Genomic DNA, 72,089 nt, shown 5'->3' with positions numbered 1-72,089 from the left:
CATACATCACATCTAGCATCATCATATGGGCCAATATACATCACATCGGGCCTCATCATATGGGCCAATATACATTAAGTAGGCCGCATCACATGGGCCGCACCAATGGGCCTCATATACACAAGTGGGCCACATCACATGGGTCGCACCAATGGACCCACCAACCTAGCCGGTTGTATTGCCCTGGTTTTCAGAACTCAAGTACATGACTAGCATCCCAAAAACTCAGGAGTTAACTGAATAATAATGAAAATCAATATTAAAGTGCAAATAGCGGAATGAAACATAATATAGATATTACCCAAAATGTGAACAATATCCTAACCCGCTCAGCTGGGGGCCAATTACAAAAAATCAAATTTCTAAATGTCCTAAAATAATCATAAAGGGCTAATCTACTAGTTTAGCCCAAAATAAGCGGCCGCCTCCTACTGCTGCTCCTCGTCATAGAACTTTTCCTCAACCGCCACTGCCTCCTGGTCTGCTGCGTATTCATCGGCTCCTGTACCTGCATCCTCTGTATGGTTGAACATCGATGAATGAGTAACCAGCTCAGTATGATTTTCCTTCAAGATTACACACCACCACCCTAGACAAGATGTAGCGTAAAACAATGCAGTATACAAAACAGAGCAATATGCAAATCTTAATTAGTGCATGGATGAATGAGTGCACATCAACTGGAGATGCTCATCTAGTTGGCTTTTGGGAAAATCTCATGCAATATGGCCAGTCACCAGCGAAAGTACATAATACATGCGTAGTGCCAAACTCACCGAAGGTGGGTCGATAATCAATGGTCTGGGAGCTAGCGAAACGATACCCCAATGAGATGGGGAACAAGATGGATGGATCGGGCAGCCCAGTCAAAACGAGGCTGACCCGATTCATCTCCTGCACCAAGACAGCGAATGGACGCTATCCGTCCGTTTTGTGTAGTGGGGACCACCCAGATCACATTTCATCAATCCTAATCATTCATTCATCCTGGGAGGTGGCCACGAAACTCTCCAAGGTGGAATTTTGGCCCCATGAAAGCGTTCGCACGTTCCTAGCCGTTAAACGCAGAATGAATGGTGGAGAAGAAGATCTCGTGGGCTACACCGATTTCACTCCAAAAACACTCATTCCCGAATGGTTTTTCGTCCTGAAACCAATGGACGGAGTGGATTTTCCATTTGGATTCAATAAGTGGACCAACGCAAGTAACAGAGTCGACGTGCGTCGACTCTGTTTCGCAATAGAGCCTTGCGGTTGGGTTTTGTGGGCCACAACTGTACATCAAGGGCTTGATCCAAACCATCCAATTGCTTGGCAAAGACTCTCTCCAAGCTCGTCTTTCAGCCCAATGCACGTGTAAAGACGTGGAATGTTGTAAAACACAGAATGGAGGGCAGAAGCTTTACCGAAAGATAAATCAAATGGGCCACACCAAACCCAATCCAAAACCATCCATATCTGAATGGTTTTTCATGCTGCATCCAATGGACGGACTGGATCTCACCGCTGATGCAGACCATGGACCCACCGATCTTCGCAGCGCAAGGAATGTGCGCAGGCTCTGCGTCCGCAAAAACCGGCCGCAGTGGGCCACTGTGCGATCAAGGAGATGATCGGATCGATGATCCGATTAGACCAGAAGATGTAGAGGGGGGTCCTGATCCTGTTCATGAAGTCAAACCAGAAATCTGGAGTCATCAACCATCACATTTCCAAGCCGACGCCAGTCAGTTCCAAAGATTCTGCGACCTGCGTTCTTGGCTGCGTAACTGGCTGCGTAAAAGCCACATATGAACATCACCGACTCCAGCCAGGCCTCTCCAACGCCCCCAGCAAGTTATAAAAGGGAAGAAAAGAGAGAGTTTAGGGGGGAATCTGGAGAGCTTGGGGACTGGACGTGGAGCACAGAAGAGAGAGAGACAGAGAGTAGAGTTGTTCTCTTTTGTTTTTCTTCTTCTTTTGTTTATTTTATTTTGTTTTAGAGATTAGCCTAATTATGTTTATAGGCTAAAGCTCTTAGCTAGGGCTAAGAGGTGAAGCTTATTGTGAGATGGGAGACTCTACTTTATGTCTTTAATTTAGTTTTAATTTACGAACTGAATTTGATAATGGTTTGATTATCGGGAATATTTTTAGTTTTTAATGGTCTGTTGTGACTGAAATTACAATGGGTCTGCGATAGCTTTGAGCATGTCCCTTTCCTTTTATGTTTATGATGTCAGGAAGCCCTGTTGTTCACCATCATCTCCTAGGCATGGTAGGATGACGGTACCCTTCCTAACCTTCATAGCATGTTGATTGGTTGGTAATTAGTTTAATTCTTTTGTTTGCTTTGTCTCCTGGGCATGGTTTGGTGATGGAATCTATTCTAATTCATATACCTTTCATCTCTTTAAAATTATATCAGAGGAAGTTCAGTTTAATTTCCATGATTCTTGAAGCAGGCATAAGATCTCCCTGATCTCTACAAGTGGATCCTCTGAATCCCTAGTTTCCTACCTTTGAATTCTATATATTTTAGTTTACTATTTCATCATTATTCCTCAAATCCACCTGATTTAGATTTCATCTTTTTCTAGTTCTAGTTCTAATTATTTTCAGATTACGTACAGGTTTCAGTCCCTTGGGATTCGACCTCGGTCTTACCGAGTTTATTACTACATCACAACCCTATACTTAGGGAGTGAGCATATATATTAGTTTCCCTTTTCAAGAATAAAATTTTTAACCTCCTGCTTTGGTCACTTACCTAGGAGTTCCTATCCAGTTTGGGGCGAGACTGAGGCCCAGGTGGGCCATATTGTACATCTACATCCTCTATTTGGTCAACATACCTTGACCCCAAGGTTGGATTGATTTGAAATCGGGTTCCAACGGTCAAAATGGGGTCCAGATCATGATGAGGGCTTGATTTGTCACTAACTAACTCTCAAGAGTTGGTTGTAGGAGTGTTGTCCCTAATATGATTCAATCAAATGACATAGGGCTTTTATAAGTTGGGGTTTTTTTGTTGATCTTACCTTCCTGGCCGTCATGGAGTTCATCTCAACTCCTAGGGCCCTTGATGGATGGCTTTACTGCTGACTGGAACTCCCATCCTGCATGCGTTAAGTGTAAACTATCTAATTAATCCATCCTAATTTCTGTTGATGCAGGTTTAAAAAGGGTAACACCTGTGTACAAAAGGTACGAGGTGTTACACCGGTCCATCTACACCATTCATCTATTTTAGAGATCATTTTAGAGCATTTTCCAAAAATGAATCATATTGAAAGATCATCTGGACCGCACCCTAAATAGCGGAGGAGATGATGATTAAAAGATCATCTGGACCATACCACAAATAACAGTGGAAATAATCACAGGGCCCACCATAATGTTTATTTTCCATCCAATCTGTTTTATAAGGTCACATAGACCTGAATTAAGAGGAAAACAAATTTCATATCGATCTAAAACTTCTGACCCCAAACGGGTTTCAATGGTAGACATTCAATCCTCCACTGATTGATGTAGTGTGGTCAACTTGATAGGTAGATCTATCTTATATTTAGTCTCAAGCCTTAAGATAAGCTCACAGGTGGATGGACGATTTGGATCTAACACATAACTCATGATCAAGCTACAGGACTGCTGACGTCAAATAGCAGCTATATATCTGGTCTGGCTTGCTGGCCCACCGTCCAGATGAACAATTAGATATAATACATATCTCAAGATCAGACCCACATAGCTGCTGACGTCAACACAGCAATTATATACCCTGTGGGATCCACAAATGGACATTCTGAATTTAACACAGATGGACGATCTGGATGTAATACACCTCATGATCAGACCCACCGAACTTGCTGACATGAAATACAGCAGCAATACATCTAGTGGGGCCTAGAAGATGGATGGCTTAGATACCACACATGCATCATGATCAGACCCGCATAACTTTGTTGACGTCAACACAATAGTTGCATGGCTGGTGGGGTCCACAAATGAACGGTTTGGATGTAACACATACATCACACAGGACCCACAAAGCTTGCTGACGTCCAGCCACTTAATGGACGGTTGAGATATAACATATACCTGATGATCAGGCCCACTGACCTCGCTAACGTTAGTACAACAGCTATACTGCTAGTCCCGTAGAGATGGACGATCATAGATAAAGCACATACCTCATGTGGGACCCACAGAACTTGCTGACGTCAGTACAGCAGCTACAATGCTGGTGGGGCCCACATGGATGGACGGCGTGAATAAAGCATATACATCATGTGGCACCCACAAAGACGGTGTGCTCCGCCTGAGATTTGAATCTGCTTCATTCCGGGCTTGGGAGGCCTGGATGGATGGTGTGGATTCACACGTACATCATGATGAGCCACGGATGACCTGGATAAAATACATGAATCAGGTGGGTCCACGAATGTGGCCCACCAGCAGCTTATACAAAGCTGATATTTGTATTATCCCTTCATCAGGGTCTGCCCAAACTGGCAGCATTACTGCCACTGGATGATCAACAGGGTGACCCTTACTTAGTGGATGGTTTGCTTCAGGTGGGCCACACACCATCACAAAAGAGAGAGAGAGAGAGAGAGAGAGAGAGAGAGATGGAAGGGAGCTCCACCATTATGAGCTTCCTTGGGCTACAATACATACATCAAGATGAGACCCAAATAGGATACATACCATCAATCGGTAGGCCCTACTTGATCCATCACAAAAATTACAATCTAATCCTATAAACAACTACCTTAGATCTTGGAGTTCTTTTTCACTAATGAGTTCTAGAGCTCCAAGGGATGAGATTCAATGGTTAGGATTGATTTTAGAGGGTTGGATGATGAGATTGGGTGGTAGGGAGGTGGGCCTTCTCTTGAGTTCTTCTCTCCTTAAAATTTTTCTCTCATGGAAGCTTGGGATGGAGTGAGATGGAGAGAGAAGGAGATGGGATGAAAAGGATGGAAGGAATGGATGTTGTAAGAAAATGACATGGAGGGTAAGGGCTTGGTTGAATTTTGGATGAGAGAGGGATGGGTGGAGAGAGAGAGAGAGAGAGAGAGAGTTGACTTTGGGTAAGGCTTGTGTAAGAGAGGGATGGGTTGAGTACTTGACTTGTGATTGATTGATTGATGTGATAGGTTGTAGAGATTCTCTTGAAATTTACAACGCATGGCATTTTCCTCAAAATAAATGCGGGCCCACAACTCCTGGCATGGGTATCACATTGGCGTGCGAGACGCGGCATTGGAACCACGGCAATAGCGCGGTCGCTAGGGCATAAGTCTCGAGTCGAGTTGACTCAGATATACAAGATGCGACTCAGGATCGCGCGAAAATGCTATCTACGCGTTTCGGGTCGCCGGAATTCGAACGGGAGGACCACGGGAGTCTAAGGAACGGTACGGTCTAGGATACAGGCCTTACAACAGGACACATGAAGAATGATTATAAGAATCTTAAATTAAGGAATGAGAATTTAGGGAGTTCTTCCAAGGAGGGCAACGCTACAGAATCCAGTGAGAAGAAGAATGATAGTGATGTACTGATCGCATCAAAATCTGAGTACTTCGACAAAGAATGGATTTTGGATACTGGGGCTTCATACCACATGACCCCTCAGAGTAGTTAGCGCACTAGTTACAGTAAGTGCAATGGTAGCCAGGTGTTTATAGGCAAGGACAATGCCTGTAAAGAGGTTGGTGTTGGATCAATACGCATCAAGATGTTTGATGGCATGGAGCGTGTCTTGATCGAAGTGAGACATATTCATAAGTTAAGAAAGAGTCTGATATCTCTGGATGCACTTAAGGCACTTGGGTATAAATTTATCAATTTTAATCATGTCTTTAAAGTTTCAAAATGGGCACTTATAATCATAAAGGTGGAGAGGAATGGAAACCTTTACAGGTTGATCGGAAAACCTTTACATAAAGAGAGGAATGGAAACCTTTACAGGTATAAATTTACCAATTTTAATCATGTCCGTAAAGTTTCATAATGGGCACTTATAATCATAAAGGTAGAGAGGAATGGAAACCTTTACGTCATCGAGTGGAGCTGAAGCATTTGTAACAGATTTCACATCTGCACGTATGTGGCATGCACGCTTGGGCCACATGAGTGAGTGTGGCATGCACGCTTGGGCCATATATGCAAGCATTGTATATATGGTAAACAGTCAATGTTGTCTTTTAAATATAAGAAACATATTTGTAAGGGGGTTGTAAATCGATGTGCATCAAGATGTTTGATGGCATGGAGCATGTCTTAATCAAAATGAGACACACTTCTAAGTTAAGGAAGAGTCTGATATCTCTGGATGCATTCGAGGCACTTAGGTGCAGATTCACCAGTTTCAATTGCGTCCTTAAAGTTTCAAAATAGGCACTCATAATCATAAAGGTAAAGAGGAATGGAAAACTTTACAGGTTGATTGGGAATACGTCATTAAGTGGAGTTGTAATGTCTGTAACGGATTCCACATCTGCACGTATGTGGCATGCACGCTTGGGCCACATGAGCAGGTGAGACATGAAGGTACTTTCTAACCGTTATTTAATTCTAGCTTTTTAAAGTATTGATTTTAATATATGTAAGCATTGTATATATAGTAAACAGTCAATGTTGTCTTTTAAATATAGGAAACATATTTGTAAGGGGGTTTTAGATTATGTGCATTCTGATGTGTTGCGGTCGTTGCCCATAATTTCTAGTAGAGGGTTGTTATGGTTTGTTATATTTATTAACGACTATTCCAGAAAAGTGTGGATTTATTTTATAAAAAATAAATCCAATGTTTCAGTAATTTCAAACAATAAAAGGCAATTGTTGAAAAATAATCAAGGCGAAAGGTGAAAGTATTAAGAACAGATAACAGTGAGAAATTCACTTCTAGATAATTCAATCGGTTTCGTAAGAATGAAGAGATCATGAAGCACAACAAAGTGCACCACACACCAAAGCGGAATGGTGTGGCTAAGCAGATGAATCAGACTCTCTTAGAGAGGGCCCAATGCATGGTGAGCAACGCTAGGTTGGATAAGAAAATATGGAATGAGGCTGTTAACATGGCTTGTTACTTGATGAATCGGTCCCCTTCTACTGCTATTGATTGTAAAATTTTAGAAGAAGTGTGGGGTGGTCAGCGGATAAACTACTCATGACTGTGAGTATTTGGTTGTGATGCTTACTATCATGTACCATCAGTTGAGAGAGATAGTTGTACCAAATGGCTAAAAAGTACGTCTTTATCAACTATGGTAATGGTGTGAAGTGGTTTGGGCTATATTACCGGGTCACACAAAAAATTATTCTTAATCGTGACATTAAATTTCATGAAGGATCCTTGTTCCGTAAGAATAAGCACAAGGATGTCGAAAAGTTAGTTGTGGACGTTCAGATAAATAGAGATGAGAAATAGGCTATTAGTATAGTGATTCATGTACCCTATTTGTCAATCACATGCCTCATTGTGTCATTTAGTCAGTTCAGCCCTTAAAAAGTGAATACCAAAGACACAAGCGAAAGTGGATCATCAAGGAGTGAAGAACAGTTAAATGAAGTGCCTTAGTAGCCCTAACCTTTAACCCAAAACAACCTTAAACATCTATATGATATTTTGGCTTATTAGGAAAACTTTTTTTTTATCATCCCTTAGCCCTAGGAACCCAAGCTAATTATAATAAGTAAGGCTAAAGGATGTGCGAAACCGCTATTAAAGATTACATCAATATGATGATAATTCCGACTTTCCCAACAATAAATCCTCAATATATCTACTAAGCCCACTCACAAGCTTCGAGAATCTCTATTAAACAACTTGTGAAAGATTACATAAATCTGATGATAATGACAATAATAATAATAATAACAATACTACTAATATTACTAATATTAATAATAATATATACTATATAAAACCCCAAAAGAGGAGGACAATTTTTCTTTGCAATTAAAGAAATTTGAATATTCAAAGATTATGGGAAAACATTTCAAAAGAAGTTAGAAATGTTTTGGCAACCTAAAACATAGCTACTCCCTAACACACAATAAGATTACATAAACATCACGGTGGTGGGCCTCACCGAAACAGCCGTCCATTTGCTCACTTGCATACCCGACCAGCTGTTAAAAATATAACAGGTGGTTATAATGCAGATCAATGAGGCAGCTGTTTGAAAAAAAAAAAAAAAGCATCAGAATAAAACTTCCATAATAATTATGTAGTTGTTTGTAAATTTTCCTAATAATAATAATAATATACTATATATAACGCAAGCAGATGCCGACAATTTTGCCTTTGCAAATTGCAATTAAAGAAATTTAAATATTGAAAGATTATATGAAGATGATTCCAAAGAAGTCAGGAATATTTAGGCAACAGATAGCATAGCTGCTCCCTATTGCACGATGAGATTTCACATGCTATGAACAAGCAACTGCCTCATTTTCATTTGAATGCATTTCTTTAAAAATCTTTTTGTGGCCCATTGATGGAGGTTATCCAGAAGATTTTTTAGCCAACCTAATCAACTGTACATCTGATTGGATCAACGGTTTGGATCACATTATCATTTCTCTAAAAGTATGGAATTGTGAACATCATACAAACTATACATTTGCTGAAGATCAGGACCATTTATTGCTAGACACACATACGTTAGTTGATCAATTTTGAAAATGACTTTAACAGTCAATGAAATTACATATTTTAGTCCTAACTTTTCGATATTATCATATGATCATGCCATGCATTAGATTTTTAAGATTTGGTGGGCCCACATGCATGTGCAAGGACAGTACCCTCCACCGCATGTTATTGGTAATTTCAACTGTTGACCCTCCAAATCTAAGAAACGGCTAGTATAGAGTCTAGTTTTTAATGGAAGACAGTTCAGCATCATCTTGAAAATGGTGGTGGGCCATCCTCACACTCACATGGCACTAATGTAAGACTATCTTGACCATCCAAACCATGGGGTACATTGTGGATAGAGTGTAAGATCACAGTAATAGAGAAATCTTAACCATCCATTGATGGCTATCAAATGAATGGTTAAAAGTAAATTAGAAAGTGGTCAAAATTCCAAGGGAAGAATCAGTTGGTTACTATCATATTCTCTCCTCAACAGACCAAATGGTCTGGATCAGTGAACCATGGCCCACTTCTTAGAACCGAAAACCACAATAGTTCCTATGTGGCAGCGCATATGGGTGAGAGTCAAGCATTCACAGGTGATCCGGTAGCGAATGTTGTTCAAGGGCTGTCTGATTTTCAAAATCCTCCGTAAATAAGCAATTATTACCTGCTTCAAAAACCGCTGGGATTATTTAAATTTGTGGCCCACCATATAGATAAGCAATTATTGCTGCTTCAAAAACTGCTCGAACTTATTTAAATTTGTGGCCCCACTGTGATATACAAATTTAAACAAGTCCGGTTTTTTAAGCAGGTAATAATTGCTTTTATATATATATATATATATATATGCTCCGTCCATACATTTTAGAAGAACATTTTGAGATATGAGCCAAAAAATGAGGTAGATCCAGCATTCAAATGGCCCACACCAAAGGAAATAGTGGCCCCAAAAAGTTTCTAACAGTAGGTGTTCGATTTCCTTTTCCTTGTGGTGTGATCCACTTGAAATTTGGATCTTTCTCAGTTTTTCTGCTCATGCTTTAAATTCAGTTGGCATAACGAGCGGATTGTGTGGATTAGCCACATACATTATGGTGGGCCTCAAATATATTTCACAGTGTCCTCCGTTCTAGCATAAAAAAGTAGAAAATAATTATTACCTATTTTACAACCCATTTACAGGGAATTTGGAAAATTAAACAGGCAGGCACATGTGTAGCTCACATAAATAGTAACAACCTATTCTGTTCAATTCAAACATTATGTGAGTTGGAGGTCAGGAATTCAGGTTATATAACATACATGATATAGATGTAAAATAATGAAATCAACGAAAAATAAAAATAATTGGAACCATCTATTCAAGTAACTTTGTGCCATATAGGATTGAAAAATAACCTGATACTAATATAGGATAAAGTCAAGGAAAATCTCATAGTTAGCAGAAACGATAAGATTTCTATGGCCATTATAGCTTCTTATGGCCATAACTCTGTGACCAATCAGTATTTTCATTCATATAATATATCATTGAAAAACTATCTATAAGCAATAGGCTTTGAGATTGCGTTGGTTTTTTATTCTGAATTGGAAAGTTAATCATAATGAAACAATGGGGTAGATCTTTATGAAGATGATCCATCTCATTGTTACCTTTTGCTTAAATGGGCACTTATCTTGTTATTTGTTGTCTCATGAGAGTATTTCCATGGGATATGCCATCTTGGGGTGTGATTTTCTAAAGTAAGTCATTTAGGAGTTAGAATTGAGTTTGAAGTTCAGATATATATATATATATATATATATATATATATATATATATATATATATATATATATATATATATATATATCAATTTTTGCCCTTTTTTATAGGGTTATAGGGTTTGAAGAAAATCACTTGTGCTTAAGTCCCTATTTGAGTTACAAGTATTACTTTGACTTGAGGTATGGCACTTGCAATAGAAGTAGACCCAGAAGGGATAAGAAAGAAATGGAGAGAAATTTGGAGAGAAGATTAGAAAAGAGAGGGAGAGAGAGGAGTAAAGGGTGAGGGCTATTTACAAAATATGTGCTACAAAGATAGAGAAAAGGAAATGACAAGTGATCTATCCTTGCTGTTTTCCTTATCATGTCCCACCCAAGGCCCCATCCACCTAAGTTTTAGACTTTTGTCTACTATGACCGACGCAATAGATATATAGAGTGGATGTCATATTATCATCAAAGTGGGTGATGCAGGGATGAACGTGATGAGATCGATCATCGCCTTCCTCAAGGATAACTACTCCGAATCTACGAAGCTTCTCTAAACTCCTCACAAAGACTTCTCGAATCCATAAGGAAAAAGCAAGGAAAATAGTAAATAAATTCTATAAAATTCGTAATTTGATTGATGAATGAATTAAACAAGTTCACAACCCTTTAAATAGGGATACTAAGCCATGGGACAAGTTTCAGAATCAAACTACAACTAAAACTCCTAGAAATCACAACTTACTATTTATAGACGGTCGTGATGTCTACTAGTGCTCATGGTTTTCAACCAAAAATATTAAGTATCCTATTCGGCTCAACCATGCTATTCTCCTAATTATTCTAAGCACTTTTCATGTTGGGTGCAACTCCTATATCCCAACGAATGAAGAGTTATACTCAAACTAGTATAATAGTTAAAACGAAAATAAAATGGGAATTCAATCGTCGATCTAATGGTATTTCGCACATTCAACGTGGACAACCCGGCATAGCGGGTTGGGTGGATAAAGCAGCTCGTCTTGCCCCAAAATCATATATGGTACGTCGAATAACTTATTCTGGATTGCAAGATATGCCTAATTTAAGGTCTGACGGTCCGGATCACTTTTGTCGTTAACCATGTCTTTTCTGATCCACCTTGGCCATGAAACTATCCGAAACCCGCTCTACATCAGTGGGCCCTACATAACATTTGTCTCATGGTATCCACTGTAGATAAGGAAGAGAAAAGGTCAATACAAACTAAATGCATTAAACAAAGTTAAAGGAAGCAGCCGTTTATGTTACTTTATACAACAATATCTAAATCATCCCTTACCAAAACAACAACATTTTTAATGATGATTTTACTCTTTAATTAGAAATATTTCTAAGACTAATTAAGGACAAAAAATTTCAAATTTTAATCAAGTTATATATCATATAAAATATAAATAATGTTATCTGATGGTTACATGTTTGACTTTTTATTACTTTATCAGTAATTTCAATTACAGATATTAACCCAACTCAACTTCACCTAACCCAATATAACCTGAATTGTGTTGGGAGTGAGCATTCAAACCATTTGGGTTGGGATCAGTTGGGTCTAGGTTAGGTTATGGGGATCAGGCTAATTCCTTTTGAGCTTGGGTTGACCATCAACCTGACCCAACTGGCCCCAGTTGCACCCTTAGTCTGATGGATGTCCTGGATCCCACACACATGTTTCATTGTCAGGCATGTGGACTTTTTTCTATAAGTTAGTCTGTACCACTTGGAATAAGATAGTCTACTTTTGAATATCATTAAATAAAATACCTGGCCCACCTATTTAAACGGTGAGCGTGTGTTTTCTCATTTTTTACATCCGGGGCTCATCGTTCGGGAATCCAGATCATTGGTCTGTTAAGTCCCAGTATGGGTGGAAACTGCCCCAAAAATCTCCTAGATTGGATGTTAGTACCTCGTTTCTGTTCTTGACCGTCTATGTGTGGGCCACAAATTGAAAAGTCAATGCCGTCCCATCAAGGAGATTTTTGAGCCATGGCCCAGCCAGAGCAAGATACAACAGACCAATGATATGGATTATCGAACAATGGGCTCCACTTGAAAGAATTGAAATCACATCAAAATATGCAGGCCTGGATGATGTAGAGCGGGTCACAGACAATTTCATGGCCAAGATGGACGAGAAGTGGCGTGATTGGAGGCGAAAGTGATCCGGACCGTCAAAATTTTAAAATGGGCGTATCTCGCAAATCGAAATGAGTGATCGGACTTGCCATATATGATTTTGGGGTAGAACGAGCTACTTTAGTCACCCAACCTGCTAGGCTTGGTTGCCCACATAGAATTTGCGAGATTCCCCTAAATTGACGGTCGAATTTCTATTTTATTTTCGTTTTTACTATTTATAGTAAGTTCTAGTTTGATTATCACTCTTTATCCATTGGACTTGGGGAGTTGCGTACAACATGAAAAGTGCTTATAATAATTAGGAGAATAGCATGGTTGAGCCAAATAGGACACTTACTATTTTTGGACGAAAACCATGAGGTCTAGGGGAAATCATGACCGTTTATAAATAGTAAGTTTACAATTTATAGGAAGTCACGATTTATAGGAGTTTTAGTTGTAGTTTAATTCCAAAACTTTTGCTAAGGTTTAGTATCCCTATTTAAATGGTTGTAAACTCATTTATTTCAACCACCAATCAAATTTATGAATTTTCAAAAATTATTTTTTATTTTCTTCTTTTCCTGTTTCCGAGGTATTTCTATGTGGAGTCCAAAGAAGCTCCGTAGATTCAGAGTAGTTATCCCCTTGAGGAAGACAGTGATCGACCTCATCATGTTCATCCCTGCATCACTAGACTATGATGAACATTCTTCTCTTCTTAACTGTCTATGTGTAGGCCACAGATCAAAAGGCTAATCCCGTCATATCAAGGAGACTTTTGAGCCATATAGTCCATCTGTAGTGGACACAACGGAACAACGGTTTTGATTACCGAAACATGTGATCCACTTGTTAGAATTGATAACACAATTTCCATTTTTTTTCTTAGGGGTGCGTTTGGCTGCACCAAATATCATGAAATAAGCTAATACACTAAGATGGCTTGATTAATTCACCATTATCTCAGTTAAAAAAAATTCAGGGTTAAAGGTAGACTCATTCTCAATCTATAAACTAATCAAACTACTTTTGACGTAATTGCATGGCATAAATCATTTAAAAATTCAGCAAATGTGTGATTTGATCGACCGGTGACACAGTAAACAGCGGCGGCGATCACATGTCCAGATAATTGAACGTGCACCGGTCATTCCACGATCGGTCCACCTTTCTTGTAATTTTTTATCCTTAAATTACTTAAATAATTTTTGGGTTTCAGTAAATGTGTGATTAGACTAACAGGTGGCCCACTAAACAACGGCAGCGATCACAGGTCTAGCTTATGCATCTACACCGGTCATTCCATGATCGGTCTGCCTTTCATTTGATTTCTTATACTTAAATTTTAAGGTCCCTTGATATGCATTAATACGCCATCTTCTAATGGCTCAAGCTTTTAGAGAAATTGGTTGTTTGACATTAAATGACTTGAATAATTTTTGGGTTTCAGGTGGTGATCATATGTCCAATTTACGTGCACCGTGGATCCTATGATTTTTTATTATTAAATGACTTGAATAATTTTTGGGTCCTCTTCTATGGAAGGAGAGCGAAGAGAATTGAGTAATCAACATGGATTTCTGAAGGAAAAAAACATGTCTAATACCGTTTTGCTTCGCTCATGAGTGACGAGCAGGCCAATTTGATATACAGTTTGAACAAGGAACTTCAATTCACATGTCAGTCTTTCTCTAGCTTGATTGAAATAGCTTTGAATAAGGAACTTCAATTCACATGTCTTTCTCTAGATTGAATGAGATATCTTTGAATAAGGAACTTCAATTCACAGGTCTACCTTTCTTTAGAGTGATTGAAATGGTTCTAAAGAGAGAAAAAAAAGAAAATGTGGTTGATATGCTTCTAATGTTCTCCATTTAGGTATGTAGCTTCCCGGATATTCATTTCTCCGGCGGCTCCTTGGAGGGGAAGAAATATTCCACCTCTACCGTACCGGGTGGTCCATGTTTGACCGAGTATTAATAAGTCATACCGATTTTGGTCCCCAAATGACCTGCATTCCAAAATCCAATTTTGATTGACTCTTCTTTCCCAAAAGGAGAGTGAGGAAGAATCAACTTAGGAACATAGAATTATTTAATAATAATAAATAAATAAATAAATAAAAACACCTTGCTTAGTTATCAAAAAATCTCATTGATTAATAGTTGATTAATAGACTATTAGATAAACCTTGCTTGTAATCAATCTATTTAGCATTGTTTATTACACCGTCTCCATAGGAATTTTGTGTTCTCATTACCAATTCCAAATTCGAATAAAGGATGAGGGTTGCATCAGGTTAGCAACTAGCGTAGAACTTAAGCAACTTCCAACGTGATATTGAATGATATGACATTCCAAACTGATGCTAAGTTGTAAGGAAAAAATAAGAGCTGATGACCTATGGTTTAATTAAAGTTATGACCCTAATAGATTAGAACGGTTAAAAAACATATTCATGTAGCCCACCCAATTAATTAGTATAACGCTTGAATGATGATAATGATGATGATGTTTGTGTACTTATTTGCTACAATTCAGCCTGTTGAGTTGGGTTCAAGGTCAACCTGAGCCCAGCCTGATGTAGAGTTGATCCAACCCAAAACCCGGCCCGAAGTCCTTTGTACTCATCTGACTCAACCCAAATACATCTGATTATTCCCGAGTCAACAAGTACTTCCTCAACCAAAACCTAACCCTAATTCAAATCATGTTGGTGTTTTTCAACCCGAGCCCAACCCAAGGATACTGACAACCTAACCCAACCTAACCTGACCTGGACTCACATTAGGTCAGTCGTGTTTGGGTTGACCAAACTCAAGTTGCAGCCTTTAACACCATGCCCAATCAGAACAGTGTCCTGAGGCGTCCATGTGTGAATTGTCGTAGGACCGCACGATTCGATTGCACATGCAGAGCTCACCACCAATAAATTAAAACAAATTAAGCCGCTACTGTGATCAAGTCTGAATATATTCGGGTCGAACGTGGGCCGTAGAGTCGCTCTGCCCAATTATACTTGGAGATTGTCTGTACGGGTCATGCAACGCCCAAGGAGGGGCAGATAAATTTGAAATTATGGGAAGTCATGGGTGTAAGACCCGTATCCTAGACCATACCATTCTATAGGCTTCCGTGGTCATCCCGGTCGAATTCCGGCGACCCTCAACCTGAAATCGGTATTTGCGCACAACCCTAAGTTGCAACTCATAGATCTAAGTCGGCTCAACTCGAAACTTGTTCATAACGACCACGTCGTCGCCACGGTTCCAACGCCACGACTTGCGCGTCGATCCAATACCCATGCTAGAAGATATGGGCCCGCATTCATTTCGAGGAAAACGTCGCGCGTGCGAATTCCAAGAGAATCACTACAACCTATCCCATCAATCAATCATCAATCAATCAATCAACTATACATCCTATCACAAGTACAAGCAACCATCCCTCTCCTACACAGCCTTACCCAAAGTGAACTCTCTCTCTCTCTCTTCACCCATCCCTCTCTCACCCAAAATTCAACCAAGCCCATACCCTAACCATCCCTTTCTTACAACATCCATTCCACTCATCCCTTATCATCGCATCACTTCTTTCTCTCCCTCATTTCTGAAACAATTTCCCAAGCAACCAAGAGACCCAACGTTCAACTTCCCAATCAACCCAAGTGTGGCCCACTTCTCTACCACTCAATCTCTCATCTCCACCATCCGATCTTCATCATCCACCATCAAAGAGCAAGCCAAGGAGCCTAGGAGTCCAAGGTGCTAAAGAAGAAGGCCAATAGGTGGGTGATCCACCATTGATTTTTAATTTAATGGCCCACTTGTGATGGGACCCAATTTGATCTATGTGTTGTAATCATATGAGGGGCCCATAGTGGCGGGGTCCCTCCACTATATCGATCTCTCTCTCTCTCTCTCTCTCTCTCTCCCTCTCCCTCCCTCCTTTTGGTGATGATGATGATGAGAGTGGCCCACTTATGACATATGTATTATACCCATACCATCCGTTTTGGGATGTATGAACCCCACCGTGATGAATGGATTAGATCCACACCGTTCATCTAAGGACCACGTATAAGTGGGGCCACCTCAATATATGTGGTGGGTGAGCCACGTGTACGTGGACCCACCTTGATGAATGTATTGCATTCATACATTGGACGTAAACACAACAAACAACCATATATATATATATATATATATATATATATATATATATATATATATATATATATATATATATATATATATATATATATATTATAAAAAGAGAGAGAGAAATAAGATTTAAATAATATATAATATTATTATGTTATGGTGGTCCCCACGTGGGACCCACCTATTGTGGTTAAATCACTGGAGCACCCACGCTAGCAGCAGATAGCTACTATCTTTACGTCAGCAAGTTGGTGGGGACCACCATGATATGTGTTTCATATCTAAGCTGCCTGTAACTGGACGGTTCTGTGGGCCCTAACATGAGGTATGTGTTAAATCCATACCGTCCAACACCCTGGCTGAGTGGGACCCACCCCTATATCATCACCTTCCAAACTCTGGACGGTGATTGGCTAGACAACCTCACACCAGCTTATAGCTGATGTATTGGCGTCAGTAAGTTCTGTGGGTCCCACTACTGTATATGTCGGCAAATTCTGTGGGTCCCACTGCTGTATACGTCAACAAATTTTGTGGGCCCACTATGTCATGTGTTATATCAAGGCCGTCCATCTGCTGGACGGCCAGCAGCCCCGCCATGATGGGTGTGTTCCATCCAAATCATCCACCCATTTGGCTAGCTCATCTTAAGGCTTGGGACAAAAAAATGAAGTAGAACTGGTGATCAGGTGGACCACACTGCAAAAAAATAGTGTGGAGTGAATGTCCACCATTGAAACCCTTTTTGGGGTCACAGAAGTTTGGATCATATGAAATTTATTTTTCCTCTTAATCCAGGTCCTTGTGACGTTATGATCAGGTTGGACAAAAAATAAAATGGTGGGCCCCGCGAATTTAAACTGTGAAAATCATTATCTCCACTGTTATTTGTGGCATAGTCCAGATGATCTTTTGATATGATTTATCTATGAAAATGCTCTAAAATGACCTTTAAATTAGGTAAATGGTGTAGATGATGTGACCCATTTGGGTAAAGCCTAATGTGATGCATGTGATGTATTTGAGGCCCACATGATGCAGCCCATTTGAAGTATATGAGGCCCATTGGTGCAGCCCGTTGGTGCGACCCATTTGATGTATATGAGGCCTATTAGTGTGGCCCGTTGAAGCAGCCCATTTGATGTATATGAGGCCCATTGGTGTGGCCCATTGATGCGGCCCATTTGATGTATATGAGGCTCATTGGTGCGGCCCGTTGATGCGACCCACTTAATGTATTTGAGGCCCATGGGTTAAGGTCCAATATAATGTATATAAGGACCATGAGTGAGGCTGAATGAGATGTATGTGAGGCCTTTGTGTGAGGCCGAATGTGATGTATATGATGTTCATTGCGATGTGTGATTCCACCATGATATATGTAATGATGTTTATGACGAGCTATGCCTTGGGAGCAATGATGGTTTGGCATCCACATTGTAAGAGCAATGATGGTTAAATGTCTGCATTGTAACTCTCTCTAGGACTCATTGTTAGGCCCAAACCTATTGTGTGTAGGCCGTCTAGGCCCATCTTCATTATGAATAGAGTCCATCACCATATAATATGCGAAGTATAGTTCCATAATTCATGCTTATACACATCATATGTATGCTTGATCTGAGGAGTAACTGATCATAGCATATGCCTTCGGGTAGATTGTTTATGGGCTCCCTGATAGGCGGAGTTGCCCTACATTAGAGCGCGATACACGTAGAATTGCTGCATGATTGATAGTGTGATTCATGCACTTCGCATTTGTATGACGTGATTACTATAAGCCCTAGCGACATCAGGACTATTGCCTCCACAGACATATCGTGGATGGCATGATCGGACACCGAAAATACTATTACTAGTATCGAAGCGTCATAGATGTCCTTGGGTGAAAATGCCTAAACCTGATGGTACTAGAGGATGATTTCAACAGCGAGACAGAGTGGATACATGAGCGCACAAGGGTCGTATAACAGTAGATCGCGTCTCCCACTATGTCGTGGTCGGTTGGAAAGGGGTGTGGCCTTATCCGCCCGAGGGTAGGGATCAATACTAAGATGAGTCTGACCAACTCGTAAATGGGTCCTCTATCGACAGGCCGGGCAGACATTAGTAGGCGGATAGTGAGGTCTCTTCCACTTACACAGTTGCATGTCCAGTGGGCGGTAATGTGGTGTAGAGTGTACTAGACCCGGGTGATTATGCAGAGGAACCGTTCTGATATATGGTGCAGATTGGTATGCTTGAGCTGCATTTTTATTCATGGTATTGGCTATGTAGGCCTTACATCATAAGGCCTTGGTATGGCTGATAGCATTCATGTCTTCCACCGCATAGCCTTGGTACGGCTGATGACATTCATAGACTTGCAGGCATTTTCGCATTACTCAGATATTGCAACTTGCATTTCTACCATATGCACACACTTCACCACCCTCTAAGCTTTCTATAAGGTTATGCACAACCGTTGCATGCAGGTGACTCTAGGCAGTAGCAGTTAAGGAGTAGGAGTGTGAGACCCGTATCCTAGCCCGTACTATTCCATAGGCTTCCGCGGTCCTTCCGATCGAATTACGGTGACCCGCGACGCGTAAATAGTAGTTGCGCGTGATTCTACCATATGTATTCCAAAGTCGGCTCGACCTGAGACTTGTACCCTTGCGACCGCGCCGTCGCTGTGGTTCTGACGCCACATCTATCACGCTGATGTAATACCCAGGCTAGGAGATGTGGGTCCGTGTTCAGTTCGAGAAAAATACCACATTTTGTAATCCCAAGAAAATCCATCACATCAATCACCTCACTTGTTAAAGTACACTCATCACTCAACCCATTACTCTATCCCATCCCCAAGTACAAAAGCAACCCCAAAAAGGTTAACTTTCCATCACTTCACCCATCCCTCTCCCCATCACTCCATCACTCACACCCATCCATCCTCTCTCTCTCTCTCTCATTTTCTCCATTTTTCAAGCAAGCAACCCACGTCCAAGCTCCAAGCTCCATGGATAGAGCTTCTGTGGCTAACCTTCCTACCACCCAATCCCACCCTCCAAAGATCATCTCGACCGTTGAATCGCATCCATTGGAGCTCTAAAACGTGTTGGTGGAAGAAGGAAGAGGAGATCAAGGTGAGTGTTCATCATCTCAGTTTTTTTTTAGGGCCCACTTGTAATGGGACACACTTGATGTATGCATTGTATCTGGAGGGACCCATAGTGGCGGGGTCCCTCCAATATCCACCGTTTTCTCTTTCTCTCTCTCCCTCTCTTCCCTATTTTTGCGACCCACCATGATGAGTGTATTTTTCACACCGTCCAGTTATTGGACGTCCAGCAGCGGACACTGCTGGACTGTATGCAGGGAAAACACAAGTAGCAGCTTGATGCTGCAGCTGGTGGGCCATTCACGTGGACCCCCACCTTGCCGCACGTGCATACCTCACACCGTCCATCCTCTACCCAGCAGAGGAAGATCCGAGTTCAAGTGGACCATGCTGCAACCAACGAGGATTGACGTCCACCGTTGAAACAATGGGACCCACCCCACATGTGGAGCATCCACATCGTCCAACATATTTAAATATCAAATGGACCCACACCATCCACGTGTGGGGCATACCTTGATGTAGGCCTTGTATCTACACCGTCCCTAGTGAGGGACGTGGATACCCACCATGATGTACGTATTATCCTTGCCACGTGTGTGGCCTGCCATGATGTAAGTGTTATCTCCAGGCCGTCCATCATCTAGACGGTGTTGTGGACACCACTATGATGTAGGTTTTGCTCCACACCGTCCAGTTGTGGACCCCACTTCCCACTCGTGTGGGCCACCTGGTATATATGTTTCATCCAAGCCGTCCAACGTGGCCCACCTTGAATGTATGTATTTCCCACACCGTCCTCAGCTGGACGGTGTGGTCCACTGATATATGTGTTTCATCATGTCGTCCATCTGTGGATGCCCACCATGACATATGCGTTAGATCCACACCATCCAGATTGTTGGACGGTGGGCCACACCCTGACGTATGTGTTTTATCAACACCGTCCATCCATTTTTCCAAGATCATTTATATGGTAGGCCCCGGTCTGATTTGGTGGGCCTGGGCACTGCATCTTTTAAAAATAAATAATAATGATAATAATATATATATTATAGCATATAATATTATATAGTGGGCCCTATGTGACACCCACCTTAAGACGTGTTTTATCTAACCATCCATCTGATGGTACACCCACCACGATGTATTTATTTCATCCACACCGTCCAAATTATGCTGGACGGTGCTGGACAATGTTTGGACAGTGCTGGACAATGTTTAGATAGTGCTGGACGACGTTTGGACAGTGCTAATTTACATGGTCGATGTTTGGACGGTGCTGTCATGCCAGGCACACCGTGATGTATGTGTTTCATGTAGGTCGTTCAGCTGCAAGCCCACCTGCAGCGTGCAGGGCCCACCTTGATGTATCTATTCTATATTCACTCCGTCCATATGCTAGACGGGAGGGGCCCACCTTGATGTATCTATTCTATATTTACTCCGTCCATATGCTAGACGGGAGGGGCCCACCTTGAGATGTGTGTATATCCATACCGCTCACATGGAAATCTCACCTGTGATGTATATTTAAGGCCTACTTGCGATGTATTGAGGCCCATGTGTAGGGCCCACCTATTGTGTATTTGAAGCCCATGGGTCGTGGCCCATTGTGATGTATTTCCGACCCATATGTCATGGCCCATCGTGATATATTTTCGGCCCATACAATTAGGCCTATTGTGATGTGATGAGGCCTATTGTGATGTATTTTCGGCCCATTTGGTAAGGCCCAATGAAATGTACTTTCGGCCCATATGTTGTGGCCCATTATGATATATTTTCTGCCCATATGTTGTGGTCCATCGTGATATATTTCCAGCCCATATGATTAGGCCCATTGTGATGTGATGAGGCCCATCGCGATGTATATTAAGCCTTTGTGTGAGGCCATGGGCCCACTATATCTTTGGCTCTATGTGGGCCACCCCTTGGGAGCAATGATGGTTAAATGTCCACATTGATGGGCGATGATGGTTAAATGTCCACATTGTGACCTTCCCTTAGGCCCTTTGTCGAGGCCAATTCTGATTATCGAGGCCAATTCTGATTATCGAGGCCGATTCCAATTGTCAAGGTCGATACCAATTGTTGAGGCCGATTCTGATTATCGAGGCTGATTCTGATTGTCAAGGCTGATTCCAATTATTGAAGCCGATTCTGATTGTCGAAGCCGATTGTATAAACCGATTATTGATGTCGATTATCAGTACCAGTTATCGATACCGATTATGAGTATAGCATCATGATACATTCCCATACGCATCATCTGTAACTTTGTTATGAGATGTGGTTGACCATTGCATATGTCATTGGACACATTGTTATGAGACTCCCTGATATGCGGAAATCATCTCACATGAGTGCACGGTATACGTAGGATTGATACATGATTGGACTGTGTGATTCATGCATCTCCCATTTGTGTGATATGACTACTGTATGCCCTAGCGACATAAGGGCCGTAGCCTCCACAGGCATATCGTGGATGGCCAAATGGGACACTGAAAATCTGTTACTAGCATCGGGCCGCCATAGATGGCCCTGGGTGAAAATCTCTAAACCTCCGAGCCAGGAGACGCCCCAATGTCGAGACCGAGTGGATACATGAGCGCCTGAGTGCCGAATACCAGCAGGCTGCGTCTCCCACTTTGTCGTAGTCGGTTGGGAAGGGGTGGTGGCCTTACTCGCCCGAGGGTAGTGGGCATAGCTAGGCTGAGTTTGACCAGCTCGTGATTGGACCTGCTATCGACGTGCCAGGTAGATATTGGCTGACTACTGACCAGGTGGATAGTGAGGTCTCTTCCACTTGCATGGTTGCATGTCCAGTAGGCGGCGATTGCATGTAGAATGTACTAGACCCCGGTGATGATCCCAGAGATATACAGTACTGATATGTGGACTTATTGAGTAGGAGTTGCATACTCATTCATTCATTCATTCACTATCCACTCGAGCTGATGGCGCACAACTAATTGTTATATGTACCTTCGCAATGGCCAAGATTTCGGTTGGGGCGCGCGACCAAATGAGATCAGGAGTTTACCATATTGAGTCTGACTATCCAAATTAGGTATGGGACTGGTTTGGATAGAAGTCCCTTGTGATGGAGCCCCTAGCCTGCGATACTACGTACTATCATCCATACTTCATACTCCAGCATGGTCATTCCGTTCGTACCACATATTGTACTACATCCGCAGCATATGGCAATTTGGGTTACTATGTTTCTGCATTTATATGGCCTAGATACAGCTAACGGTATTCGTGGACTCATCAGGATTTGCATATTATATTGCAATCTTAGTATATGATATTGTCTTATTGTGCTTTTGCATCGCGTAGTCTGGATAAGACTAATGGTATTTACGAACTTACCAGCATGTTTCCACGTTACTCTGATACTGTACAGTTTATGGATTGCCAGTATTTTCACTTACTCTGATATCTATATGCTTGGCACGTGTATGGCATACACTTACACTACCCTCTAAGCTTTCTATAAGTTTATGCACGATAGATGCATGCAAGTGGCGTTAGGTCGCAGCAGCGTTGAGCTTAGAGCGTGCAGCCGTCTTCTGAAGCTTTGATTTTTGATATATGTATTTCTCTTTCAGTATTATATTCAACTGTTTATATTAGTGTACATGTAATGATGATGTTACCTTTGTGATTTAGGTAAACTTGTGGTTATGCTTTTTACGAGTTAAATGTACATTGAAAAATCTTCCTTGTAGGATCTTAGGATCGGAATCTGGTATATGGATGTTGGAAGCCAAGAATGGGGTACTACGAAGGCTATCGGTACCAGATTCGGCGATCAAAAATTTTGTGAACCCGATTTTCAAGTTTAGGGCGTGACAAGGAGCGTGCTGCAGAGCTTCCAAAGTTTTGGCTTTATTATCACTATATTTCTCTTTATGCGCATTGTATTCAAATTTTTTTTATCATAGTGGATTTGTGATGATGTTGTTGGTTGTTATTTGTAGGTTATGTTTATGGTTATACTTACTGCGAATCAAATTCATGTTAAAAATTCTCCTTGTAGGATCCCAGGATCAGAATCTGGTGTATGGGTACCGGGAGCCGAGAATGGGGTACTACGGAGGCTGTCGACGCCGGATTCGGCGATCAAAAATTTTGTGAGCCCGGTTTTCGAGTTTAGGCATGACAATGAGCCTCAGTGGGCTTATAGTCTATCACAGGCAATAGACTCAAACGACGCCTGGAAACGGACAATCTGCGTCATCCAGCCGGTGCTTGTAAGACGTAACTCTCCCAAGTAATAACCTGAAATCTAAATTTTTAAAGCAATTAGCCCCGCCGCTTAGGACGACAGATTAGGACACTTCAGCCATCGAATTTCACCCAAACTTGCACTATAAGACGAGAATATTTCCCTGCACTCATCCACCGAATTTGACTCTTGATCAATGGGCAGTGACCGTTAATCATAGAACGGACCCTTACGATCAATCCCCGCATCCGTTTGCCACCAAACCTTGGACAGCCCCTCATCGGACCGTGAGATGCCCATCTCATAACTCAGATGGACCAAGGAGCCACCAAGGCAACCCCGAAAGCCATAAGTGGGCCCCAAAGGGTCACTTGAGGAAGTAATTGACACCCAGGGCCAATTGGACAAAAGTCCAAACTATAAAAGCCTTCAAACCTATTCACACCCCAAGTATAGGGTTGTGATGTAGTAATAAACTCGATAAGACCGAAGTCGAATCCACAGAGACTAAAACCTATACGTAGTCTGAAAATAACCAGCACTAGAACTAGAATAAGATGAAATCTAATCAGGTGAATATGAGAGAATAATGATGAAATAGTAAACTAAAATATGTAGAATTCAAAGGTAGGAAACTAGGAATTCAGAGGATCCACTTGTAGAGATCAGGGAGATCTACGGTTGATTCATAAACTCAACTGGGCTTCGAGTCCCATCTTCATCCAGTTGGAAGATATATCACTAAAGCACAATATGAACTTCCTTTAATTTAGTTTTCAAGGAGAGGAAAGGTATATGAATTAGAATGGATCCCATCACAAAACCATGCCCATGAGACAAAGTAAACAATAGAATTAAACTAACCCACAACCAATCAGAAGATGTATGAATGTTATGAAGGATTTCATCATCCAACCATGTCCAATGGGCAATGGTGAACAATAGGGCTTCCTAACTTCACAATCAAAATAATGGAACAGGAATACATAAAGCCATCACAGATCTATTGTAATTTCAGTCACAACAAATCATTAAAAACTAGAAATATTCCTATTAATCAAAACTAGAATCAACATAGTTCATGGCATGAATCAAAGTTGTATAATCACTCCCATCACGCCACAAGCTTCACCTCTTAGCCCTAGCTAAGAGGTTTAGCCCAACATGATTGGACTAGATCTCAAAAAAAACATAAGAAAGAACACAGTAAAATAAAAAAAAAAATAATAACTTGCAATTCTCTCTCTCTTTCTCTCTCTGCCATCCAAAGGATTGAATGCTTTTTCCTTTCTTCCTCTCTTTTATATACGATGGAGGTCGGCTGGGAGTGCATAAGGTCGGTGGATTTCTTACGTAGCAACGTGCGTAGCGCCAACGGAAGAAAAACGCAAATAGTTTCGCATTTGGATGGACTTTTTGGCAAGAGGATCACCGAAAAACATGTTCTGACATCATGGCTAGGGTCATGGCTACCCTCTGAAGCTTGTGGACGGTCCGGATCAGTCATTCGATCACGTCTATGCTTATACAACACCCTGCAAGTTCCAGTTTTCCCGGACGCGCGTAAACCTTACGCAAGTTGCGCTAACGTGTTCAATTAATTTAGGGTCCTCACTTCAGATATAAAGTTTCGAATCGAACGGATGGCGAAAACCCTGTGATCTTGCATTTAGGACAACTTTCAGGCCACTTGAACATCAATTACTTGATTTTCTTGGATCTTCAGCGTGTAAATTCTTCGATCTTGATCCTTTAAGGTCTGCCCCTTGCCTTGGTGATTTCTGAGCATTAAATCCAACTTTTAATACCCTTTTTCAATCCAAGCTCTTAAATATACCTTTCACTACAAACACGATGAAAATAGGACATTAAGCATTATGATGTTCATAAAATCAGGTAATAACTGGGGTCTAAATGCAATATTTGACCCTCAACAAAACCCCTCTCCTTGACTCCCACAGCAATTTCCAACAAAGGGAGAGAGAGAGAGCAGAGAGAGAGGAGAGAGAGTGTGAGAGAGAGCAAAGGGAGTTGGGAATTTGAAATTTCCACTCTCCTACCTCCGTCATTCACCAGAAATCGCGGCCCTACCGCCGTAGAGGCGAAGTATAGCTGACCAAAGGTAACCATTCTATCTCTCCTCCATTTTCCTTAGCTTGGGCCGCTTGCATGTGTCGTAACATGCAATTCCTCTGGCACAAGCCCGGCACATCAAATTTAGGGACCTGGTGCCGCTAGAGCGACTCCAAGGAACTCCAATCTACGACGGGTGTGGACTATTACCTTAGGTGGCCTGCTATTATGCCTAGAGTGAACCCTAGTGATTATGTGTGGAGATTTTTCTTTGCATATTGCTGCTATAGTATGACATTGTTGAATTTGAACTTGTGCATGAAATTTCCCTAAATCGGGAAAGAATTTCCGATTTTAACTTTCTTGATGCATGTATTGTTTGAATTGTTTGGCAATTATGAAATTGCATGTATGTTATCCTCAATGTTGCTGATTTCATAAGTCAAATTCGGTCACATGTCCCATGAATGTGTAGATTAGGTAAATTTGCTAGTTGTATTGTTGATTTGTTGACCATTGTGGAATTGCTAGTTAGGTTGTCCCCAAAATTTTACTAAGTTAGCAAGATGAAATCGTGCACATGCCTCTCACATGTGTGGAGTCGGTGAATTAACCGCCTACATTTTGCCATGTAGGCCCAATTCTTCCTATAGTTGACTATAGTGTCCATTCTCATTTTATGTTTTCTCAAAACTTAGAGCCATGTGCATGTCTAACTAGGAATGCCTTGAATTACACCAAACGATAACCTGTGTACTGATAGTGAGTGCGGATTATTATTATACATACCTGATTTTCCTCACAACTACAAGTAGATCGACTTCTACTTATTTATATTGCATTTATACAATACGCCCTCTTTGGATCGGCCAACAATTTGGAATCTTCTTGGGCAGCCATTTCGGCTAGGTCCACCCACGGGTGAATCTGGCCTGACTAGTGAAACTACAAGTTATTGGCTGTAGTTGGACTACGCAAGACGCCGCTCTCAAGCCGAACAGTCCGTGGTTCGTCTCGTGGGGACAGTTTGGCCCACTAGTTGGTCATCTTTGCACGTTAACCATGTTTGTACACCCCTGCTTGAACCTGAGGTACCCTGTACCCGTTTGCGCCCATTGACAACCATTAGTTGCGACCCACATGATTCATGAGCCGGGGATGGTGGTATGGGATACTATGCCCGAGCCATCGACCTATGTTGGGGTCACGAGTCTCCCCGTAGTGACCGCAAGCAAGACTTTCATTGTCGTAAATGCCTTCGTATGATTCTAATTATGGGAATGACGAACCCAAACGGGCCAAGGACCGCGAGAGCCATACGGCTAAGGACGTCAAAACTGCACGATCGGATTAGGGCATTGATCAGTCAGGGTATCTCGATTTTCCCAAACTACTAGATGAATGAATATAATTAATCAACCTAGCTAACATTCGTATTATATTACATTGGTTACTTTGGCGATTCAGCAGTTGAGGTTGCACTGAAGGAGTATTGGTCATTCGCGATCGTTAGATGCTGTCGCTCGAGGGAGCATTGTGGTGAGGGCATGTATCATATCATTGAATCATGCATTTGCATTAACCAAAGTATTTAGGATTCTTTGAATGTATACATTTCACTAAATTCGTTCCTATGTATGATAACCTGTATAACTTATTGTTAATGGTACTACTGAGTTAGATGCTCACTCTCACTCTGGGACGGTATTTTAAAACAGCAACCAGAACCTATCATAGATGCAGGGATGATGGAGCTGTATGCGCTAGAGGGTGCCAACGTGGATGATGTTGAGGGTCAAATATTACATATCAGACCCAATTATTGCCTGGATTTACAAGCATGATACCATTCAATGGCCTGATTTAATCGTGTTTGTGAAGCAGAGTGTATTTACAAGCATGAGCTGAAAAAGGGTGCTTAAACCATAAATTCAACGCTCTGATGACACCCAAGGCAAGGGACGGACTCCAGGGGACCAAGATTGATGGAATTACACACCAGAGATCCGAGAAAATCAAGAAACTGAAGCTCAAGTGGCCCGAAAATCATTCAGAATGCAAGATCACGGGGTTCCCACCATCCCTTCGGCTCGAAACTTTATACATGGCCTGAGGACCATAAATTAACCGTACATATCAAATTTCAGCCCTCGGATCACTATGAAAGTGCCCCAACTGATAGATCATCCTATAAACCGTTGATTCTGGGCCTACCTGATATCTGGAACTGCCTCAAATCTGGTCTCAATGCCTTAAATAGAGATACTAATTGAATGAATGGATTGGATTTGGCAAGAACATCACAACGGATCATGTACAAGTAGCGTGTGCATGGAGCTTGCACACGTCCGCGCCGCACCGGAATCAAGAGACGGGTCAGCAGGCGCTTACCCAACCTTCTTCTCAAAAAAAGGAAATTCCTGTTTCCTGTAGTGTGTAACGGACGGACGCTGTCCGTTTTGCGGACGCTAGTGGGCCACACACATTGTCCCAGTGAACAATCCAAACCGTCCATTATATTTCCAAGCCCCATGTTACCAAGTCCTAGGTGACAATATTTGATGAAACAAAGAGGATGGAATTATAACCATTCAAACACAAAACGGACGGTGGCTTTAAAGATTACGTGGGCCGCATCAAAGTATAGCCAAAAATACTCTTTCCTGACTGGTTTTTCGAGGAGAGTTTAATGAGCGGCTTGGATTTCTCAAAATAATACTAAAATGGGCCCCACCAATGTCACAGCGGAAGCTTCCGCGTCCCTATTTCGCAACCCGCGAGAGTCATTTTGCGAAAGTTTGTGGGCCCCACCCATGGCCTGTCCGACCAATCTGATCCGTTCATCATGTAGACGGCCTCGAATACTACAAAACCTTGCTGAAATTTTATACCCATGCATGCACATGTGCGCGATACAGAGGCCACAAACAGGCGGTCCTGCAACGTTCAAAATAATTTTTGGGGTGATTTCTTCTCTGGGACGCGTCAATGGACGTTTAAAACCACTCATTCTTAACTGAAATTTCGTCCTGAATCTAATGGACGGGGTGAATTTTTCCAAAAATACCTCTGTGGGGCCCACCGATCACAACAGCGAAGAGGTGCGGAAGCTTTCGCACATCCGTAAAAACCCAGATTTTCAGGCGGTTGTGGCCCACCATCTTTCATCATATGGTAAATCTGAACCGTCCATCATGTAGAGCACTCAAAAACGTCCTAAGGGACGGTGTTTCTTTGAAAATTGAGCGAGGAAAGTGGCAGGTTTGAAGGCTCCGAAGTTTGCTACGAAAAAGCTTTCGTTGCGCGTGTGTAGCTGCTGCGATAGCTTCTCCACCGCCCCTAGTAGCTATAAAAACGTCCTAGGGAAGCACGGGAGGAAGAGCTAGGATGTGAAGCACAGGAGAAAGAGAGTTTGTTTGTTTTTTCTATTTTTTTGTTTGTTCTTCTTCTTTTCTTTTCTTTTTGAGATTTAGCCTAATCATGTTTATGTGTGGCTAAACCTCTTAGCTAGGGCTAAGAGGTGAAGCTTGTAGTCTGATGGGAAAGACTTTGCTTGTACCTCTTGTTTAGACTGACTAATGTGAATTTAAGTTCAATTAAAAGGAATACTTTCAGTTTTTTTTATGGTTTGTTGTGACTGAAATTACAATAGATCTGCGATGGCTTTGAGTATTTCTTCCTCATTTTGATGTTTATGACGTCAGGAAGCCCTATTGTTCACCATCGTCTCATGGGCATGGTCGGATGACGGTACCCTTCCTAACCTTCATGCATTATTAAGTAGTTGGTAATTAGTTTATTTCTGTTATTTGCTTTGTCTCCTGGACATGGTTTGGTGATGGAATCCATTCTAATTCATATACCTTTCATCTCGTAAAAACTAGATCAAGTGAGTTCAGTTTAATTTCTATGATTCTTGATGCAGGCATAAGATCTCCCTGATCTCTACAAGTGGATCCTCTGAATCCCTAGTTTCCTATCTCTGATTTCTCTTACGTTTTAGATTAATCTCTCACCGTTATTTATCTCTTTATATTGGATTTAGATTTCATCTTAAGCTAGTTCTATTTCTACCTAGTTTCAGATAACGTACAAGTATCAGTCCCTTGGGATTCGACCTTAGTCTCACCGAGTTTATTACTACATCACAACCCTATACTTGGGGAGTGAACAAGTTTTTGGCGCCGTTGCCGGGGATTGACGGTTACGTTTTTCTGAAATTAACTAGTTTTAGGATTAGTTTAAGATTAGGATTTTACTAACTTTAGGTTAAAGGTTTTTATTTTATTTTTAGAAACTAACCTGTTTTCCTGTTTTGTAGGATCCTGAAATAACTTCTAAATTGGTAATCCCTTTCTAATTCCTCTACTTTTTCTATTTTTTGAATTATTGTTTAAGTTTTAGAAATTTTCTTATTCTAGGCTTTCTTTTAATTTTAGAAATTTCCTATTTTCTAGTATTTTTCTATTTTTAGGAACTAGTTTATTTTTAGAAACTTTTCTCTTTTGTTTCTAGAAACTAGGTTAGTTATTTTCCTTTTTAGAAATTCTTTTTAATTTTAGAAACTAACTCATATTTCCTTTATTTTATTTTTAGAAACTTTCCTTTTTGAGAAGTAGTTTATTTTTAGGTAGATTTTCTATTTTAAGAAACTAATCTCTTTTGTTTTTCTTTTTCTCAGGGTCTTAACATAGGAACTTCTCATGCAGTACCTTCTTTCTAACTTCTCTTCCTCTTACTTTACACATTGTTGTAGAATCTTTTCTTCTGTTTTTCTTAGAATTAAATTCAGATTAAGGGTTTCATCATGTATATGCACGAGTGGGAACGTCAGTATGCTGAGAAGAATAACCTATTTTGGGATGATGAAGATATAAATCAACCTATGTCTCAAAACTTTTCTGAAACTATCAGTGAGAACCGATCAGAATATAAAGATCCACCGGCTAAGAAGTCCTTACGTGATTATATGCAGGAGAACAATTACACCCCACGGATTAACAAAACAGTACGTGAGTGTTGGGGTTATGATAATTATAGTTGTGAGAATTATTATCACCCATCTGATAAAAAGAAAACAATGTATGATTATATCATGAGTGAAAATAAATATTACTAACTAGCGGATTCTCCCTCCTATGATCAGCATAACTATAACCGGTGGGAACATCAAAATTGGGTAAATGAACCATCAACATGTTATAATAATTCTCTTGGATCCCATACCTTTGAAATCCAACCAGAAACGACCCAAGAGGATTCACTTCAACATGACATGGCCTGTCTTGCGGAAATTAGAAAAGCAATGGAAATACTCACTTCGCGCCTCGAAACGATAGAGGAAGCTTTCTCATCCCGACCACAACCCAATCCAAAAATACAATGTGAGGAAAGTGATCCTCACTCACTTTTGAAGGAATCTGAAATTTGGAATGAGGAGTTCGATTCCATTAATGAGTATGCGGTTCAATCTCCTGATGAGAAGATCTCGATAACTGTTCAAAGGAATGGTGAAGATACATGGGTATCTTTTAAATATAGTGATGATGACACACCTTCCTTACATGACACATAGGATTTCAATGATGAGGTAAAGGTTAGTTTATTCGAACCTCAACCAAATTTAGGAATAGAATGTAAGGAAGGCGATCCCATCCCAAATGTGCACTGCACTGAACTAGAATATGATGAATATTGGGATGGCGATCCTGAATGTGTAGCCACAGTTCCCCTAGAATCCATCTCAAGGTTGGTCCAGGTCAATGATCAAGATGTACATAAAGTGGTCAGTCATAATGAGTCACTCCCCTCACCTGACATGTCTGATTTAAAGGTGGAGGAAGAGCTCTTTACAACCGACCCTTTTAACTCTTGTGAAACATGTTTAGACCACTCCTCTGAATCGAATGATGATGTGATTCAGGAGAAGGACGAGTTGCTCACTACGACCCTGGAATTTGAAACCACTCAATTGAGGCCACCATCTGAGCTATACACATTTGACAATTCAACGCCTCGATTGAGTAGTCTCAATAAACAAAGTGATCACATCGATGCTTACCCTATTGATTTTCAATCTGTCTGTGTAGGACTGGAGGAAGAAAGTGTACATCTGGCTACTGTCAAGGATGATGGTTTCCTTAGGCAGATCATCGCGAGCTACAATGGGAAAAATAAGTCACACTCAGCTGAACTTCCCAACTCTTTGAATGATTGCTTGACATACTTTGCAGATTCAAATGATCCCATGTCAAAGGATAAAGTGGATGCCTCGCAAGACCACATCTCGGTAGTCATCACTGACCGAGAGAACCCTTATTCTGAAGCCCATTCTTCCCCTGATCCTAAACGTCTACCAGTAAAGGAAGAAGAGTTGAAAATTGAGCCAAAGTTTGGAACTTCGGAATGTGTTAAGACTACATCACTTCTTAAGAAGTTTTCTAAACTTTATTTACTTGTAGTCTTTGGTTCACCATGGGATACTAACGTTGAAACTTCGTTTGTCACAGGTGAATCATATATACTCTGGATACCTCAAGCAATTTAATGGAAAATTTCTTATGAGGTACATAAGTTTCTTTGGAAAGTCATGCTCCAGAGCGTCCAAGCCTATTGCAAAAAGGGCTTTTGGATGATCCTGTTGAGGAACTTACTAAGAAACTTGTCAAGATATTGGCCGGAAGAGGAACCTTGCGGTATGATCGAGTAATTTTTCCCTGCTTTCATAGGACTAGGGTAGTTTGTTTTATACTGCTTTAGAATAGATGATAAACTTAGCACTCCTGGCAGGCAACCTAGCTTTTCATTCCGTTTTATTTTCTTAGTTCAATGTTTGTGGGTAACATTGTTGCAAACCCTCACGAGACTGCAACTCGTCCACTAGGGGCAACCTAGAGGTTTAAAGGCTTATTGCATATGCTAAATGCAATCGAGAGCACCTACGAAAGTGGTGTAGGTAGGATTTTATTTTTGTTACTTTACTTCTTTTAGTTTCTCTCTTGTGCTGACCCGCTCTTACGTAGATATTTTTGGAAAGCTTCTTGATTCTTTCGTGTAGGTATTATCTTTCCATCACTCCTCTTATATTTTCATTGTCCCATGTGCATTGCATGCTTATTTCTTTTACATTGAGTACAATGTAGATTTTAGGTTGGGGGTGGGAGATTAGGTTTCCTAATCAGTGTTTTCTTGGTCTTGAGCAGAAATTGTGAAAATTTTTAAATTTTTTTAAAATTTCGTATGAATTCGAAGCGATTTTGATGGCCATCTTGGATTTAGAATTACAAGATAAGTGATGTTGGAATTTATGACTCTTAGATTCAACTATTTGTTAGATTTCACAGTTAAGTTAGAATTATTAGTCCATGATTAGAAGTTTTAAACATTGATTGCATCATAATTTTACATGTCACATCTCGCTTACACATTAAGGTTTCATTCCATATTGAAGGATTAATTTGGTGATCACTAAGCTTGAAAGGAACTAACCTGAGAAATTGAAAGGATTGGGCGAATGGTCTACACCATAGGTTTGCTCCCTATAGGTGAGGATTCAATTCCCCTTCTTGGCGTTAGTTTTAATGAAAAAAATCAAAAATTAAAAGAATAAAAAAATAATGTGTAAGCCAAGTTGGGTTATCGTGAATTCTCTTATTGGTTACCAATAATATCCTTAAATAGAGAGGTGAATCTTAATGTTGATAAGTCGATATTAGACTATACATCCATGGAATTCAATGTTTCGAATTGTTCTAATTGACGGACTAATATTTTGAACTTAATTATGAAGTTACCGTGTGCTTGAGTCTAGGAGAAGAATTATGCCCAACATTTATGAATCTTAGATTTTTCATATCTAAATCGTTTTTCAAAATATCACTCGGTTTCACAAGAATTGTTTCGTAATTCTCAACTTATTTTTCGCATACCTTGCTCGAGACTAGCAAGATGCTGGTTGGGGGTTGTGTTGAGGGTCAAATATTGCATATCAGACCCAATTATTGCCTGGATTTACAAGCATGATACCGTTCAATGGCCCGATTTAATCGTGTTTGTGATGCAGAGTGTATTTACAAGCATGAGCTGAAAAAGGGTGCTTAAACCATAGATTTAACGCTCTGATGACACCCAAGGCAAGGGACGGACTCCAGGGGACCAAGATCGATGGAATTGCACACCAGAGATCCGAGAAAATCAAGAAACTGAAACTCAAGTGGCCCGAAAATCATTCAGAATGCAAGATCACGGGGTTCCCACCATCCATTCGGCTCGAAACTTTATACATAGCCTGAGGACCATAAATTAACCATACATATCAAATTTCAGCCCTCGGATCACTATAAAAGTGCCCCAACTGACAGATCATCCTATAAACCGTTGATTCTGGGCCTACCTGATATCTGGAACTGCCTCAAATCTGGTCTCAATGCCTTAAATAGAGATACTAATTGAATGAATGGATTGGATTTGGCAAGAACATCACAACGGATCATGTACATGCAGCGTGTGCATGGAGCGTGCACACGTCCGCGCCGCACCAGAATCAAGAGACGGGTCAGCAGGCGCTGACCCGACCTTCTTCTAAAAAAAAGGAAATTCATGTTTCCTGTAGCGTGTAACGGACGGACGCTGTCCGTTTTGTGGACGCTAGTGGGCCCCACACATTGTCCCAGTGGACAATTCAAACCGTCCATTATATTTCCAAGCCCCATGTTACCAAGTCCTAGGTGACAATATTTGATGAAACAAAGAGGATGGAATTATAACCATTCAAACACAAAACGGACGGTGGCTTTCAAGATTACGTGGGCCGCATCAAAGTATAGCCAAAAATACTCTTTCCTGACTGGTTTTTCGAGGGGAGTTCAATGAGCGGCTTGGATTTCTCAAAATAATACTAAAATGGGCCCCACCAATGTCACAGCGGAAGCTTCCGCGTCCCTATTTCGCAACCGGCGAGAGTCATTTTGCGGAAGTTTGTGGGCCCCACCCATGGCCTGTCCAACCAATCTGATCCATTCATCATGTAGACGGCCTCGAATACTACAAAACCTTGCTGAAATTTTATACCTATGCGTGCACATGTGCGCAATACAGAGGCCACAAACAGGCGGTCCTGCGACGTTCAAAACGATTTTTGGGGTGATTTCTTCTCTGGGACGCGTCAATGGACGTTTAAAACCACCCATTCTTAACTGAAATTTCATCCTGAATCTAATGGACAGGGTGGATTTCCCCGAAAATACCTCTGTGGGGCCCACCGATCACGACAGCGAAGAGGTGCGGAAGCTTTCGCACATCCACAAAAACCCAGATTTTCAGGCGGTTGTAGCCCACCATCTTTCATCATTTGGTAAATTTGAACCGTCCATCATGTAGAGCACTCAAAAACGTCCTAAGGGACGGTGTTTCTTTGAAAATTGAGCGAGGAAAGTGGCAGGTTTGAAGGCTCCGAAGTTTGCTGCGAAAAAGCTTTCGTTGCGCGTGTGTAGCTGCTGCGACAGCTTCTCCACCGCCCCTAGTAGCTATAAAAACGTCCTAGGGAAGCATGGGAAGAAGAGCTAGGACCTGAAGCACAGGAGAGAGAGTTTGTTTGTTTTTTCTATTTTTTTGTTTGTTCTTCTTCTTTTCTTTTCTTTTTGAGATTTAGCCTAATCATGTTTATGTGTGGCTAAACCTCTTAGCAAGGGCTAAGAGGTGAAGCTTGTAGTCTGATGGGAGAGACTTTGCTTGTACCTCTTGTTTAGACTGACTGATGTAAATTTAAGTTCAATTAAAAGGAATACTTTCAGTTTTTTTAATGGTTTGTTGTGACTGAAATTACAATAGATCTGCGATGGCTTTGAGTATTTCTTCCTCATTTTGATGTTTATGACATCAGGAAGCCCTATTGTTCACCATCGTCTCATGGGCATGGTCAGATGACGGTACCCTTCCTAACCTTCATGCATTATTGATTGGTTGGTAATTAGTTTAATTCTATTATTTGTTTTGTCTCCTGGACATGGTTTGGTGATGGAATCCATTCTAATTCATATACCTTTCATCTCGTAAAAACTAGATCAAGTGAGTTCAGATTAATTTTCATGATTCTTGATGCAGGCATAAGATCTCCCTGATCTCTACAAGTGGATCCTCTGAATCCCTAGTTTACTATCTCTGATTTCTCTTTAGTTTTAGATTAATCTCTCACCATTATTCATCACTTTATATTGGATTTAGATTTCATCTTAAGCTAGTTCTATTTCTACCTAGTTTCAGATAACGTACAAGTATCAGTCCCTTGGGATTCAACCTCGATCTCACCGAGTTTATTACTACATCACAACCCTATACTTGGGGAGTGAACAGATGACGAGGAAGAGCTGACGTACTACTAGACTTTCGGCGGCCCCTTTTAGCTTATGTATGGATGATCGCAAGGTATGGGTCAGGGCCCTAGTCATTTGGGATATTTGTATGGGTGGGACTAGATCCTTGTCCTTGATTTACTTGTGATTGGATTTTGGATATTCTATGTGTTTAGTAGCACTTATTACTGTTTGCGATTCACTTATGCTTCATGGTTTGCTAAACTCCCCATTGCTTATGAAATATTTCAAATGTAAGTGAAATCTGAAGCCCATTAGGACACACGTGGCACCCGGGAATTTAGGAGCCAAGTTCCTACTCGGTCCCCAAAATTCGGGGCGTTATACGGCCCTAGCTAGAATACTATCTAAAGAAGAAGACAACCAAGAAGAAGATCTGTGCTGCATTGGTCAAAACTCTCTGCGATGGAGATTGAATTGGGTGGATGTCTGCTGCTTTGGAAACTTAGTGTAAAATTCCATGTCATTGATACTATAGTTCAAAATTTCAAAATACTTCCACTCAACTCAGGTGAGTTGATTCACGAGAGTCGAACCAACTCAACCAGATTTTACCCAGATTCACGGAAACTTGATGGCACACATGAACGGTTCAGATTTTAGGCCCACATCACGTGTGATGAGTTCCAAAAAAGTTCTCACAAGTTCTCCTTGTAACTGGTGCGCAGGTGAGCATTCCTCTGTATATACGTATATAATCTTAAATATATTACTAAAAAAAAAAAGGTCAAGAAATATTGATTCGAGTTGTCCAGGAACTCATTCGAGTTTCCAAGTTGACTCAATTCGACTGGGTTTCAAGCCAAGTTGAGTTTTCCTATTTTTAAACTACATTGATAAAGAGAATTAAGTCATGGGTTGATAATGAAAATAATACTCGACTCAATGTTCAACTAGGTTGGGTCGACTCGAAGACTCGACTGACTCATTACCTAACTTGACTTGGTAATTAATAATTTAAAAAATATATATTTAGGCCTTGTTTGGTTGCCATTTAAAAATAAGTTCAACTGATTTTAGTTAATTTTTATTAGAAAAACAAACATTTGACCAGGTGAGTTGGATCGAGCTACAACCCCAAGTGAGTCAATGACTCAATTCAAGTTTAGAGTCGAGTCACCGAATTATAGAATTGCGTAGGAAGTTGTATAAATGATGACTGTTCAGCCGCCATGTTAGACTATGGTCTTTCTCATGTGTAATTCTAGATATGTTCAAAGTCACATATTTAGGCATTAAAGACAAATAGTCAATCTAGCCGCGTTTGGATGTTTGACTGAATTAAATTGCAATCATTTTCCATGAAGAGTAAGGATAGTGATGGGTCTGTCAGATGGGTCAGGTCCACCTTCGAGGCGACTGACCCAACCTTAGGGGTGGCAATGGCCCGGCCTGCCGAACCCATCCATGTAGGGCTAGGGCTAGGGTGGCCCTATCCAATCATTAAGTGGGCCACCCTTATAATGGTTTAAAGACACTTTGCTAATGGTTTCCATTGACATATATGTATTATTTAAATATCATATTAGATTCAGGATCATATTTTAATAATCTTTTTATATATTGAAGTTTCAAATTCGGTGTTTTTTTTATCTTAGCTCAGTAGTAGATAGTATGTATCTCATAAGTTCATGGGGTTAAGCTTGCTTAGTTATTTTCTTAATTTATTAGAAAAATTAAAAATATTAGAAAAGATTATATTCCTCTTTTGTATATAACTATTTCAAATTTTTTAAATATTGCCAAATTTGTAGTTTTAGTTTTTGTATATAAATATTTCTAATTTTTCTAATATTGCCAAATTTGTAGTTTTAGTTTTTATATATATAAATATTTCTAATTTTTCTAATATTGCCAAATTTGTAGTTTTAGTTAGCCTAGCGCAATGTGCTTAATATACTTGGGCCCACCCAAGATAACAATGAGTAACCATCCAAAACTGTCCAAATCCACAACCGTTGGATCGGTTCCTTTTTTGGGGTGTATAATTTTCATTATGGAGTCACTTAATGAACGGGTCAGATTTCATGTGCACACCCCAGTGGGCCCACGACCAGCAATTGTAAATGCTGCAAGTGGACGGGCTCCTCGAAGATGCTTGGATTAGATCTCGTACCATTTTGCCATGCTAGCACGTGGTGGGATCCATTTTGATCACGATTCAGGCCAAATGAATTTTTTGGGTCCTTTTTTTGTTTTTTTTTTTCATATGAATGGTAGCACCTGAGCATGAATAATTACAACTCCTGCCATAATTCCAAAACTTAAGAAACTCAAGACTCGATTGTATGACTCAGCCGAGTCATACTTTGACTAGATATTATAATTAATAATCAAATTACAATAAATAAATTGGATTTCATGTGTTCCTGTGATTATACTGAAGAAATACAATTCCTCCAAACAGAATATTTGGATTCCCGTGCATTTTCATTTACAACTACCAAACACAGTTGAGGATTCCATTTACACTTGATTTGAGTGTAATTATGAAATGGATTTCATTTACCCAAGTTTACAAACTCCCAAATGAGCTGTTACCTTTTGACCTCGCTGGAAGAGTCATGCAAGTCAAGCTTGTCAGCGACTTTTACATGAGCACATAACCCCTCCATCAGACAGTTCTACACATGGCAGGGTCCACCTCTTGAACGGTTTTGATCGCCTGCATACCTGCTGCAGCCTGCGGAGCAGGATCAAATGCATGCAGAGTTACACAAGTTTCTGAATTTGACAAAATTTGATATCAAGTCTCCCTTATTCGCCCAAGGAACATATGAAAATACAAAAGTAACTCCAATATAGACGTGGATGGCCCAGATCAACAATCTCACCATAATCTACTACTAAATATAACTATTATTATATTGATATTGAAAGGCACCACCAATCTGTTCGATTGGTGATTATCAAGACGTTCTTCCGCTAGTCGCATGGCTGTCAATGCCATAGATCTTCAAACTCGATGGAATGATTCTGATATAACTCGTACATTTTACAGATACATTTAAATAAGAATACACATACACCAGATTCTTCGACGGCTTGGGCTAGTCAGGGCTGGTCTCTAGGTTCCAAAGAGGCAATCTCTCGGATCACCTGTGCTTTATCCGCCTCAAACTGCTCATCCTCTGAAAAAGCTCAGATAAAAATCAAATTACAATCAATTTCATGCAGAAAGTCCAGTAAACAAAAGTGTTTTTCAGTGGGTGTGCTCCGGCAGTACTGGCACCACCATAAGCTTTGATGGTACCAAGCAGAAGTGGGGCCCACATTATATATTTACCACATCTGTCTATCAGATGTGCCGCCTCACGTTACACTCAGCCCCAAGTAATCTGAGCCCAACTTGAAACTGACGTGGACCAGAGAACAAAGGACAGGTTACGTCACCCTTGATTTGCATGGGGCACACCGTGTTGTGTATACAGAATCCAGGCCCTCTGCCATGGATGAAGGGTCAGAACAAAAATCAGAATGTTCTACAACTCATGTGAGCCCCGATGAAATTCAAGGGTGAGTGATACCTCTCACATGTGGCCCAACTGAGTTTTGCACCGTGCTGATTTTCTGGTCCTGGAGGTAACTCATCTGATGAACGAGTTGGATGTGATGCATACACCATGCAGGCCCCACTTCTACGTGGTAACACAGTGAGCTGAACGGTGGTACTGGTACAACTGGAGTGTAGCCCCTTTTTTTTTGCATAAGAATCATGACTAATGATGTCCTGATGGCTCAAGTCTCTAGAAGTGGGATCCATCAGGGCAGTTGATCTCATGGGGGCCACCGGATGGGCGATGCCACGAAAATCTCCTAGATTCAAAGATAATGGCACTTGATCAGTGGCCCGCAAATGGATTGTTAATTAAAATAACGCAGCAACAGTCCAGACAAATGACATAGTTGGACGGCCAGGATCTTCTAATTTCAAAGATTTTAGGGCAATCCACATCCATTTTTCATTAGTGCCACTATAATTCCTCCTCTACCTACCTTTGTCCAACTTGAAGTTGCTGAAGAACCGGAGAATCTTGCTTCTATTCGCAACAAGTATGCTCGCGATTTCAGGTGGCTTGTTCTGATTAGCCGCAAATAGCTGCAAATGGAAATGAAAATTGAAAATTGAAGTCCTTCCGTCAGAAACCCCAGGAAGAGACCCTTTCAGCTGATCAAACAATGGCTATGGTATAGATAGCTTAAGCAATGTAGACATACAAACACACCTTAAACACATGAAATGCTTCTATTTGGATGTTCTTACTCGATTCCTGTAAATGAGAGTAAGACAACGGTTCAATACTTCAAAAAACAAAAAAGCAGTCCTAAATACCGAATGCATGCATATTACAGGCAGGTTGCAGGCAAAAAAACAACAATTTACAGCCAAAAGAATGAAAGGAATGGTTCTGAAATTGCATCGGTTGCCTAACACGACACCACGCTAGCGGAAGCTTATGGAGCTTAGAATTATGGCTAATTCCTAGAGGGGGGTGAATAGGACAACTTAAAAATATGCGTCAATTAAAAGCAATTAACACTTAGGCTTCCAGACCAAGTGAATCCAAGTACATAAACTACAAATAATACAATTATATGAGCAATTAGTCTATGTGAGATAGATATATCGAGTGTGTGCAATTGAATTAAACACTAAGCATCTATCCATGCATTCATATACAACAATTCAACTCACAAGCTTATATAAACATGTGACAAATCATAATCACAAACAAAAAGATATATAGTGATTCGGCTAATTGCCTACTCCACTGATGGTAGACGCACTCTCCTCGAGTGTACCGGATTTCACCATCTCATAGGTTTCCAATAGGTTCACCTCTGACCTTTACAATAATTTTATAGGTTCACCACAAACCTACACGAAAACACCCGTGTAGGTGGACCACGTACACACCTATGTCGGTGACAGTCCTATACAAAGACCTAAACGTACTCACGTGTTGGTGGAACACATTTCCACCCGTATCAGTGGCTCTAGCGAAGACTTGATTTTCTATCAGCTAACCAAGACCACTATGATCCTAATCCAAGGACTTACGTAGGCTCCTGTCGGAGGCTCCCACAGAGACTAACACGTACACACCCATGTCTGGCGGCGGTCCTACACAAGAACCTACGTACACTCCCGTCGGAGATGGTCCTACACAAGGACCTATATGCGTTTGGATCTCAAACTCCATGGACTCTAAAACAACAACCTTACTTATTTAATTGAACCACATTGATGCGCCTTTCTTGAAATGCATCTTTCCTTCTTTAATCCGCTTCTCTTGTGCTCCCCCAATCTTTGATGTGGATGCTTCAGCTCCTACGATCGGCTACCTTGCATATGATGTACCTATGAGGCTACCAAGGCAATGGGTCGATGGTTGAATCTTCTACAACTATTGGGATAATTGTTTTCCAATTACGGATTCACCTAGATAGGTATTCTACAGGATATAGACAAGCATATACCTATAGGTTTATGTCTAATCTCTAGAAAATGGGAGAAAAAATGAACAACTTTATAGTGGAGCTTGAAATGTTCATTAGAATGATTAATCACAAGAATGGTGTCATGAATCTCTTTAGTTTGGAGCCTAGGAGACGGATAATGAGTGAGGAATTACCTAGGCTCTAATTGCACCAAAAACTCATCCATTTGCCCAAAAATCGGATGCCCTATATATAGAAACAGTTTTGCAAGGGCTGTAAAATGGGTAAATAACAGCTCTGTCAATAGTAAGGTATCCTGTATCAGTATCGGTTGGCGTAACGGTGCCCTCCGATACTGATACAAATACGGGAGTGTAACGGCGATACAGAGGCATAACAGCCCGTAACAATGCATTTTTATTTTTTTTTGCCAAAAAAATATGAATTACGTCTGGAATATTCTAGGCATTCCAAATATGCATTCATTTATAAATTGGAACATGTTTATGGTGGTGTAACGGTCCACTCTTTGGTGAGAAGTTGTATCAGATCGTCTGATGAATTTATGAACCAAAGAACCTGGACTTGACTACAAAACTCATATATTTAAATTTCCAACTATCTACTATCAATAATAGATATATTAGAATAAATGTAATATGAAAATATCTTACATGTGTAATATATTCGCGTTTTTAAAAAAGGAGCCGAAAATAGTGTGTAAATAGAAAAAAATTATAAAAAAATATAAAATGACAACAACAATCTGTAAAATGGACATTAACATGTTCTACTATGATTAACACATCATATTCTACCATTAAAACAACAAAACATTTAATAAAAAATGATTTTTTGAAATTTTTTTTTTTTAAGGCTGAAAATAGTGCGTAAATAGAAAAAAATTATAAAAAAATATAAAATAACAACAACAATTTGTAAAATGGACATTAATATCTTCTATTATGATTAACACATCATATTCTACCATTCAAACAACAAAACATTGAATAAAAAATATAAATACCTATTTTTGATGAATTTCTGGAAAATGACCCACAGAGCTTCGAATCAAGAAAATCTTTAATATAAGTTTTTTTAATCTGTAATATCAAGCTAAGAGTGGTCGAAAATAGCAATAGAATAATTTAAGAAGAGTTTGAAAGAAAGAAGTTTAAAAAAAAAAGTGAAAAAATAGACCTTAAAAAACAAAAACAAAAAAAAAGCCGTTTTTTTACCGTTATGCCCTGACCATTATGGCTACAGAATCGGGGGTGCCCCGTTTCGGCCCCGTTTCGCGTAACGGCCACTGCCATTACCGATATGTATCGGCCGATACGACCGTATTGTAACAGATACGGCACACACTGGTCAATAGGATCGAGCAAGCCTTTGATAGGATCAAATAATTCTAGATAAAGCCAGTTTACTTGCTGGACGTTTTCAAGCCATTCTTCAATCAAATCAAGGGGGACCTTTGATTGAATCAAGTCCCATCAATGGACTGTCGATTCGATCGAGATCCACTCGAAACTGCTGAATTTGGGATGTTTGTTTATCAACAGCTTTGAACCTCTAAGTCTAACTAGATTATGATCAAATAGTCCTAAGGCTATGAGATGATTAAGGAAATGTTTACCTATTGAGAATGGATCATCTAAAGGCTAAGGTTGTTTTTGACCTAAAAGGGTCTAAGGTTAGAGTCACCAAGGCCCCTCAATATACATATTTCTTCACTCCTTGATGCTTCAAGTCTTCATGTATATCTTCGGTCTTCAACTTCTAATGGCTCAACCGACTCACTGACACACGTGAACATGATTGACAAACAAGTGCACTTACAGTTTCCCTCCAAAAAATGTATGTCAATAGGTCAGTCAAAGCATCAAATGACGTACGTTATGGGACTGAGTCGAACCGAGTCGGAGCAAGTTATGCCTCTTCCAGCCCTGAGTGGCAGGAAACATCAGTTGTTCCATCCATGGATTAAAAAATTGCACAAGACTGAGTTGACTCATTTTAGGTGGAGGATGAAATGAATCACTACATCAATACATGTACATTATGGGATCGAGTCCAACTGACTGCTTCCAGCCCTGCATGAGATCGCAGCTTTAAAACCGATACTTGAAACCATGATTTATGTATAATACTAGCAATGTAATATCTAAAATTCTAGTTAAGTAACAGCAGATTAAAGGCATCCTTCAACCCAACATATAAAGTTTCAACATACACAATGCAAATCAGTAACCACATTCATATAGCATACAAGCACTTAACACAATTGGCTGAAGGAGAACAAAGGATGCAGCATATTTTCTTCTTTTCTTTTCTTTTTCTTTTTTTTTTTTTCTTTTTTTTTTTGGGGGGGACAGGCTATTCCTCCCATTTGTTTTGGCCCTATCGTTGATAGTGTGTACCCTAAAATTCCAAGTGATCAGGCAATCCCAAAACACTGATTGGAGGACTCTTGAGGTTTGCAAATGGGCGGTTGGAGAAAAAAGAAATCCTCCAATCAATGGCTAGGATCATCTGGCGGCTGTGATTTCTGGTATATGGCTTACCCATTGTGGGGCAAAATAAATGAATAATCCCAAACTCCACATCTGCATGGATAGATATTGGTGCTTGATAACAAACTTAGAAATCAGTTTTCAGCACATGATACTCTCCTACATTTTTCTACCATCCTAACAGCTAAGTAGAGATATATATTGGCACACTGATGAATTTCTAGATGTGAAACTATAGGGTACCCCTGAGCCTCAGCAAACATGATGCATGGGATCCTGTGCATACGGAATCAATCGTTTTGTGATCCAGACTGTTGATCAGATGGGCCCCACATAGATCTATCATGTACACACTCTCCAATATTCAGAAGATCCTGGCATAAAAAGCTTTGGCTGTTTTGTTAGTTTTGTTCTGCTTTGTTTCTTGGACCATAGCTGTATTTTCTCTTACCTGTCGATTAGTAGGAGGCTAATTCACCATGATACCCGGATCCTTCAATCCCTGTGGGTAATCTGCAACGGATATGACATGACATGGCATGCCTATGTCATCCATGTTGGATATTGGCTTAGTAATGGCCAAATATTTTATATAAGGAAAAAAACAATTAATTGGGATAAGGGTTAGATGATGATGATGATTTTATATAAGAAAAAAAAAAAAATTTTAATGCCAAAATATAAATATTTAAAGTTTGAATAAAATAATAAAGAGCATGGGTCACTTCTGCCCAGTTTCCTACCATAAATTTGTGCTGTGGTGGAATCCATAAGCACTTTTTCCTACTAAAATTTCAAGAACTCGGTGGGAGAAGTCTATAGGGACCATCAACTCAAATGGTGAGATGGCATGCCATGTGTGGCCCACATGATACCTTCCCGAAAATAAAAGCATGATCATCTAAACCTTGCCCAATCCTGTTCCCCCATTCCACTATATCAAGGACACCCCAAAAATAAATAATGCAAGAAGAAAAAATCTCTAATAAAAATTCTATATTTAACCGTACCCTATTACTGTATGTTTTGGACGTCAAGAGTCTCTGAAACCTAGATCAGTACCTGTACCCAAGAAAGACAACTGACTAAAGGTTAAGTATCATCCGATCTTGGAGTTATCCCACACAACCCCAATCCTCTGTGGGACCATGAGACCAACGGTCCATTTCACATGGATAACTGAACTCATTACTTCGGTGCCTCGACATATTGTATTTTTTGCTCAGTAGTCTGTATTCCTCTTTCTGGATTCTCATTTTTGGAAACTAATCAAGCCAGAAAACTAATCACAAAAATTGTCAACATAAAGCCAATATTAAAACATGTGGCATTACATCAGGCAAGGAAGAGAAAATCAATACCCTGAGAAGATTCATCAGGATCCTCAAGTTATCTTTTGAGCAGACATATCGCATCATAACAGCAGAATTTGAACGATCCAGTAACATGTCGCCCAGAAGCTGAAACAAAAATTACAAAAGTTGCAATTTATGTAACTCTGACAATGGCATATCCATGCTTATTAGATGGTATTGAAAGGTACTCCACTACATAAGAGAAAAGTTTGTGTACATATCTTGCACCATCCAAGAATGGTAAGAGGGATTCTTAAATCTTAATATGCATTCCAGAATGGACCTTAAACTTTTCCTGTTTTGAAATGTTTACTAGATTCCCTCCAACTGTCTTTAAATGGAGGGAGATGTGCACACCAATGCATTGGAGGCATGCCTAATACATAAACACTAGTTCATGCTAGGGTTGCCACTTGGGTTCAGGTCAACCTGAACCGAATTGACCCAGCCTGAGTTCGGATTGGGTTGGTTCAGGTTGTCAAGGTCCTCAAGGTTGAGTTTGGGTTGGAAAATGCCAATATGATTTGAATTTGGGTTGGGTTCACGTTGAGCAAATTCGGGTAGGGATTAGGTCATGTTGGCTCGGATCGGGTCGAGTATAGAAGAATTCAAGTTGGGTTCGGGTTGGGCACCTCGGGTTGCAATTCGGGTCAGATTGGGTCCTCTTGAGGTCGAGTTGACCCACGACCTGACCCAACCCACCTGAGTTGCAGCCCTAGTTCATGCAAGTAAAATGCTATAAGCTGTACAAAAACTCGTCTAGTTAAAGAGAGACGCTCCAGCTATGTGACTAGTATCACTGATAAAAGGAAAAAGGATAAATCAGACAACGATCTTGTCCTAATAGCAATGTCCAGGAGTGTCTGAAACACATCTCAAATGGTGCCTTCTATTTTAGAAAAAAGAGGGGCCTTAGTTCATGCAAGTAAAACACACAAGTTGTACAAAAACTAGCCTAGTTTAAAGAGAAACGCTCTAGCCATATGACTAGTATCGCTGATACAACGAAAAGGAGAAATAAGATGAAGATCTTGTCCTAATAGCAATGTCCATGAGTGCCTGACACACATTTCAAATGATGCCTTTTATTTTAGGGAAGAGGTGCCTCCATACACAGTTCAGCTTTGGGAAGCTCCAAGTGTTTTAGTTTTCACACTCATCACATGAGCCCAGGAAGTTAGGATCCATGAGGTTTCTTTTACAGAGTCGAGTCCTTTAGAACAACTCACTCGACAGAGTCCTTTAGAACAACTCTCTCTACAGCCCACACCATCTTAGGAAATGAGAAACACTGAAGTGAAAAAATTACCTTGACAGCTTGTCGCCTAGTGATGTAATTTTCAGACTCCAGCAGCTTTGAGTTAAATTCTGCAAAAAACTGGAAGCACAAGAAATGTATGGAAAAATATGATAATACAATAATTACTCAAAAATCTTTACTATAAAAAAGTGGAGAAACTTCGAATGCACACCTCAAATTCTAAGACAACCATGTCAGAAAAGTATGTATGAGTTTCTAACACAACTATGTCAGCGAAACATGGATAGCCCAGTAATAAATGCAATATTTTTTCCCTGGTTTAATGTGCATTTGGTACCCTACAGCCACTGAAATAACTGAACTGCTAACCCCTTATCTAGCAACAGAGCTGCAACATTGTTTAGCCTCACTGCCGACGTGAATAAATGAAATGTTTAACATGCAGGAGATGTCCCGATATTCATTGAAAATGAAGGAGAAATTCCACGGTTCGGAAGGAACAGGCTGGATTTTGAACTGGTCGGGCTTGGCCAACAGCACCAGGCCTATTCAAGATATTGATTTTGCCTTGGCCCAGGCCTGACACATTTCCAGCCCTCAGAAAAACTCCTAGTTTTTTACTTACGATAAACAAAATGCACTTTCTAGGAAAGGGACTGTTGCGGCCCAAGTGCTTCCCCAAGCATGGACCATGTGACACTCGACTCACAACCTCTTCGTGGATGGGTAAGCCAACCACCCAAGTGCCATCCGCTAACTTGAAAAGAAGAGAGCACACAAGAGCCTTGAAGTCAATAGACTTGTATTACAGTAAGAACTAAACAGCTTACGACTTTCTGACATTTTTTAAGTTGAGTATAAATTAGGACCCCTAATCCTTATATAGACCTAAGAACCTTCTTACTACTTTACATGGGTGGCTAGGATGATGCCTTTTTTTAATGATAATCTGAATTTACATAGAAGAAGATAATAGAAATACAACAGGGGCCGGCAAAGCACAAACATCCAAGCTTGCCCCAGCACTCACGGGCAGCCATAGGTGATTAAAACAAAAACCAAACAAGCAGAAACTCAACAGCACCCTTACAAAAGCTACTCTACTGATCTACGATCGACAATTACAAGTGCTGGTCTCGACAACCCAGATTTTGCCCGGCATCAGCCCCTTTGTTTGCATCTATGCACACATGGATAAAGGAAATCCTCCCGCCTCTACAGCGACCCGACCTTTCCTAAATAAAGTCTGAGATTCTCCACAGGCTTGCACTGGAAGTCCAGGTAATCGCATTCCCTGGAGTCACCTTCTACCATGGCTGGAAGTTGTTATTCTCTAGCAGCTTGATTGATCACAACAGTGCTGTCACTTCCACATGGTTAAGAGTCATGGATTCCCGGAGGCCTTGAAAAAGGCGTTATGGTGTTCCCACTAGTCCCTAATATACGGCCACAACCCTGCCAGGATGGTGACATTTTGCAATCATCCAGCGGCTAAGAACAAAATGTTGTGTATAATTTTGTACCACTTTCTCTACAGTGAACTCTAGAACATTCCAGAGATCTCTACAAATTCTAGCCTTCTCTAGAATCCTCTACACACTATGTACATAGCCTCTAATGTACTAGAATAGCATAAGTTGGCTAGGTCCTCGATTTAGCCCCTACAACCATCCGTTCTGTGACAATCTCCCCACTCACTGATGATCATCCATGTTCATTCCTTGAATTGTCACAGCAAACTATCCCACTCTTGTCACCCTTGAGCAGCTGCAAGGTTGGGATCATCCCAACCTTGGCTTTCCCCTTTCACGCCATGCATGGATGTCCCTCATCTATGAATCCATAGAAAGGGCATGGGAATTGCCTTTGCCTTGTGCAAAAGTCCAAGCCCAAGATGACTTTAAAGTCATTTGACCAAAAGCCAAGAGACATGTCTTGCCGAGCCATCCACCAACATGTATCTCTACAGCCTTGACCACACCTTCAATGGGTATGGCTTCTAAGTTGACCTCCTTTATTTTCCTAGTGTTCTTCAACATCAGACCCAGTTGTTTCACCTCCTTCCCTAATATAAAGTTGTGGGTCTCCCGTGTCCAGCATAGCTAATGCAAGACAACTAACCACTTGCTTTAAAAGCTCAAATTGATAGAGCATGACGAATTAATCCCTTTATCTCATAATCCATGGGTTAGGTCCTCGGCCGAACCCTCCTCGTGGGCCCCAAATCCATGGGCTCTGCCTCACACGAGTCACCTACCTCACACGGGCCCCAAATCCATGGGTTATGCAGGCCACCCACCCCGAGTGTGCCCCTACATCCCACAGGCACCCCACTCAAGCTCGGTGTGAAAATGCCCCCGCATTAATAGCCCAAGTCAACTTCCCATTTATGTGTACATCCAAGTGCATGAACTCTCGTCAAGTTGCTTGTCCTCCCTCGATACTTGACCCTCCAACACATCTAGAACCTAATTCTCGGCCCCTTGTCCTCTTCCCTGGCTTGAAACAAGTTCAAAAGCTTCTTCATTGGGTAGTCCTTTGCTCAATTATCACCATCAAATATGAAGCAATTCCAATTCTTTTCTTGACCATTGGGCTTGCCATCCACAACATTGAGGAGTTGCATTAACCAAATAAGTAACTCCTTGTTGCCTTCATCCTCTTTCTCATCTAGTTTTACCGTGATGGTGGTGAGAGCATCTCTTAGGGCATTCCCAAGCCAAGTGAGGCCGATCACAAATGAAACACTTAACCTCACGTTGCTTGGATATCTCTTATCTATCATTGCCATTCTCTGTGTCCATGCCAACCTTGCCGCCCAATGGCTCTTAAATCTCTCAAAATCGGTGGAGTTGCCTGGCCCTCCTTCACCAATGCCTTGACCACCCACATCATTACAGTTCCTGTTGCACCCAATGCTGTACACATCCATGAAGTTGAAGATGTTCTCAGAATGTTGGGAATTCCAACATAAGCATCGAGAATTCCTTGACATACTCAAAAATTGACCCATGTGTTTCAACTGCTCTATGTTCTGCCATGCCAAGTACTTGACAACTCGGGGCAAAGCTGCTTCTTAATCTTCCTCTTGAAGTCATCCCAACTGTTGATGGTGCATGTGCCCAGTCCATGTCCACATGAAACCTATGCCATCATAGCGTTTTAGTGTTGTGTTGGTGAGGTACATCACTGTAGCCACACCTTTGCCCTCTCAACCTTCTATGAGACAACCGTGAATATTGTTCCAACTGCCAAAGGAAATTTGTGCGATACCCTAGCATCACTCAATCCGTTGAAGACCCTAGGTCTGATTTCTACACCTTCGCTGTTCCTCCATGGCCATAGCCCTTTTCCATAGGGGCCAATCTCCCCTCATTTCATCAACTTAGTCCTGCAGCTTGGCAAGGATCCCCAGCAGCATCTCCCCCTTGAGTTCCTCGAGCTCGATGCATTCAGTTAGTCCTAGGGCTTCTAAAGTATTGGTTAGGTACTTCACAGAATGCTGCTGGAAATTTTCCTCCGCTGTCCGTTAGTTGTCCCCTTTGTCAAGATTGCAGCATATTTTGGTGAGATTGATATAATGAAGAGGTATGTATGTTAATTTTTTGTAGCAGAATTCAATTTCATCAAGCACGTTGAATCGCAATTGGCCCCACAAAATTAGCTTGATTGTAGATTAGTCCATTATGTGTACGAGAATGGGCATGTGATATGCAACTTCCAACTATTAATCCCACTAATGCATACCCCTAACCAATTGACATCATTCCCCTCAAGAAAATTTAAGAAAAAATCAAAACTAAATTTGGATGAATAACGTTGCCCATTTGAGGGGGGGTTGCAATTTATGGCAATCATCCGGCAATCATCCCACTAATGCAATTGGCCTCAAATTTTCATCATTCAACTATTAGATCGGTGACATTTATTGGATGGTGAAGGATTAAACATATCTAGTGGTACCTTTTCAACAAACAATTGTCCACAAATCAATGTTAGGATCATCCAAACAATTTGATTTTGGGATTGTGACTTACAACAGCAGATCCCATATTTTAGGTGGTATAGTTTGATCTAATAAATGCCATGTTTACAATACTGAACATGAGGGTCTAAAGCATCATACACCACTAAAGTATAATGTAAAGAAAAAGAGGTCTAAAGTCAAACCAGTTGGGCCACAGAGTACGGTCCACCCAGCATACAACTTCCAGCTGATTAAGTGCATGTAAAATCCAACCTTTTCAATAGTTTGGCTGCAAAACGAGTCACCTAGTGCAAAAATCATCCACATCTACTCAGCAAGTGGGCCACACCGTAGACGATAATTTTTAGCCATTGATAAATAGCAAAATACAACTGTAGTCCGCTCGATGGGTGGATATATCTGAGTTTAGCAAAAGGTGATCGTCGTAATGAAGCCAACCTAATAGATGGATTGGATGTCTCACATGTATAAAAGGTTGGAAGTTGACGCACTTGCAGAGAAGAAGAGAGAGAGAGAGAGAGAGAGAGAGAGAGAGAGAGAGAGAGGAGAGGAAAAGGTTTTTTTCTACTCGGAAAAATGAAATTTTTTAAATTTTTTGGGGGGTATTTTCTGGACATTGGTTTTTTGTGGTACCATCACAGCATTATGATGGACCGCAAAGATTCGTTACGCCTCCTTAATAGGGCTGTCAACAGGCCGGGCCTGGGGTTGGTCTCAGCCCGGATTTTGAACTGTTTTGGGCTGGGCCGTCGGGCCAGCCCAGCCCTATTCAAAATTATGATTTTTGTAGGCCCAAGCCCGGCCAATTAACAACCCTGCTCCTTAATGGTCCGTTACAGTGCATTTTTTCAGCGCGGCCCATATCACAAAACATGTGTCACTGTTACTGCTACATAACAGCCGTTACGTAACCGTTTGGCATACCTTAACTGAAGGAATGGCCCTTGATAGAGTGGAATTGAAGAAGAATATTAATGTGGCCGACCCCAAGTAATTGGGATAAGGCTTAGATAATGACCATAAAGGAATCTTTGCATCATTTAATATCAATTGTCAGTTAAAAAACAGGGGTGATTGAGTTGTTCCACTGTAATGGTCGGGTTCAGCATCTGCTTGAGGTTTTTTGTGCATAAACAAGAATAAATCAGTTTGGAGGTTCAATTTAAATTTGTGTGTGAAAGGAGAGTTGTTGAATTTAGGTCTTTTGAGCCTATACTCACAGTAATTGTTGGAATTCTAGCATTTCTGCAACCATCTTATCACCATGTAAGGCATTGCCTAACTGTAAATATGCATAAAAGTTCAAACAAAACTGATCACTTACCCAATCATAATTTTTAGTAAGAAACTCAGCTACTGTTGATTTATGCCTTGTCAAAAGCTCCTGCAATAAAATGAAATAGTTGCATCAGTATTGATACCAATAGGATTGATAGATACAAGAGAAAGAAAGGAAATGATCTCAGCAGTTCAAGACTCTCTATAATGCTCTATATATTTTACATGATGCGTGGCCAAATATTCAGGACCAGAACCTCAGCATCCTGAAGACTGGCATATATAAAATTGTAAATCCACCAATATTTAAAACAATTAAAAGTAGATTTAGTTTACTAGTGCAACTTAACAATTCACAATAAGTATGGCTCATGTATGGCATTCACACCTAAAAAATTGACTTGTTAAAAATGGTTATGACACCACTTCAAATTGTCGCAGTAACATAGGTTTCCAAATTTCTAGGCATAATAAGCCAAAAGTTGCAAATTAAAGTGAGAGCTCCAACACTAACGACAGAAACAAAAGTGGCATCTCATATCTATAAAGGCAAAGGTAGTCAAGGAGTTCGAACTGAACAAATCAGTAAGGCTTCAACCAAACAATATCTTAGAGAAAAATTCATTACTGTGGTTGAGAAGGCCAGCCACAAAATTCTGTAGTCCTCCACAGACATTTAAAACTGAAATTTAGAAACAAAAACGAAGTTGGGAGGAGAACACAGCAACATCGGTGCATGTATAAATTTTTGAGAGAGGTGGCCTTCTTTCCAGATAAAAATAAAATAAATTTCCAGAGTGAAAGTATAGGCTGCCCACAGTCCACTACTTGTGGAGAGGATCCAAAAGTGTAACTAAGGCTCAGGTCATTTTAATTTACTGTAAGTTGTACATAATTATTCTCAATATACGATAGTAGAGAACCCATATCATTTTACGGCCTGTTTTTCTGTAACGGCCGTTTCGACCCCGTAACGCGTAACGGTTATGACTATTACCGTTACGTAACGACCGTTATGGCCATTACGTAACCGATTTTGAATAGCTTGATTATAATGGAAAGAGGCCTTAAATTGTATCTTGGGCCGTTAAAGGCCAAGATGAGTCATGGCAGCTTCCTTTGTTTTAAAGAAATCTGCCATCTCACATCTAGGTTGACATTTCATTTGCCCATGTCGGGAAAGAAGCTAATACTATGGTGGAGACTTTAGTTAAAACGGAAGTGCAATGTCCATTACACGTATTGGAATTTGTATCCTTTTTCTTGTACTTCTTCTGTTTCCTTTTATGAGATTGTTATCATAATCATCATATAAGCCTTATCCCAACTAGTTGCAGTTGGCTAGATGAATCTTGTTCCGCCATTCTTGAAACATGGTATCATGAATCATGAGATAGTTATCATTCAAAAATAAACAAATAAACAAAAGAAAACAAAAGAAGACGAGAAAATTCAGGGTTCAACAATCCATGAGAGCGGAGAGATTGAAAAAGATGCTGCTCATAGAATTAGAGCTCGGTGCATGAAGTGAAAATGTGCCTCTGAAGTTTTATGTGATTGCAGAATCGATCGAACTGAATGGCAGATTTTATTGGATGGCTGTAAGATCAGCCGTGCTTTATAAGACAAATGTTGGGCACTCAAAGAACAGCATGTTGACAGGATGATTGTAGTTAAAATGAGGATGTTGGGATGAATGAGTGGCAAGATGAGGAAGGATAGAATTAGAAATGATTGCATTCGAGGAAATTTAAAGTAGCACCAATAGGTAATCAAATGAGGGAAAGTATACCTAGATGCTTTGACCATGTGCAACAGAGACCAAGAACTGCACCAGTTAGCAGGACTGAGTTGGTTAAAGTTGAAAGCTCTAAAACAGCCAGGGGAAGGCCCAAAAGGACGTGGGTGGAGGTAGGAAGAAAAGATTTGCTGAACTATGGTTTAATTGATGATATGGTCCTTCATAGAGTGCAATGACAGTGCAGGATTCATGCAGAGGACCCCAACTAGTTGGGATAACACTTGAGATAATTATGAAATAAAAGAAAAGATATGGCAATTGGCAAGATTTCCCAACCAACAAGGTGGAATACGCATTTACGGTGGGGAGAAAATAGAAGCCTATTTTCCCCCTTTTTCTGCCCCCAAATCACTAGTTGGATATGTATGGAGAGATCCCGAACAGATCTCTCTTCCATTTTGGCACTAGTGACTCATATTGATCCTATGAACCGGTAATTTCCACATGTAATTCATTGACATCATACTTTTCTAGTATCATTTTGACAGATTGACAAGGACTCTGCCTTTCAAAAACAAATGACAAAAAAAAAAAAAAAGATTGACAAGGACAAACTGATGGGTAATTAGTAATTACTTCTAGCTTACTAGCCTAAGGAAGGGAAAAAAAAAACACAACGAAGTGCCTCTCTAACAAATGGGGGAAGCAATTATCAAGTAATGTACCCAACCTTAAATGTTGCTGAGGCATCTGAAGCAATGTCAAAATTTGGGAGCTGTATATAATCGAAAAATTTCCTCATGTGATCTGACTCCAAGACGTATCTGAAAAGTGAACCAAAGAAAATGTTACCATAAAGATAAAATCATTCTCAAGATCTCAGGGAGTTAAAGGTGAAAGAGAAACCCAACCAGAATTGTCACGACTCATGACTTAAAGAAAGACCAGAATTCCATGGTCATTCATTTTGAAATATGGTACAAGCTTCTTTCCCTTTTTCTTTCCTTCTTTTTTTTTCCTGAATGGTAGGATACTCTACAAGTCACTTGTGCATGAAAGTTTAAGAAGGATACATGTGAAAGGAGGTAGATATGATATCGAGAATGTAAATATAATCCAAACAAGTGAAAATAGGGATACCTTGTGCATATCCATTGTTTATATACAAACCCACAAAAATATTTATGTCATGCAAAATGTCATGGTATTAAATAGATATTTCAGTAACCACATGACTTGGACATAGTCATCATCAATGTTGAACAAGGCCAAGGGGAATCTGACACAAACCACCCTTGGAAAACCTGAAACACCAGCACATCCATACAGATGTTTTGAACATTAAAAATTATACCAGACCAAAAACATATCCATGCAAAAATATGTAAATTATATGATAAATAAAAGAGATGATCCAACACTCGAATAGTACTATAACCTATAGTGCCATGAGAGTTCTAGAACATCTCTCTACACTATCTATGAAACACTAGACATTAAGAACTGTATTTAAGATTGTTGGGGACCACCAAAACACACACAAAGAAACATGGAAAAGGCTTTCTTGTGGAGATCAAGTTCTCGATTGTCACATAAGTCATCCATATAAGACCTCACGAGGAAACACTAGGTTTCTTGCTCCCTTCAAGTTCACGCTAGTTTTTCTTCCCTAAAATATTTTTTTATGACATCAGGGTGTCCCCACCGCATTTTGAGGCGGGACTATTTCCTGTGGATGCACGCAATCACCCACAAATCACGTTCATCGGGTTTTCTTCCCCAAAATGTTGAGTATACAAACAGAGAAGGATAGGCAATTCATAGGCAACGAATGTACTAACATGTTCTCAATTACAAAAGTGAGCATAGTTATGACTATAGGTATCGAATCGGCCGATACAGCCATATCGTATACATATCAGCTACAGAGGTTACGCGATACAATACCGTAATGGTCCATTATTAAAAAGAATGGCCTGTATCGGGTCGTATCCAATGTTCGAAATATCGGTATCGCGTTACGTATCGCACCCTTGGGACACGGATACGCATAGGTTATCGCATGGGATATATCGGTTATATAGCGTAATGTATCGCTGTTGTTGGAAACATGGGGAAACATTGGAAATTGGTCGAATTTTTCAATGAAATTTCAGTGATTGTTAAAAAAGACATCAATACACACTTACAAATCAAAACATTACAAAAAACAAGTGCATATAATAGGTTTTCTTTGTATGGGGTTCTAATCTATGCGTTGTCTAATTGAAGTGATGCAAGTATATTCATATAATTTATAAATCTAAGAAAAAGTGTGGAAACACAAGCAATACATTCAAAAGAAAATAAGAATCACTAAATTAGGTTACATACATGTTTGGTTTTATGTTTGAACACAGATTGCAACCGATTTGTGAGAAATTTGGAATTTTTATTTTTATTTTTCAATTTTCTGCAACTCGGTCCTTCTCCAAATATTAAAATTGAAGCATCTCAATCCATGATTTTTCATGTAAAGCTTGAAAAGTCATGGATTGTAACAATTTGACACTGATTTAACATGATTTACAGAAAAAAAAAATGATCGGAAAAAAAAAAAAAGCTCACCGGATTGAACATGTGGGATATATCCCACTACTTGTGTGTTTCGTATCGCACAAGTGGGATACAAGATATATCATGGGATATATCGGCCGCTATCGTCGATATTTAAAACACTGGTCGTATCAACTCATTTTGGATCGTATTGGCACCGATATTGTTACGACATATTGGGTATGCCGATACGGCTATAAAAAGGCTGCAACAAGTCCCTTTTTTTATTGTTTCTCCTTTCTTCACATTTTCAATTTTTTTCCCGGTGTGTGAATGTTTCAGAGCCATTTTTTACCAGATGTAGGTCAAATTCAAAGATCAAAAACTGTTTTTTGCATCAAATCGAAGGATTTAAGCTACCACGCCTAGTTTTGCATAAATTGAGGAAAAAAAAACAAAAAAAAAAAAAAGTAAAAATGTATTTTTTAGCTATTCCAAACTGGAAACCCATAACAATATTTAGATTACTTTTTTTGTTGATTGTTGTTATGATGCCTAAGGATCTTCTAATACTATGGATCTAAGGATTTCACAAATGATTTGATTAAAAAAATATTTTCTACTTTCAAATGCTTTTTATTGTTTTCCTAAGAAGAAAACTTTTTGCCTATAAAAAGGCTTCCAAACTTCCTCCATTTGCAATATTCTCATCCCAAAACTCTCGTAATATCTTCTTGTCTTATATTTCTCAATTCCAAGCAAGGTATCCTGTATCGGTATCGGTTGGCGTAACGGTGCCCTCCAAAACCGATACAGATACGGGGGCGTAACGTCGATACGGGGGCGTAACAGCCTGTAACAGTGCAATTATTTTTTTTTTGCCAAAAAAATATGAAAGAATATGGATTAAATCCGGAATATTCTAAGCATTCCAAATATGCATTCATTTATAAATTGGAACATGTTTATGGTAGTGTAACGGTCCACTCTTTGGTGAGAAGTTGTATCGGACTGTCTGATGAATTTATGAACCAGATAACCTGAATTTGACTACAAAATTCATATATTTAATTTTCTAACTATCTACTATCAATGATACATATATTAGAATGAATGTAATATGAAAATATCTAATATATTCCCACCGTTAAATTCATATATTTAATATTCTATGATTAAAACAGTAAACCATTCATTAAAAAATGATTTTCGAATTTTAAAAAAAGGGCCAAAATTAGTGCGTAAATAGAAAAAAATATTAAAAAATATAAAATGACACCACAAATCTGTAAAATGCACATTAACATGTTCTACTATAAATCTATAATTAACATATCACATTCTATGATTAAAACAGCAAACCATTTATTGAAAATGATTTTTCAAATTTTTTTAAAAAAAAAAGGCCAAAATTCGTGCGTAAATAGAAAAAAATATAAAAATATATAAAATGACACCAAAATCTGTAAAATGCACATTAACATGTTCTACTATGATTAACACATCATATTCTATGATTACAACAGCAAACCATTTATTAAAAAATGATTTTTCGAATTTTAAAAAAAAAATGGCCAAAATTAGTGCGTAAATAGAAAAAAAATATTAAAAAATATAAAATGACACCACAAATCTGTAAAATGCACATTAACATGTTCTACTATAATTAACACATCATATTCTATGATTAAAACAGCAAACCATTTATTAAAAAATGATTTTTCGAATTTTAAAAAAAAAATGCCAAAATTAGTGCATATAGAAAAAAATATAAAATGACACCACAAATTTGTAAAATGCACATTAACATGTTCTACTATAATTAACACATCATATTCTATGATTAAAACAGCAAACCATTCATTAAAAAATGATTTTTCGAATTTAAAAGAAAAAAGTGGAGCCCACCTCAATGCATTTATTGTATATCCATGTGGTCCATCCTGTTTGCCCACTTATTTCAGGGCATGGACCAAAAAATGAGGCTGATCCAAATCTTAGGTGGATCACAAAATGGGCCTTAAGAAGATTTTAACGGTGGGCATTCAATACCAACTGCATGGTCCAATTGAGATTTTGATCCCTTCATTTCAAGGATCATGCTTTAAAATGATCTTGAAAAATTATGAATGGCATGGATTTACCATACATAAATCAAGGTGGGCCCCGCCCCACTCAATAAAATAGTGAGTGTGCACTAGCAGCGTGCACCGCAAATTATACAAAAAAAAAAAGGAAAAAAAAAAAAAAACTGCCATTCCGTTCGTTTTTTCTGGAAAAAGAAAAGAAGAGAGAGGGAAATGAAAAGAAAAGAGGGAAAGAAGAGAGAGGGGACCGAACCGAGAGAGAGAGAGAGGAAGAAGGGCAGCAACTGCTGCCGCCGCAGCCCCATGATAAGAAGAAGAAAAAAAAAATAGGTATGTTTTTTTTTCTTTTTTTTTATTACCATTTTTTTTCATTTTTCTTTAGGGTTATGGACCGTAACGTTTGTTACGGTACCGTAACGGCCGTTATGGGCCGTAATGGCTGTTACGGTCCCAAAAAACAGAGGTGACCCATTTCGAGGCCAAATCGCGTAACGGTTGATGCCGTTACCGTTACGGATCAGTCGTTACGGCCGAAACGTAACCGATTTAGGATACCCTGATTCCAAGTGGTCTTAATCTCTCTCTTACATTTCCTACTTCCAAGTGATCTCTCTCTCTCTCTCTCTCTCTCTCTCTCTCTCTCTCAAGTTAAAATATCAAGATTCAAGCACTTTTAAGTTTCAAGGAAGATAGCTTGGTGATTTTGTACAATAGTAAATAAATAGCTTGTTTGTTGTTACTTCTTAATTGTTAACTATATTGTTGAATGTTGATGACTTGATGTTTAATTAATTTTATTTCTTTCAAATGTATTTTAAATATGTAAAATTAGTTATCTATTAACTTAGGAAAGTTCCCCTTAGTTTCTTTTTTTTTTTTTACATTTTGTTTTTAAATTTTCCTTTTTTTTATCTTTTTAAATTTTTCACAAAAAAAAAAAATATGTGATCGCATATGCAATTGTGCGATCGCATGTGTGCATAAGCATATGCGATCACATGTGCGATTCGACAACATTGATCAACACCACACCTTACAATGGGATAACCTATTGAATTCGAGACAGCATTCTTACCAAAGAATGGTCCAATACACCATTGAATACATGGTCAAAATGCAAAAATTAAATAAATAAGTTCTTGGATAACTCATTTTTCCTATGTTTCCATATTTTCATGATTCTAAATTTTATTTTTTATTTTTTTTTTTAAAAAAAAAAAAATCGATACGAACTGATACGGCCTCGATACCGATACGTCATATCATATCGTTTTTTATCAGGCCAATATGGCCACCACTATCGACATTCAAAACCATGATCATGAGGGCAACACTCTCCCTCATGTGATTTCTTGGTTTTCATCTTAGAGCTATGTCAGCGACCATTGTTACAGTCCCCACCAATTAGAAATTTTGAACCCTCTCATGCTACACCCTCAACAATTGTTGTCTTCCACCACGGTTTGAGGATATAGATCGATTAACAATAGGCACTTCATAAAGAACCAATGAAACGAGAAAAGAGAAGAGAAAAAAATAAATAATAAGCCCCTAGCATGCGTAAGGTTGCCAATGGGGCGGGCCTGCGACCAGGAAAGTCAAAAACCTAGCCCGACAAGTTCAACATCTGCACCAGAGCCAACCTCAAGCCCAGCCCATTGATAGCCCTACTTATGTGGTTTCTTGGTTTTCATCATAGATATAGGGAGACAGGTCACTCCGAATTTTTTTGGTGGGTCCTCAGACTTGCAATGGCTACTTGCAATTGAATGTTCTTTAATGAATGAGAATATTTTATTCCAGAAAAACAACAATAAAATATGCAAAGAACAACTACAGCCAGAGCACCAAGCTTACAACACCAAGCCAAAGCAAATGTCACTGACAAAAAATTGCTAGTATCTATAGCTTCCTCCATCACGTTTACGACCTCCCACAAATCCTTGCTTCTCCTCGCCTGACAAAGCACCACTCTAGAGTCTCCTTGATGTGGATGCTAAGTATATCAACACAGGAGGCGTGCGTTACTTGTGTCAATCTGGTTAGATGACGGGTACGGGTAGTGGTCGGGTCTCTAAAGGTTGAAGACCTTACGCATGTGTTCGTGACGTGTAAGTTGATTGAAGGAGATATTTGGACCGTTGGATTGCGACGATTGTGTGATCGAACCGTTGGATCGTCGCAGCCCACTTTCATTGCGCTATCATTGGGGCCCATTGGGTATCTTAGATTTGAGTTTATCTTATGAATATTTTATTTATTTGAGTTTTGAGATAGTGCGGCACAATTTTTTTGTGCGAATTTTATTTTTTTGAAACTTTTTTAATATGGGTATTGTGGTCATTTAATGTATTTTCGAATTTATAAAGGTGTTTTTCCCTAAACCTGAAAAGAATGCTACGTTATGTTTATGAAAAGAAAGAGAGTTTTTGCTTCTTCAAGGTCGGACGATTCCATCTTGGACTTTCAATGATTGGAAGAGGGCGTGAGGCACAGGGAAGTGATTTCTCACCTTCTTTCTTTTCTCAAGGTATTCTCTTCTTTAAATTTATTTTCTTCATTTTCTTCTAAATTATCTAGATCTAGAAACCAATCCCTTCTCTTTTCAATCCAAATCATTAGATCTTGGAAGATTTTGATCCCCACATATATATATATATATATATATATAGATCTTCAAATCCCATCACCCAAGGCCTTAGATTTGAAATATAATAAAAAACCATCAATTTTTCTGAATTTTCCAGATTTCCCAATCCAAAGAATTCTTATTTCCTGTATTAGAAAATCCACTTGGATCGTTAGATAGACCTACTGCAAGACGAAAGTCCTATCTTTCGCCAGATCCGACTAAATTCATATTTTAAGGGTCAATACAACGTATTTGTGATGGATGGCCATGAACATTGCTGAATATTCCTTATTTTTTGTGATGGATGGCCATGAACATTACTGAACTTTCCTTATTTCCTTCTTGTTTTAGATGTATAATGCTGAATTTTATTGTAAATGCTTGCATAAATCTGCCCCTTTCAAATACCATATTCATTTTATTTTTTTGCGTAAATCTGCCCCTTTCAAATACCACATTCATTTAAGGTTGGATTAGGCCGTTCTACACCACTCCTTCAATGATTAAAATGTTGAAAGGAAAATTAAGATGTCATCTTCGTCCATGTGCAAAGGCAGCTGGTATGGTACCCCTCCACAGCATAACATTCACACTGGCCAGATTTGTTGTTCCTTCCTATGATTCCCAAGGATCCATGCACTCACGAGGATCACTTTTTTTAACCACTTTGTCAATCCAAAAGGGCCCTCCAATGCAATCCTATCAATGTAAATATAACAAATACTAACAGCAATAGTAGAGTATAGACAGAAAAGGTAAATTTACATTGAATGAGAACTGAAGACTTCGAAAATGACAATGTTTTTCGTTCCCTCTGATCAATCATCTAAAAAACAACATATCTAGAGCTAAGAAAAAATTTCTTGAGAGAAAGTGCTGAAAATTTCGAAGTTACATAACACTAATGAAATTGACAATATTGTTTATAGCGGATACCTTGCTATACTTTGATGTCGAATGCACTCCCTCAACATTGCACCATAGTGTAATGCAATGTCCATGTTTTCATACCTAAATAATAAAAAGAAAAGGAAAAGAAATGATAGACAGTTGACACATTAGTTGGCACATTATAACCAAATTTTAGGTATATACTAACTAATTAAGTACTGAGAATAAAAACTTAGAAATAAGAAACTAACATAAGATCTCAGAGGGGCATCACATACATTTGTAAATAATAGGAACATAAAAACCACATGAAAATGAAGAAGAAGTTTTGAACTTCTACACCTATCATAAATGCGACAACAAGGTTACAGACAGTCAGTTCCTAGTAATTTGAAATTGTCATTATCCCATATAACACATGTTTCTTCCTTGAGTTAAAAAATAAGCAAAAAGCAGAAGATGCACATCAAGATTTAGATGAGTAAAATATAAAATTAAGCAGCTAATAACAATAGACAAATGGCAACAAGAAGAGCCATAAAGTTCCTAAATACAACTCTCCGAAGCTCTGCAAAAAAAGGGCTTACCCTGATATCAAAAGATCCATAAGATCTTTGTTTGCTTCCAAGTAATCAGAAGCAATCAGCCGGGACTGAACCTGCTGCCTTTGCAAATTAGCAACAACTTGAGTCGCATCTTTACGAGCCTACAAAAGATAACCCTTGCCATGACAAACATCACCAAGAAGAGCAAGCAAACCTCGTAGAGAGTAAATCATGTCATTTGTATATCATTATTAACGAAATTCAAATAAGAATGTCTTAAAGGCATAGATGTTATAACATCTGAAGTGAAGCATTAGAGAACCAGAAAAACTCTAAAGAAGATCAAGCACACCAAATTTAATGCTTAACCACAAACTGGTTCATGCTTACCTCCAGGTTGGATCCCTACTCTTGCTCCGGTGGTAGACTCTTAGGAGTTTCAACACCCAGTCAAGGGTTCGAGCATCCATAGGTGGTGAAATCCCACTACGGCATGAGTGTGTGGGGGTGTGTGTGGTGGTGTTATTAAATTTTATTTTATTTTTTTAAATGCTTACCTCCAGGTTCAATTTCGGAAGACAAACAATTAGGAGACGAAGAGTATTCCCTTTAAAGAACTCCTGAGTCAACTGTGTACAAGCTTCTGTGACTGGCTCTGATTCACTATTGCCATAGAGAATTGATTTGAGCTCACGAATGAGTTTACTTAGTTCTGCCATCTGCAAAAGAGTTTTAAATGTCAATAATAAACCATCTAAAATCTGGAATTTCAACATAGTCACTCTGGCAGAGATAAATATATCCTTTATATTTGTATGTTCTAAATGCTCCAGGTTTTAGCATTAACTATGAAAAGTTGCAATGGTAATAAAAAACTGGGCCATGCCATAACAGAAACGAATGTGGGAAAGCATCATGCCAGGTCTCAGCATGCATATGTGTAGGGAAACCAACAAAACAATCAAGATTTCGGCTGTAGCTATTGTGCCTGTTTGGGGTGCTTTCTTTTAATAAAATATCATTACTTAAAATATATATATATATATATATATATATATATATATATATATATATATATATATATATATATATATTTTATTTTTAAAAAAAAAAAAGATCAAGACATCTCTGAGGTTAGTTATTTGGCTTCAAATCCAATAAATATGTGCAGCTCATACCAACTTTTCCAAATTAAATTTTAAAAGAAATGCCAGATTTTCCCACACTGGGACAGGCAGTCTTCAGAACATACACCCTTAAGTAAGTCTTCAACAAATGATGCCAAAAACTCATTTCACATTTTTCTTTCACCTCAGGGACAACCAAATCGAAATCATTAGAACTCCCCAATTTTCTCAAGCAGGATGCCATTTCCACACACACACACATAGATACAAACATCAAGATCCCAATTCTAATTCCTAATCTTATATCCTAAAGCAATGAAAGAAGAAAGGTAAAAACCAAAGCTTTTTACTTCTTCCCCATCATCTTATTTGGTCTCAGAACAAAGAGCCACAATCCAAATTCAAGTTTCCTGATATACGGTTTCAATTAAAAACCGAAAACAAGTATCCCCGATAATCTTTTGCCCCACAATCAAGAACCAAAAGTCCAAATTCCGCATTTTCCTCGAGTTAGGAATAAATTGCCACCAAGAAGCACCAAAACTAATCCCAATTCTAATTTATATTGCCATATTCTACAACAAATGCATATTCTTACCTTCTTTCCTCAATGTGATATTCTTTATTTACAGGGAACTAAAAAAGGAAGAACAACAACAAATCACTAGAATTGCACAAGAACTCATCATTTCGACCTTTTCCAGTGTCACAATCAAAACCCATAACTCAAATCGCACAAATTCCCTAATTCCGATCGGTAAAGGTTCAAATAACCACCAATGAGTCAATAACACATTTTATGCAACATCAATTCCGCCTCTAAATCAAAACCCAGGTATTCAAATCACCAAAAAATATATATAATAATAATAATAATAAATTAAATTAAATTAAATTAATTAAAATAAAAATCCCTGAAGGTTGTAAAAGGGGAGTTCCACAAATGAGTTCAAATCCCGGAACCAAAAACCCGTTTTCAAATCGCAAAAATCCCCAATTCTTCCAAACCATGCCTCAACCAACTGCCCAAGAACTCGGTCCTTGCAACATTTTCCAGTCTCCGAATTAAAATCCAGAATTCAAATATACCCAAATCAAGATCCCAATGCCGCAAAACAAACATCAAAATGAATTTAAAAAATCATGATAAATCCCAAATCAAGATCCGACCAAATCCCAAATCCAGAACCAAGAAACAAGCGGACAATTCAACGCAACGGGAATCGACATCTAATCACCTTCTCCTCCCGCTTCGCCTCCCGGGGATTCGAGTTAAGGTCGGCATAGATGAGGAGCTCGCGGGTCTGGCGGACGAGCTCGGCCGGGGTCTTGGGTTTGGATTTGAAGAGGCCCTTCATCCTACGTGGCAGACAAGCCCCGAATGAGAGCTTCTGCCGGAGACCGCCCCTGTGAACCACGTCTAGGGCTAGGGTTTCTACCCCTCCCTACCTCCCTTATAGGATTAGAGTTTCTCTCTCAAGCGCGCGCCCGCCCCCTAGGGTTAGGGTTTGAGACGAAGAGGGAAGGGATTGTAAGACGGATTTCGACTGGTGATGAAAGCCATTCGTAAAAAGAGTCCTTTTTCTCGTTTGAGGAAAGACGGAAGAATGGCAGGCAATGAGAGAGAGAGAGAGAGAGAGAGAGACCATTTTTGAAAATGGTGGTATGGTGATTCATATCCACACACGTGGCAACCGTATGGGCTATCCAGACCTTCCAAACTGTGGGGCCCAGTTTGGATACCCCAGCGGTGATGTTGCCCACACCACCCCCCAGCGGTGGTGCGGCGATGTGCTGGGCGCTGTGGGGCCCACCGTGATTAATGTGTTTCATATCCGTGCGGTTCATCCATTTTTCCAGTCCAAGTTAGGGCATTAAGCCAAAAATAAAGCAGATCGAAGCTCAAGTGGACCCTACGGTAGGAAACAACGGTGAATGAACGCCCACCTTTAAATACTTCTTGGGGCACAAAAGTTTAGGATCAAGCTGATATTTATGTTTTCGCTTCATCCAGGTCTATGCGACCTTACCAACGGGTTGGATGTCAAATAAACATTGTGGTAGGCCTTATATAAGTTTCAACGGTGAGTATCATATCCAAACTGATTCCTATGGTGTGGTCCACTTGTACTTCATATATGTTTGACATTAGGGCTTCCGTGCTAAAATGAAATGGGAAAATGGATGGACAGCGTGGATATAAGATGCATATTTCATGATGGGCCTCAACAACGTCCAACACGTCACAACACCACCGCTGGGGAGGTGTGGACAACACCACCTTATCAGGATCCTTATATCCATCTATCGAGAATTTAACCACTGTAGACGCTACCTTTTATCCAGTGGTTTTTATAGAATAAACGAAACTTAACTTACCAGGTTAGACCTTCACGCATGCACAATGAATTTAAGAACAAAAATACCCTTCATTTTCATTGTCGTTGCTTTCACTTTCCCTTTACACTAAGAAAGACAAAAGACCCATTTTCTCCAACACGAAAATCCCTCCACTAAATCGCATCATTCTCCCATTGGATTATATCCTCTTCATACATCAGCATTTCCTCATCTTCTGAAAATGGTCAGTCCACTGAAGAAAGCACGCACCACAGGTATATTTTCATATATTGCCTGTTGGATTTGAGCTTGCATTTGGGCCGTTGGTTCATCTATGTATACATCATTCGATGAACACGATGGATTACAAATAAAACATCACTGTGGGGCGTAGCAAGCAAAATCAGATTTTGGGCTCAAACACTTAATATAGATAGAAAAACGGATGAATGTCATAAGTAGTCCACATACATTCAAGTTGAATCTTGGGCCCAAATCAATTAACTCAGCATAATAAAAGCATACTGATCAAAATGATTTCAAATTTCAAGAGTTCTTATTCTATTTGACCTACTTCTCGGCAATATGCTCGAGTTGTCGCCGACATTCCCGGTTCATGATTGGTTGAATTCCCCGAGTAATGACCAAAGAATTTGATATTTGGCTAGTTCAATCGCATTTCAAGTTCATTGAAATTTATGTTAGACTAGTTCAATTGCATTTCAATTATGTGTTAGGCTAGTTCAATTGCATTTCAAGTTCATTGAAATTCATGTTACCCTCGCTGAAATTCATGTTACCTTCGCTGAATTTTTAGTTTTCATTGCTGAATTTCTTAATTGCCCCACTCAATTTCATGCTTGCCCCGCTCAATTTTTAATTTGCCCTGCTGAATTTCATGTTTCCCCGGCTGAATTTCATGTTTGCCCTACTCAATTTCCAGTTTGCCTCGTTGAATTCCATGTTTGCCCCACTGAATTTTCAGTTTGTTCCGCTCAAATTCTAGCTTGCCCCGCTTAATTTCTAGTTTACCCCGCTAAATTTCATGTTTGCCCTGCTCAATTTCTAGTTTGCCTCGTTAAATTCCATGTTTGCCCCACTGAATTTTCAGTTTGCCCCGCTCAAATTCTAATTTGCCCCACTCAATTTCTAGTTTGCCCCGCTGAATTTCATGTTTGCCCCACTCAATTTCATGTTTGCCCTACTTAATTTCTAGTTTACCCCGCTCAATTACATATTTCCCCTGCTGAATTTCCAGTTTGCCCCGCTCAAATCCTAGTTTACCCTGCTAAATTTTACGTTTGCCTCACTCAATTTCATGTTTGCTTCGCTGAATTTCTAGTTTACCCCGCTCAATTTCATGTTTCCCCCACTGAATTTCATGTTTACCCCGCTCAATTTCCAGTTTGCCCCCGCTCATTTTCATGTTTGCCCCGCTCGATTTCTAGTTTGCCCTGCTCAATTTCCATTTTGCCCGGTGAATTTCATGTTTTCCCCGCTCAATTTCCACTTTGCCCCACTTAAATACTAGTGAACAAACTGCCTGCAAGGTCTAGTGTCTCAAAGCTTTAGTATCTCAAAGTGGTTGTGGATCCCACTACTTTCACTCACAAGTTGGGATTGAGATGTTGTTTCTGCAGTTGTCTTAGTGTTATCTTTTGTCTGCAAAAGCAATGCCAGTGCATAATGCATTCTTTATCAAGATCAACTAAAAAAGGTCATATACATGCATATACTCACATACCTTCTCTTTCATTTACGTTTACTTGTCAATCCAGTAGCCTTGTCTTTAATTTGTAGTACATTGGCATCATTCTTTATGTTGCATTCTTGGCCAAGAGGCTGGTTTTGGTAGGGCCGAAGTTTCAATTTGACTTCATACTTCTCTGACGTAGCCCTTAACCTATCTGAACTTGGAGAGCTTGCAGCAAAGGGAAAAGATTGAGCTAAGCTCGTGATCGCATTGGTCGAAGATGACCACAGCTCATCTGTGTTGCCAATCATTTCATGCCCAAGCATGGAGTCATTTCTGCAAAACCATTAGTTGTGAGGATAACCTGTCAGATAAATACCTTTGAATTATGACATAAAAGAAGTGGGACTATCTTACATGATAAATAAAATTACCAAGTTGTAAAAGATGAGAAAAAAATGGGCACAAGATCATCAAAGTTTCCAATGTTAGCCCAAACATAGTCAAGAAAGCTGCCGCCTTCTTTATGTTTCATGTTTGCCCCACTCAATTTCATGTTTGCCAGACTAAATTTCATGTTTGCCCTGCTCAATTTCCAGTTTGCCCCGCTCAATTTCATGTTTTCCCCGCTCAATTTCATGTTTTCCCCGCTGAAATTCCTGTTTGCCCCGCTGAAATTCCTGTTAGATGAAGCTTACATCTGGCCTTTTGGTTCATCTATGTGTACATCATCCGATGAAGGTGAAATTAATTACAAATAAAACATCATTATGGGGCGTAGCAAGCGAAATCAGATTTTAGGCTCAAACCATTAATATAGATAGAAAAACGGATGAATGTCGTGGATAATCCACATACATTCAAGTCAAGGTAGGCCCAAATCAGTTAACTCAGCACGATAAAAGCATACTGATTAAAATGATATCAAATTTCAAGAGTTCTTGGTCTATTTGACCTATTTCTCGGTAATTTGCTCAAGTTGTCGCCGACATTCCCAGTTCATGATTGGTTAAATTTCCCAAGTAATACATGAATTTCATGTTTGGCTAGTTCAATCGCATTTCAAGTTGATTGAAATTCATGTTAGGCTAATTCAATTGCATTTCAAGTTCATTAAAATTCATATTACCCTCGCTGAATTTTCAGTTTGCGTCATTGAATTTCTAGTTTCCCTCGCTCAATTTCCAATTTGCCCCACTCAATTTTTAGTTTGTCCTGCTGAATTTTTTGTTTGCCCCATTAATTTTCTAATTTCTCCTGCTCAATTTCCAATTTGCGCCGCTGAATTTCATGTTTGCTTCGCTGATTTTCTAGTTTGCCCCACTGAAATTCAAGTTTGCCCCACTCAATTTCTAGTTTGCCCCACTGGATTTCATGTTTACCCCGTTGAATATCCAGTTTGCCCCACTCAATTTTCAGTTTGTCCCGCTAAATTTCCAGTTTCCCCCGCTGAATTTCATGTTTGCCCCTGTTGAATTTCATGTTTACCCCGCTCAATTTTTAGTTTACCCCGTTGAATTTCATGCTTGCCCCGCTGAATTTCTAGTTTGCCCAGCTCAATTTTCAATTTTCCCTGCTCAATTTCTTGTTTGCCCCGCTGATCTTGTAGTTTCCTCGGCTCAATTTTCAGTTTGCCTCGCTGAATTTCATGTTTGCTCCGCTGAATTTCAAATTTGCCTTGCTGAATTTCATGTTTGTCCCGCTTAATTTTTAGTTTGCCCTGTTGAATTTCATGTTTGTCCCGCTGAATTTTTAGTTTGCCCCGCTGAATTTCATATTTGCCCCGCTGAATTTTTTGTTTGTCCCTCTCAATTTCCACTTTGCGCTGCTCAATTTCATGTTTTCCCCACTCATTTTTCCAATTTTCCTCGCTCAATTTCTATGTTGCCCCACTCAATTTATAGGTTACCTTGCTCATTTTCTAGTTTGCCTCGCTGAATTTGATAGTTTGCCTCGCTTATTTTGATAGTTTGTCTCACTCAATTTTTAGTATTTACTCAATAAATGTCTATCTCGATTTCATATGAAACTTGCTCAAATTCATGAAATGCTACATTGTTTTCAATTATGTCTGATTCTGTACATTATGATTATCTTGTGAATTTTATGTTTAATATATTTTTAAATTCATCTTTGCAGATGACGTATAAAACATCATTGTGGATTACAAATAAAACATCATTGTGGGGTGTAGTAAGCTTTCTACGGTTGAATCATTGTTTCCTTTCGTACAATCCACTTAATATCTGGATATGCTACGATATTGGGCTCAAACCCTTAATATAGATGGAAAAACGGATGAATGTCGTGGATAATCCACATACATTCAAGGTGGGCCCAAATCAGGTAACTCAGTATGCTCTTATCGTACCACTCAAACTGATTTCAAATTTCAAGAGTTCTTAGTCTATTTAACCTACTTCTCGGCAATATGCTCGAGTTGTCGCCAACATTCCTGATTCATGAGTGATTGAATTCCCCGAGTCATTCATGAATTTGACAGACAAAAATAGATGTCATGTATGTTTTAAGCTTGTTTTTCTTTAATGAGGTTATTGACTCGGTTTCCTATACATGAACATGTACCATAGTAGTTGGGACGAAAGACTAAAGCAGAAGTCATGTATGGAAATTCCTAACGAAACAGCTAGCAACATGTTAATTATATAAGAATACTATCTCGTGCTTGCTACTTAAACATATAGCAAGCCTGGTTTTTAAAATACAAAATGCAGAACAGTTAGAAACAAATAAAGTGTAGGGTGCTAACTTCTTATTGCTAACACATATACATACACATACATATACATAGTCATCTGATAGTTAGACAAAAGCAGTTGTCACGTATGTAAAGTCCTAACGAAACAACTAACAACATATTAGTTATATAAGTATACTCTCTCGTGCTTGTTGCTTAAACTGTAGGGTGCTAACTTGCTATTACCAACCAGTGTAGGGTGCTAACTTACTATACCTAACATGTTGAAAGTATCGGTATCACTACAAGTTTCGTTAGTCAGGGATAGGGGAACAATATCGATATCGTTGATAACCGGAAACCAGTTTGAAAGAAATATCTGCTCTTTAAACTGCTATTTCTTATTTAAGTTTCCTTCTTGGATAGAACTTAGAGGTCTAGATCCGCAAACTGGTTCCTTTGCATATCGATATTATCGAATAGTGCTTGATATTATCGAGAAATTATGAATTTTTATGTTTTGGTTGCTGGACATTTTGGCAAGGATCTTCGATAGTATCGAACTGTGGTCGATATATCGAGAAATAGTCTCTCGATAATATCGATGTATGGTCAATATTATTCGACATTAGCTTGTGGATCTTAGCTTACATGATCCTTCCAACGCTTACCTTAAAAAATAACACTAATAATAGCGCATGCCATATATTGAAACTATAAAACTCTAGGCACAATAGCAATAAGAAGCATCATATTTAAAGTACTTAAAGTCCCATCATGCTTGCAGCAGTTGCAACACAGTTGTTAAGGTTATGATGTGCCTCAAACAACTCAAGAACTAAAGAGTTTCAGTAATCCAAGCATACTTGTCCATGCATTTGATGCAGACAAGGTAAGACTATGCAAACTCAATTACAAAGAAAAGAAGGCATGCAGTTAACATGACTACCTTAAAAACCTTTGTGTCATCAACATAAGAAATGCCAATTAGATATTCAAGACCCATTAGAAGTGCAGATATGTTCCCTGGAGTGGATTCAAGTACTCAGATATGGGACTACATAGGAAAAACATTGTCAGAGTCACTAAGCAAGTTCCATCCAATTACATGTACAACAGACCGGTAAACATAAAAACAGGATATAATATTAAATCCAGTATGTTTGTCACTCTACGAACAGTAATGAACACAACATCCATAATTTGACAGACAAATGCAAGTTTTCGGTTGAACACCAAGCTTTAAAACCAAAGGCCAGAGGAATGCATATTACTTCTTATTTATCATACACTATCACCTTTGCAACTGATGCAGTCATATTTTATTCTACAAGAATGTACAAGTTCTGTATAGTGCAAACTATGCTAAGTAAAGAAACTTGCCTCGTTGAAATGCAAGTTTACCTTGTTGAATTGGATGTTTGCCTCAATTAATTTCATGTTTGCC

General features: G+C 39.6%; 1 protein-coding gene across 2 annotated transcripts; it reads right to left on the bottom strand.

Annotated features, from left to right (window-relative positions):
- Positions 1-39,354: 39,354 nt before the first annotated feature.
- LOC131229582 (putative MO25-like protein At5g47540) lies at positions 39,355-65,549 on the bottom strand. Of its 2 annotated transcripts, XM_058225583.1 has the most exons (11): positions 65,150-65,549; positions 63,342-63,503; positions 62,827-62,945; positions 62,285-62,359; positions 54,825-54,918; positions 52,400-52,459; positions 47,136-47,204; positions 45,833-45,931; positions 40,740-40,784; positions 40,510-40,612; positions 39,355-39,644 (listed from the first exon to the last, which is right to left on the bottom strand). In XM_058225583.1, the coding sequence occupies exons 1-11, from the start codon at positions 65,267-65,269 to the stop codon at positions 39,568-39,570; spliced, it is 1,023 nt and encodes a 340-aa protein (XP_058081566.1). In that variant the 5' UTR covers positions 65,270-65,549; the 3' UTR covers positions 39,355-39,567. The 2 variants fall into 2 exon arrangements, with proteins under 2 accessions (XP_058081566.1, XP_058081567.1); XM_058225584.1 differs by lacking the exon at positions 62,285-62,359.
- Positions 65,550-72,089: the final 6,540 nt, after the last annotated feature.

The sequence above is a fragment of the Magnolia sinica genome, chromosome 16 (genome assembly GCF_029962835.1).
Source record: "Magnolia sinica isolate HGM2019 chromosome 16, MsV1, whole genome shotgun sequence".
In the NCBI taxonomy this organism is placed as follows: Eukaryota; Viridiplantae; Streptophyta; class Magnoliopsida; order Magnoliales; family Magnoliaceae; genus Magnolia; species Magnolia sinica.
Note: the sequence above shows the minus strand (reverse complement) of the source record. Positions and strands in the feature narration are given on the sequence as shown.

Bases quoted from the DNA above. Each gene is read 5' to 3' on its own strand.
- LOC131229582 (XM_058225583.1), bottom strand. From the start codon at position 65,269: ATGAAGGGCCTCTTCAAATCCAAACCCAAGACCCCGGCCGAGCTCGTC. The intron at 45,932-47,135 runs GTAATTTTTTCA...TTTTTGTTTCAG, and splicing joins CTAGGCGACAAGCTGTCAAG to CTTCTGGGCGACATGTTACT. The intron at 39,645-40,509 runs GTAGGTAGAGGA...GAGCTTTTTCAG, and splicing joins CAACTTCAAGTTGGACAAAG to AGGATGAGCAGTTTGAGGCG.